Source organism: Phascolarctos cinereus, unplaced genomic scaffold (genome assembly GCF_003287225.1).
Source record: "Phascolarctos cinereus isolate Bilbo 61053 unplaced genomic scaffold, phaCin_HiC Scaffold_5;HRSCAF=322, whole genome shotgun sequence".
Classification (NCBI taxonomy): domain Eukaryota; kingdom Metazoa; phylum Chordata; class Mammalia; order Diprotodontia; family Phascolarctidae; genus Phascolarctos; species Phascolarctos cinereus.
The window spans coordinates 114,981,016-115,053,104 of record NW_027555958.1 but is presented as its reverse complement, the minus strand read 5'-3'; positions in this window follow the sequence as shown (position 1 = coordinate 115,053,104).

The following is a 72,089-nucleotide window of genomic DNA, read 5'->3' as shown; positions in this document are numbered from 1 at the left end:
AAAGGGGGAAAAACTCTAGGACAAATTGTATTCACAAGTGAAGTCTGTAAAATAGTTAAAGAAAGATAAACATCAAAATTATATAAATTTATTTTAAAATAGCAAAGAATAGTTTTTTACCAAATTCTTCTATGACACAAATATGGTCTTAATTCTTAAATCAGGGAGAGTGAAAAGAGAAAAAATTATACACACACACACACACACACACACACACACACACACACACACACATATATATACCCAAATATTTCTAATGAACATTGGTGCAAAAATTTAAAATATTAGCATAGGCAACAACATACCACAAAGATTATACAGTATTACCATATTGGATTTACACCAGGAATACAGATTTTAAATTACAAGCTTAATTAATTGTATACATTAAAAAATAATCATAATATAATTATATCAATAGACAGAAAAAAAAAACTTGGATAACAAGCACTTTCTCCTTTTCAAAACATTAAAAAAAGAATAAATTGACTTTTTTATATGATACACATGTGTTTCTTTCTCTCTCTCTCTCTCTCTCTTTCCTTCTCTTTCCCCAAAGGCTAGTCAGTTATGTATTAAGTACTGACTCTATCTAGCACCATACAAAGTGCAGCAAATACAAAGAAAGTTAAAACAAAAGCAGTTCCTACTTCTAAGAATCTCACAGTGCAATGAGAAAATAATTATATGTGATAGTGATAAGTTAGAATCTTTTCAAATAAGATTAGATGTGAAAGAAAGATTTACATTCTCATTACTTTTATTTAATGAAGTGTTAGGAATGGTAGCTATTGTTATAAGGCAAGAAAAAGAAATTGAGGGAATAGGTATAAAGAAGAAAAATCATTTTTGGAAGATATGATGGTATAGTTAGAGAACCTTAGAGAGTCAAATAATAATTAATTGAAATAATAGCTTCAGCAAAGTTGCTGTACATAAAACAAATTCACACAAATCATTAGTATTCCTGTAAAATACCAACAAGACCCAGCTTGAAGAGATATATAAATTTCATTTAACTATTTAATGTATAAAATATTTGGGAGTCTATCCCAATATACCTACAAGAATTATATCAATATAACTATAAAATGTTGTTTACAGAAATAAAAATTGACTAAATTAACAGAGAAATATACTTGTTCATGAGTAGGCTACACCAATATAATGAAAATGAAAATATTGCTTAAATTACTTACTCAGTGCTTCATTAATCAAGCAATTTAAGGATTACCCAATAGAACTAGGAGAAATAATAAAACTGATATGGAAGCCCACGATATTAAAAAACATACATCACAGAAAATAAAAAAATAAATAAATAAGTAGGAAGATGGTAGTAATGACAGATTTAAAAATATAGTAAAAAGTAGTAGTTTTCAAAGCAAGTTATTACCAGCAAAAAAAAAAAATATCATTTCAGTGGAACAGCATAGATATAAATGGTAGAGAAGGAAACTAACCTGGTAATCTTGTGTCCAATAAATTCAAAGTCCTCAATTTCAAAGATTAAGTTAAAAAATAAACTGTTGGGATTATTGGACTTCAGTCTGGTAGAAATTAGGATTAGTCCAAAACCTCACACCTTACCCAAGATTAGTTCCAAATGGATACAAGCCCTAGATATAAAAGGTCGTGCCATAAAAAAATATAGAGAATAAATTTCATTTCAGATATATGGATAAGAGAAGATTCCATTACAGAACAAGGGGTAAATGATCACAGAGAATAAAATAGTCAATTTTAATTACATAAAATAAAATAAAAAAAATTTTGAACAAAACTAAGATAACTAAAATTAAAAAGGAAATTAGATGGGGTAGGGGGAATCTTTGCAATAGGTTGCTTTGATAAAGGTCGAATTCCAAGGTGTAGAAGGAATTGATTCACATTTATAAGAATTAGAGTCACTACACAATTGATAAATGTGCTAAGGAAATGAACGAGCAGTTCTCAAGAAAGGAAACCCACACTACCTATAGTCATACGAAAAAAAACATGTCCACATTACTAATAGAGAACTGAACATTAAAGAAAATCTGAAATTCTACTTAAAATCATTCTATTGACCAAACTGACAAAAAAAAGAAACAATGACAAAGATTAGATGAGCTTAGGGGAAACAGACATATTGTTGCACTCTTGATGGAGCTTTGAATTAATCTAGCCATTTGGAAATCAATTAGGAATTTTGCATAATAAAGTTACTAAACAATGTGTGCCCTTTGAATCCTGTTAGAACACTGCTAGGTTTGCAACCTAAAGAAGTCAAAGAAATATAAAAAAGATACACATATATGTATATACATACATACATACATACATACACACACATACACATACACACATATTTTGTGGGGACAAAATTCACAAATGGGAGTAGGAGTCCACAGCAGCAGAGGTTGGAGGTAGCTTAAGGCTTGTTAAACATAAATCTGGAGATTCAGGGATGGCTGATCTGGGCCTTTCTCAATAGGTAGGTTGTGGGAAGAATTCATTATTCAGTCATGCAGTTGAAAAGCCTTTATTATGCACTTACTGTGTGCCAGACACTGTGCTGAGTCTGAGAAGACAAAGAAAAAAGATGAAGCTTGCTCTCAAGGAATTTATAGTCACCAGTGGGAGAAAGGACTTGTAAAGGAAGAGAATGAAATCAGCTGAGCTTATGTAACAGAGATGAGATATTAAACTGATTTCTATCTTTTACTTTAATTTTAGCTGTAATGACTTTATTTTGCAAAAAATATATTTTTTTAATAAAAAGAATATATGGCCTCTACTATCCTCTCTCTTCTTTTGAATTCTTTCCATATCCATTGCCATGAAAAATATAGCCTTCCATTCTCTTCTAATTTTTGAATTGAATTTTTATATTTCAATAATTTCTATATTTGGATTTTATTTTGGTATTCAATGTAAAAGACTCATCTAATATACCTCTTTTTTCCCATTAACTGTTTTCCAGTTTTTTTGCAATTCGCATCAAATAAAGTTTCTCAAGTATTTTCTGTTTTGGGATTTGCCCAACCTAAGACTAATGTGTATGTTTGCTTCTATTTCTTGTTTATCTAACCTGTTCCACTTACATACTTTTCTATTTTTGATCCAGTAGCAGGCAGTTTTGAGAATTATTCTTTTGTATTACATGTTGAGATCAGATTAAAAACAAGTCCCCTTCCTTCATTTATTTTTTCATGATTTTCCCTAGATATTCTTATCCATTTATTCTTCCACACGACTTTTTTTTTTTTACCATTTTATCTAATTCTATAGATTCGATCACCATAGCAAGACATCTGCAGATTAATTTGTTCAGTCGTTTCATTTTTATCATCTTGGGGTGGCTCAGCCATGAATATTGGGAGTTAGGGGAAGCACTGTGGTATGATGGAAACCACTCTGGTGCTGGAGTCACTTAATTTTATTAGGACTGAGTTTCTTTATTTGTAAAGTGAAGGGGTTAGGTCAGATGACTTCTGAGGTCCTTTTCCTCTCTAGTGCTGTGGCCTTAAAATCTATTCAATCAATTCAGGCTTCTGTTATTTTTGTAAAATATTATTTTATAGTTGTATAAATCCTTTGTGTGTTTTGTTACACTAATTCTTAAATACTGCTTGGGAAGTTTTCTAAAGAACATTTTGTCCCAATATTGTATCCAAAGAACACTAGAGTATGGAAACTATAAAGGGAAGGGAATTTGAAGGTTTCCGCTTTCTAGGAGGTATTCCCAGCTTCTCTGTTACTCACTGACTCCTGCTGGTTTCGGGGACTCCCTCAAGCTAAATATAAAGTTAGTTATTCCAATCCAAAGTATCTTTTGAGAAAAAAAATGTGACCTCTAATTTCTTATCTGATGATATTGCCTTTGTTATAATTCAATTTTGCTGTCTTAGTCTCTAGTCATAAAATGGAGATTGTAATATTTACATTACTCTGTGGTGAAGGATAAGTGGTATTTTTGCTCCTAATATGCAAGTACTTAAGGAATGCTTGTTGACTGTGGAACTCAGACAATATCATGATTAAGTAATATTTAGATCAGTTTATAATCTGAATTAAACACAGTATACAACTACTAAACATGATGCTAAGTACTGGGAATATAAAGATTAAAATGAAACAAGGCCTGCCCTTAGGAAGTTTACATTGTACATGGGGAGACATAATCAGTACACAAATAAGATCATACAAAGTATATACATATATATATATATATATATACACATATATATATATACACATATATATATATACACATATATATGTGTATATATATGTGTATATATATACACATATATATACACATATATATGTGTATATATATGTGTATATATATACACATATATATGTGTATATATATATGTGTATATATATATATGTGTATATATATATACATATATGTATATACATATATATATGTGTATATATATGTATATATACATATATATATATATATATATATATATATATATATATATTCAGCAATACAAAGCAAGCTGAAGAAGGTGAGTCCTAATAACCAAGAAGATCAGGAACAACCTCTAGGAATTGCTCACTGAGTTGTACTTTGAAAAAAAGTTAGGGATTCTATGAGATAGGAATGAAGAGTTCATTTCACAAATTTTACAGACAATAAAGTGAGAGAGGAAATGTATGTGAGGAAGAGCTAGTATGTGAGACTATCTGGAACAGACAATATGAAAAGAGAAGTAATAGGAGAAAAAAAGAGAGAGTGAAAAGTACATGGGACATATATTGTGGAGGATTTTAATACTGGGCTAATAATTTACTATTTTATACCCGAGACAATGAGGAGTTATTGGAAATTTTTCATAGCTGATCTTTAGTATGTCCTTTCTAGCAATTGAGTACTTCTAGCAACACTGATGAAAACTGGTCTACTGATTCATCAAATAGTGGTTGTGAATTTCATATTATTACTTAATATTTAGTGGAACAGGGTAGGTGTTAGATGTAATAAGGTCAACTTATACAGAGTCAGAGGAAGGGGAGAGTGGTAGTAGTTTGTTGATTCTGCCTTTATTCTGATAATTGTTAGCTCCCTCATTTCACTCCCTTTTCTGTTATTAGAATATGATTCAACTGTAGTTTTCCCCATTTCTGATCAGTTCAATTGGCTGAAGACTCAATTTTGTAGTAAGGGAGAAGCTCTGAGTCCGAACAGCATTTTTTCCTAGACAGATCACAGAGTTGATTGAGCCATAGTCAGCCTAAGAGCTGTTCCTGTTCTCACTCATCAGGGAGCCTAGAGAAAATGGAAACAATCCCACCTGCTCTGGGGTGACACTGTCAGCTTTGATGCTCACTAGCAAGTGATACTCATCTATTGTCATGGCAATCTTTTGAGGTGAGGAAGGGAGTTGCATAATCAGACAGAGAATCAAAGCCATCATTTTGAAAATCATGTTCTATACTAGTCACAAGAGCCCATGTTTCATACTAGGGAAGTACCTCTTTTTCCGCTAATTATTGGCTAATCTTTGTTTTAAATCCCATTCCACTCCCTCAGTCCCACAGTGTTAAATGCCACACTGAACACTGGGTTTGCAAAGGGAAATCCGGTATGCTGTTGAATGCCCTGACATTAGGGACATGGGAGCTTGACAGAAACAGCATCTCCAGGGATGGATCAAAAAGACATAAAGATATGCTGATGACAATATTACCACCTGGGCTGTTTCCCCACATTGCACATTTCTCATTTCCATATTTAAACTATATATATTTGCCTATTTAATTTCTGAAATTAACTTTTTGAATGTTACTGGCCAAGAAATTAGTTTGTTTTCTTATATATACACCATCTTCTAAGGAGCTTAGCTCACCATACAGCATCTCTTTGAGACAGTCAGATGATAGTTATTATGGTCCTCATTTTACAGATGGGAACACTAAGGCAAAAAAGAAGAAGGTAATTTGCCCAAGGCTTCCAGAAATCCATACCATGTCAATTTCAAATTACAAATAATAGTATATGTTGGGGCATATGTTGTGTTTCCTTTTGATTAATAGGGAGAGGGCTGTACCAGATGACCTCCTGAGGTTCCTTTCAGCTCTGTGATTCCAGGATTTTAATTCTGATAAATGGCCCTGATGGTAACTAGCAGCAATCTATTTCCCTATTTCCCAACTTCAAGAAAATAAGACAAAGCACACAGTGTCAAAATCATATTTCCCCCCTCCCTGCCAATTTACAGAAGGGATATCCATTGCATTTTGGCATTATTACAGACTGATTTATTGGTGAACACAATTTGGTGGAATGGACCTGTCTCATCTGCACTCTTATTTAGGGGCCATGTGGTTGTTGTGAATTGGGGGAGGGACAAGTTTGGTTCCGGTAAGAATACAGAATACTTGTACTAAACAATGTGGCCATGGCTTCTGCTTAGGTTAGTGGTTGGGCAGCAGCTTGCCTCCTTTCACAGTGGAGCTGATGATATTCAGATCTTTTTTCCCTGAGTCTAATTAAGCAGCGTGCAAATTTCCCAGTAGATCTGAGTGACTAAATCGTGAATTTTAATGTTTTTAACTAACAAAATGATTTTGTGTAGTAAGCTACAGTTTTCTTTGTTCAATTAATTTAAAAACGCAAAACAAAACAAAACATTATTTGTAAGGCCTCTGGTATTTATGTTTCCTAGAGAGCAACAGGCTTACCTCTTAATAAATGAAGTTAAAACTAAAGTTTTACTTCATTATTGCTTTTAGATCTCAAATGAAGAAAACGGGTGACAAACCTGTTTTCACATGAAGACAGAAACTCTATGAAAGGTAATTGTGGATGAATTGTTATTTTCCAACTCCTTCTCAGCAGCAAGTTTGATTTTCTTTTGGAAATATATTTATTGTATTAAAAAGCTCACCAAAGGCAAAAATAAGTGAGAAAGGACTAGTGTTGCCATAAGTTGTAGAAGATTTGGAAAGGGTTCAATTCTTCCCCTTTTATTAGAACCTCAGTTCTTTCATGCATGCCCATCTAGTTTCAGGTCTGTTTTCAAACAAATCTTAAGACCTGGAAACTTTGAAAATAATATAACAGATGAATGATTTCAATTAATAGAAGTTTCTAAAATTTGAAATTTGGACAAAGACCATCAAGAAAGTTTGTTTTTTTAAAAAAAAAAAACAGAAAATCAAGAACAGTACAGCAAATGTTGCTAAGTATTTTTCTTCAAATACTATGGGTTACATTAGCCCTTAACGTACTAACTATGGCTGGGCTAATCCGTGTATAAAGAGACAAAACTCCTTGGGAAGATCTTGTAGAAATCAGCAGTGGTATATGAATCCTTCTCCTCCCCACCCCCTTCAAATGTTCTTTCTACTGACATCCTGTACACAAAGCACTGAAGGCACGTATGTTATATCAGTTTAAGCTGATCCAGCTGTATGTTCTCTTAATGTGAACTGGAGCTGAGAGATACTATTGGCAGATATACCTAACCTTTTAATCATGATGGGTTACTTAAGGACAGACTGTTAAGCTACTGGATCCTGGTGAAGTCAAGGCCATTGTATTGCGTTATAATTCCCCAAGCCAGAATACAAAAACACTTAATGGGCAGAAAGAACTTCCCAATAAAATGTAGGATCTCCAGAGACTCCTTCCCATTTTCTAGCTCTTGACAAATGATCCTCATAAATATCTGCAAAATACATGTTCAGATAGTTACAGTGTTTTTCAGCCTTCAGAGGCATATGGTACCTTGATTTTGTAGCAATGATGCTATTTTAGGAGACATCATTTTGTCATTATTTCTATCATTTAGAAAAAAATTAGAGATTAATAGCCACCAATGCATTTAGGGGCAAGTAAAAGAAACCTGAAACTATTAGTGTTCTTTATTTTTAGAGGAAAATGGTTCCTCACCCCCCTACTGGGCTCTTGAATTAAGAGCCTAGCAAAACTGACTAAAAGATAACAGGTGATAATTTTGCTAATTCTAGCTCATCTAACATTATTTAATCCTTTGTCTGAATAAAGAAATAAATTATGCCCTTGATCCTAAAAGCCCCTGGTTCTGGGTAATAGACATGGGTCTAGAATAGTACAGTGGTGAAAATGCTAGATTTAGAGTCAGAAGAGCTGAGTTCCAAACCCTGCCCTGCCATTTTCTTCATGGTTGACTTTGGGAAGGTCATTTAACCTCTTTGGCCCTCATTTTCATTATACATTCCCTCTTAATAGAGGGGATGTTCTACATGACTTCAAACAGTCCTTGTTGTTCTCAGTCCATGGGACTATGATTCTAAATCATATAATTTTCCTGGTTTCAACCTATACCATCATCAGTTTAGAGAACTCCTGGTGCGACAAGTCTATGCACTTATATGGATTAGAAACTTGTTTGAAATTTTATTGTTTTGGAGATTTGCCTGAATTGTTGGGGTGTTATGTGACTTGCCCACTGTCACAGAGTTAATATGTCAGAAGCATGAGTTGAAGACAGCTATTTCTGACTCTGAGGCAGGTTCTATAAAAATTTAGTAAGGGTCTACTCTATGCCAGACACTTTACTAAGTGCTAGAGACACGAAGAAAAGCAAAAGACATTTCCTGATCAAGGAGATCTGTCAAATGGGGGAGACAACATGTAAACAACTATGTACAAACAAGCTCTATTTAGGATAAATTGGAAATAATCAATAGAAAGAAGGAATCAGAGAGATGTACTGACTTGTCAAGGGTTGTACAACTAGAAAATGTGGGAGCCTGGATTAAATTTTTTGTCCACTGACTCAAAAACCACTATCATTTCAATTACATTATGGTCCCACTATGGGTTACTATAGGGGGACTTTGTCCCCAAATAAAAAGTAGTCTATGTATAATTGTAAACAATGAAGAAATAATCTGTGAATATAGCAGATACAAAGTCTATCATACATGTACTTTGGGTTACATATGTACTTTACAGTTGATGCTACAAGACAGCTGATATCTACAGAATTCATGCTATATGCAGCTTTTTAAATAGAATCTCATTTTTTCTTTGAATCTTGAAATTAATGGTTTGCCAATGTATAGTAGAAGACAGCTTTTATGAGTTTTACTAATTCGGCTCTATACATGCTACAGTTTCTGAGATGCCTCCAAGGCATAAGTAAATGCATCAAAGAGGAACACAACAACCTTGATCTCTGATTCAGATGGGCAAAAACGCTTTCTAAGCCATGAAAAACGTACCACCCCCTAACACACACACACATACCACATACACACACACACACACACACACAAATGCCATCTCAAAGCATATGGGAATCCAGATTTATTCCCATGAGTGAGAAACACTGAGTCTATTGAATACAAAATTTATTTTTTAATGTGTGTAATTACAAGCATGTGCAAGCCATGGCCAAAGCTAAAACTGTTTGCAGATTCAGTTGAAGGAGTTAAATAAATGTTAAATTATTAGCCATATATTTCTAACATGGAATTTTTTTTGCAGTTTTTCTATAAGATAAATAATACTTTCTGACTGTCTTTTTCCTGAGGAGTCCAAAAATGGTGGAAATAATAGGAATGAGAAATAAACCAAATCCAACAGAGAGTATATGAATTATTCTCTGATTTTGGATGGACAATTCTGGTGAATTGATGCTGGATTCAATTTTCGTTATGCATTCTCAAGAGGAATATGCTATAAAAGAATATCTAATCAAGGTCTAATTCCTTGTGCAAAAATGTCCATTATCATTATTTTATTATTTGACATAGTGCTAGAAATGGTAACTCTAGCAATTAGCCAAGACAAATAAATTGAGGGAATAAATATAGGTATAGAGGATACAGGATGATCATTTGTTTTTGCAGATTACATTATATTCCACAGAGAGAATTCTAGAGAATCAACTATAATTAATTGAGATAATTAATAACTTCAGTAAAGTAATAGCATATAAAATTCACCCCCACCAATCACTAGCCTTTTTATATATTAACAACAAAAGCTGGAAAGATGGAATAGAAAGAGAAATGTCATTCAAAATGACTACAATATTTAAAATATAAATTAAGGAACCCACCTATTAAGACAAACAGGAACTACAAAGAATACTTTACAAAAATAAAGACAGATCTAAATAATTGAAGACATACTAATTGTTCATGGTTGGGCTGTGCTACTTAAATTAAATCAAATTAGTACAGGTTTACTTCAGAAAAGTAGAAAAAATAAAGAAATAATGTAGAGGAATAAGTATGAAGGAAGGTGTGGACATTATTAATATATTTCAAGGTATACCATACTACAAAGCAGGATCATCTAAATGATTTGGTACCAATTAAAATTAGAAAAGTTAATCAGGAGAACACATTAGGTACTCAACATACAGAAACACATTGACGTAAAATGTTGTTTATAGACCCTAATGCCTTAATTCTTAAAGTAAGGAAACTTAGAAAGAACTCTGAAAAAAATGGATTTTGACCAGGATCTTCACAATATGCCTCAAGCATGCATGACTTTATATTTAAAAGTTTACATCATGAATGAGTCATAGGGACAAGGAACAACAAAAGTCTTTGAACCAGAGATAAAGGAAGAAAGGATTTGTGACCAAGAAGGGATAGACACAATCACAGAAGATACAATGGAAAATTGTGATTCTATAAAATTGAAAAGCTTTACACAACACCAATGCAATTAGAATTTGAGGGGAAGCATAACTGGTAAAATTATGGCAACTTTCTCTGATGAAAATTTTACATGTAAGTTATAATAGGAACTGATTCAAGAATAAAAGAATGATAGCCATTCCACAATAAATGGTGAAAGTATCTAAATAGGCAGTTCTGTAAAAAAGAAAGCCAAGTGATAAACAGCAACATGAAAACATGTTTCAGTTCACTAATAATTATTAAAATGCAAGTTGAAAGAGTTCTAAATGCTACCATGCAACAACCAGATTAGGCAAGATGAAAAAAAAAGACAATTGGTAGAGGGGCTACAGGAAGACAGGAGAACTAGTACATAGTGAACTGTAAAGTGTTCTAGCTATTTTTGGAAAGCAATTTGGAACTATGGCTCAGAAGTCATTAAACCATATAAACCCTTTAAATGATGCTTACACATTAAAGACAAAAATAAAGAGGAAAGAGAGTCATATGTACACCAAAAAATATACGCGTTGTGCATCAATGATGAATGGCTGAAAAATCATGGCTTATGAGCGTAGTGAAATATTATTGTGACATGAGTAGTAAAGAAAGAAGTGTTTTCTGAGAAAACTAGAAGAATCTTTTTGAACAGATACAGATTTGGTAGGATATAAGGGTAAAGAGAGAGAGCTATAGAATTGCTAAAATAAAAAAGAAAAGAAAAAAAGAAGCAATTTTTAAGCTGCAGGGAAGAGAACAAAGAAATTCAGTCTGAAATGGACAAGCTTTGAAAATAACATGTTAAATTTACTATATGCTTTAAAAAAATAAGCTATATGTAGTAGAAAATGCATGGTTTTGCACATATTCCCTTTCTATTCTACTCTGTACAGGAACATTTGCCTTCTTGTAAAATTCAGAATAAAATAAAATTTAAAATGCTTTTTGAATTTAATTAGTTGATTCTCATTCTGTGGATGTGAAATTCTTTCTTTCTGAATGTGGAACAGAAGAGATAGTTTAAAGGGTAAACAGGACTTTCTAGCCTCTTAAATATCACCAGAGATAATTATATGCACATGCACACACATGCATACACACACACACACACATACACACACACACACACACACTGAAACACACATATAAACACACTTACTCGATGATACACTTGTCAAGGGCTGTGGCCAGTAAATATTGATACCATATTTAGCTAGAAATTCTGTATTTGAATATACATGTAGGGCTCTCATTATCTCAAGTGCTAAGGAGGACAAATTACTTCCTATTGTACCTAATTCTTTCATAACGAGGTCATAGTGAGTAGTATAAGACAAGTAACTGATTTTCCATTGTAAAGCAGGGATAGCGGCTCATGATTTGATATTCTAAGCTGGGTTACACCAGGGGAAGAGACTAGGAAATTCACACTGAGCTGGAAAAGGAGGATTCACCATTCATTTTTGGAAAAAAAAACAGGAAGCATCCAAATTTGTCCACTCTTCTATGAGGTGTCACAGGCCTGTTTTCTTGTTTGTCTTGTTCATTGTTTATGCAGGCCATGTGGAAAGAGCACTGGAGTGGCCACGAGGAGGGTATAGAGAGGGAGGAAACAGTAGGAGTTGGAGGGGGGATAGATAAAGGCCTCAAGAGCAGCACTACCCTAAGGAGACATTATTTGCAGCTCTGATTGTCCTCACTGTCTGTGCACACGTGCGCGCACACACATACACACACACACACACACACACACACACACATACATATAGTATGGATAGTGAAGCTTCTCAGCTATCCTAGTGAGTTGGTGTATGGATTAAAACAAGCTGCCTAAGGCTCAAGACAGTGAGAAAATAAAACAATGGTTAATTTATTTTGTTTTAAAAAGAAAGAACAAATAAGTAGGTTTAATAAAGACCTATTATATGCTCTAAAATATTTTCATAAAGGTTTCCAACTGTACATCAATACTATCCTAGAGATACACTTACTTTTATCATGAATCAGGATGTCTCTAGAGGTCTATTAGGTAGTTTGACTAATTCCTTAATAACTTTTTAAAATTAGCTTATTGCTTAATAAGCCCTAAAAAATGAACAACTGATATATCTATACAGGATTCATTGCACGCTGTGAACACATAAGGTGTGGGTACATACTTTATTCAGGATGCTACTCAGGTCTATTGCCATTTTTAATCATTTAAAGTTATCATTATCATTATTATTATTTCTGATGGCTGTGACAAAAATAAATATATAGCTTGTCCGTTCTTCATGACAAAGACTTAATTTCTACTCCCATTAAAGATTTAATAAATTAAAAAATGAGCAAATTGAATGGAAAAAAAAAACTGGCCCTCTCCTCAGCCTTCACACATTAAAATAACATTAGAAAGGATAAAAAGCAAAATACATTTTAAAACAAAGCTTTCTTATTTATCATTTGTTAATTCGTACTCTTTTGCCTTCTATTAATTTTCACAAGAGCCAGAGTGATCCTTCTTAACTCTTGAATTCCCTCACTTTTGTCAGTTTAAGTGATACACACGAGGGGGACATTTTTCAAAGTGGTGTGCTAGGATTTAGCTGTGGGAGGCCTATTAATACACCACATAGAATTTTACTCAGCATAATGACATTTAAAGGGAGCTATTTATTTTGACTATGTTCTTTGTATAGGCCTGAAGGTTACCATAGTAAAAACCCCTTTGGCAAATGTGCAGTTAGACATTTCTGAGCTGAGGGGGTGGGGTAGGAGATGCTGAGATGCCAAAGAAGAAAATCCCAAAATTGAATGTGAGAGAAACTCTGGTTGGGGATCGATCTCCTGGGTCTTATTCTTTCCTATTTTCTACTCAGAAAAATAAAAGAAAGTAAATTGACAAAACAATATACAAAATATCTCTTCCCCACTACCACCAAAATAAAAGCATCTCCAGAAATATCCTCCACCAAAACATTAATAGCAAACAAACCTGAAGTTTTCACAGTTTTGAGTGTTTCTATGAATTCACAATTTTAGATTGCCAACTTTTATTTAAGAAGATGAAGTTTCCCAGTTATGAATAATTAACAAAATGATCCGCAACCTTTGGAAATGTCTTGTTAAATTTATTGCCACACTAATCGCAACTACAATATAGACAAAAATATTGTGTCCTGTGTTTGACATAATAAATATTCTTTTTAATCCTTCTGAACCACAATGTACAATAAACATTGGGATTACCTTAGAAATTGAGTTAAGACAATTCAATTTGACCTTAGCTAACTTTGTTCCTCCTGAATTCTCTTAGGTCCATCCCAATAATGCAACAGTATTTCCCATTGTAACTGAACGTTCACATTATGTCCTGATGATTCATTCATTTGAAAGGAGATTGAATTAAGCAAGGAGGGAAATAAAAAATTTAAGAATAAGTTAAAAAAAGATCAATCCCTTTATAATTGGGCTGCTTGTGATCAGCCTTGAAAAATGATCTTTAAAAGGTGCTCACAGTCTGGGTACCATCATTTGTAAAACTAAGCTTCTAGCCAAAAGGCAGAGCTAAGTCTGCCTTCCTATACAGGATTTTTCATCCTAAAGGATTCCACAGCTCATGTATATCCAATTCGTTCTTCTTATTTTGCCTGCCACTTCTCCTAATGTAGTTTTCCATGTATATTAAAAGGTTTTTGGAGGTATGGACTTCTCTACTATACTTCAAATTTTTGACCATTCCCTCCCTGAAAATCTCTCTTCCTTGATTTCTATAATGACAAATTATCCTGGTTCTCCCACCTCTCTAATCTTTCTTTTTTGTTTTCTTAGATGATTTCTTTTCCTCTTCCTTAATTATAGGTGATTGACAAGGGTCATTTCTTTCTTTATAGTCTCTTCTTGGAGGTTCCAAACCTTTTTTTAATAGCATTTTATTTTTCCCACAATTACTTGTGAGACAATTTTTAGCATTCATTTCTACAAGATTTTGAGTTCCAAATTTTTCTCCCTCTCTCCCTCACCTCCCCTCTTCTAAAATGGTAGGCAGTTTAATATGGGTCATACATGTGCTATCAGGTGAAACATAACCATGTTGGTCACAGCTGTGAAAGAAGAAACAAATCAAAAGGAAAAACACTCCACAAGAATCATAAAGTAAGTCAAAATAATATGCTTAGATCTGCATTCAGAGTTCATCAGTTCTTTACCTGGATGTGGATAACATTGTTCTTCATGATTCCTCTCTACTTGTCTTGGATGATTGTGTTGCTGAGAAGAGCTGAGGCATTCATAGTTGATCTTCACAATGTTTCTGATACTGTATACAATGATTTTCTGGTTTTGCTAATTTTACTGTGCATCAGTTTGTACAAGTCTTTCCAGTTTTTTTCTGAAACCATCCTGCTCATCATAGTTGCAAAATAGTATTCCATTACATTTTTATATGCCATAGCTTATTCAGCCATTCCCCAAGTGATGGGCACCCCCTCAGCTTGCAATATTTTGCCACCATGAAAAGGGCTGCTATAACTATTTCATATGTAGGTCCTTCTCCTTCTTTATTATTACTTTGGGATGCAGATGTAGTAGTTGTATTTCTGAATCAAGGAGTATGCACAGTTTGGTTACCCTTTGGTCATAGTCCCAAATTGCTCTCCAGAAAGGTTGGATCAGTTTACAACTCCACCCACAATATATTAGAATCCCAATTTTCCCAATCCTCTCCAACATTTATCATTTTCCTGTTTTGTCACATTAGTCAATCTGAGATGGTACCTCAGAGTTGTTTTAATTTGCGTTTCTCTAATCCAAAGTGATTTAGAGCACTTCTTCATATGTCTATAGATAACTTTGATTTCTTCATCTGAAAACTGCCTTTTCATATCCTGTGACCATTTATGAATTGGGGAATGATTTGGAGTCTTATAAATTTGACATAGTTCTCCACATATTTGAGAAATGAGGCCTTTATCAGAGCCACCTGCTATTAAGACTGTTTTCCCAGCTTTCTGTTTTCCTTCTAATCTTGGTTGCATTGGCTTTGTTTGTACAGAAGCTTTTTTAATTTGATATAACCAAAATTATCTATTTTACATTTCATAATGCTCTCTATCTCTTGTTTGGTTGTAAATTCTTCCCTTCTCTGTAGATCTGACAGGCAGACTAGTCCTTGCTCTTCTAATTTGCTTAAGGTCTCACACTTTATATTTAAATCATAAAGCCATTTTGACCTTATCTTGTTATACTGTATAAGATGTTGCTCTATACTGAATTTATGTCCTATTGTTTTCCATTTTTTCCTCCAGTTTTTTTTTTCTCAGATACTAAGTTCTTATCTTAAAGCCTGGGGTCTTTGGGTTTATCAAACACTAGGTTATTATGGTCATTGACTACTGTGTCTTGGGTATCTAGCTTATTCTGATCTACCACCCTATTTCTTAGTCTGTACCAGATAGGTTTGATTATTACTACTCTAAAACATAGTTTGAGATCTGGTATTGCTAGGTATATCTGGTATTGCTTCCTTTTTTATTAATTCCCTTGATATTCTTGATTTTTTTGTTTTTCCTGATGAATTTTGTTGTTATTTTTTCCATCTCTATCAAATAATTTTTTGCTAGTTTGATTTGTATGGCACTGAATAAGTAAATTAGTATAGGCAGAATTGTCATTTTTCTGTATTAGCTCGGAATACCAATGAGCAACTGATATCTTCCCAATTATTTAGAGCTGACTTTATTTGTGTGAAGTGTCTTGTAACTGTGTTCATATAGTTCCTGCATTTGTCTTGGCAGGTAGACTCCAAAGTATTTAGTATTGTTTATAGTTATCTTAAATGGGATTTCTCTATTTCTTGCTGCTTGGATTTGTTGGTCATATAAAGAAATGCTGATGATTTATGTAGGTTTATCTTATATACTACAACTTTGCCAAAGTTGTTAACTATTTCAAAGAGTTTTTTAGTTGATTCACTTGTGTTCTCTAGGTATACTATTATATGATGTGAGAGTGAGAGTTTTCTTTCCTCATTGTCTATTCTGATTCCTTCTATATCTTTTTCTTCTCTTATTGCTGTAGCTAATATTTTCAGTACTGCATTGAGTAATAGTCATGATAACAGGAATCCTTGCTTCACCCTTGATCTTATTGGGAAGGCTTCTAGCTTATCCCCATTACAGATGATTGCTGATGGGTTCACATAGATACTGTTAATCATTTTAAGGAATGCTCCCTTAATTCCTATACTCTCTAGTGTTTTTAATAGGAATAGGTGCTGTATTTTGTCAAAAGCTTTTTCAGCATATGTTGAGATAATATTTTGATTTCTGTTGACTTTGATATTGATATGATCAATTATGTTGACAGTTTCCTGAATGTTGAACCAACCCTGTATTCCTGGTATAAATCCCACCTGGTCATAATGTATAATACTCATAATATATTGCAGTAATAGTCTTGCTAGTATTTTGTTCAAAATTTTTGCATCAATATTCACTAGGGAAATTGTTTTTATAATTTTCTTTCTCTCTTTTTAGCAATTCCTGGTTTAGGAATCAGAACCATATTTGTGTCATAAAAAGAGATTGGTATGACTCCTTCTTCACCTATTTTTCCAAAGAGTTTATGTAGTATTGGAATTAATTGTTCATTGAATGTTTGGTAGAATTCATTTCTGGACCCACCTGACTCTGGGGATTTTTTCTTAGGGAGTTCATTAATGGCTTGTTCAATTTCTTTTTCTAAAATGTGTTTATTTAGGCATTCTATTTCCTGATTTGTTAATCTAGGTAATTTATGTTTTTGTAAATATTCATCCATTCCACTCAGATCGTCAGATATATTGGATTATATTTGGGCAAAATATTTCCTAATGATTGATCTAACTTTTTTTTCATTGGTGGTGATTTCACCCTTTTCATTTTGGATACTGGATATTTGGTTTTCTTCTTTCTACCTTTTTTAAATTAAATTAACCAATTGATTAGCTATCTTTTTTTATTATTTTATAAAAGTAGCTCCAAGATTTATTTATTAGCTCAATAGTTTTTTTTTTTTACTTTCAATCTTTTGATCTCACCTTTGATTTCAGGATTTACAATTTGGGGCTTAATTTGCAATTTTTAACTTGTTCTTTTTTTAGTTTTTTTTTCAGTTCATTGATCTTTTCTTTTTCTATTTTGTTGATGTAAGAATTTAAAGAAATAAAATTTCCCCTAAGTGCTGCTTTGGCTACATTCCATAAATTTTAGTATGTTGTTTTATTGTTGTCATTCTCTTCAATGAAATTATTTATTGTTTATAGGATTTGTTCTTTCATGTACTTATTAATTAGGATTAGACTTTTTAGTTTCCAATGAATTTTTAATCTATCTTTCCATTGCCCTTTGTGAATGTAATTTTTATTGCATTATGATACAAAAAGAATATATTCAATATTTCTTCCTTTCTACATTTGGTTTTAAGGTTTTTATGCCCTAATACATGGTCAATGTTTGTGTAGATATCATGTGCTGCTGAGGGAAAAAAGGTATATCTTTTCTGTTCCCATTCAGTTTTCTCCAAAGGTCTGTCATATCTGACTCATCTAATATTACATTTACCTTCTTAGTTTCTTTCTTGTTGATTTTTTGGTTGGATTTAATGAGTTCTGAGAAGAGAGAGTTGAGGTCCCCTACTGGTATAGTTTTGCTGTCTATTTCTTCCTGTAACTCACTTAACTTCTCCTTTAAGAATATGGATGTTATGCTACTTGGTGAAAAAATGTTTATTATTGATATTGCTTTATTGTCAATGGTACCTTTTAGTGAAACATAATTTCCTTCCTTATCTCTTTTAATTGAGCCTACTTTTGGTTTTACTCTGAAATCAGAATTGCTATCTCTGCATTCATCTGAAGCATAATATATACTGCTTCAGCCCCTTACCTTCACTCTGGGTGTGTCTACCTGCTTCAAGTGTGCTTCTTGTAAACAACATATTGTAGGTTGCTGGTTTTGATCCATTCTGCTATCCACTTCTGTTTTATGGGAGAGTTCATTACATTCACATTCATGGTTATGATTACTATCTGCATATTTCCCTTTATTTATGAACTAATACAAGGTGAAATAATTAGAATCAAGAAAACAAGATACAAAATCATTTCAATAATGTGCATAGGAGGTGGGAAGAGGAAAGATAGCAGAGTAAAAGCAATGACTTGCTTGAGTTCTCCCCCAAGCCCCTCCAAATATCTGTAAAAAATGGCTCTAAAAATTCTAAAGCAGCAGAACCCACAAAAAGACAGAGTGAAACAATTTTCTAGCCCAAGACAACCTGGATTGTTGATCAGAAAGGTCTATCATGATGGGCTGGCAGAGAAACACAGGTCAGCATGGACCTGTTGGCAAAACAGGCCTCAGCTAAACCTGGAGCAGTCCTCAGAGAACTGAATCACAGGCAGCTGTGGTGGTTTCCAGACTTAACCCACAAATGCCAAAGACAACTTATAAGGTCAGTAGGAAAAGTCAGTGACTGCAGTGAGGGAAAAGTTAGGTCACAGCCCCAGCCCCGGCTGCAGCCCTGGGATGATGGCTGCTTCTGGAGCTTCTGGCCCACAGACTGAGGGGAAATCCAGTGGATGATCAGAGAGGGATTGAAGAGATCTCTTTGCTGGTGCTGAGGTAAGAATCACTTGCTTTGCCTGTGCTTGGGATCTGGGTCACAGTTCTGGGTAGTAATCCTGGGGCAAGGAGGAGTGCTGGCATGGTGGAGCTTGTAGTGGTAATGGAGAGGGAATCATCTTCACAGTTCCAAGGCAGAAAAGAGTGCTTGTGGGACCAGAGCACAGGGCAGAAAAGGAGTAAATATACCTTGACCTTGATCATACAACCTTTGAAGAAGTGAAAATTTACAGGTCCCTAGAAGTATCTCTGAAAACAGCTTCACAAAATCCCTAATGCTTGGGACAGAACATTCTCCACACTGGAAGCAGATTCCTACCTTAACAAAGAGTTTATAACTCAAGTAATTGGCTGGGATCATGGCAGCACAAAAAAAAAGTCTGACCGTAGAATCCTTCTTTGGTGACAAAGAAGATCAAAACACACAACCAGAAGAAGAAAACAAAGTCAAAGCTCCTACATGCAAAGCCTCCAAGAAAAATATGAATTGGTCCTAGGCTATAGAAGAGCTCAAAAAGGATTTTGAGAAGCAAGTAAGAGAAGTAGAGGAAAAACTTGGAAGAAAAATGAGAGTGATACAAGAAAATCATGAAAAACTATTTAACAGCTGGCTAAGGGAGACCCAAAAAAATACTGAAGAAAATAACACCTTAAAAAATAGCCTAATCCAAATGGCAAAAGAGGTCCAAAAAGCCAATGAGGAGAAGAATTCCTTAAAAAGCAGAATTGGCCAAATGGAAAAGGAAGTTCAAAAGCTCACTAAAGAAAATACTTCCTTAAAAATTAGAATGGAGCAATTGGAAGTTAGTGACTTTATGACAAATCAAGACACTGTAAAACAAAACCAAAAGAATGAAAAAAATAGAAGGCAATGTGAAGTATTTCGTTGGAAAAATGATTGACTTGGAAAACATATCCAGGAGAGAGAATTTAAAAATTATTGAGCTCTCTGAAAGCCATGATCAAAAAAAAAAAGAGCCTAGATATCATCTTTCAAGAAATTATCAAGGAAAATTGCGCTGATATTCTAGAACCAGAGGGTAAAATAGAAATCAAAAGAATCCACCACCAATCACCTCTTGAAAGAGATCCCCAAAGGAAAACTCTAAGAATAGTGTAGCCAAATTCCAGAGTTCCCAGGTCCAGGAGAAAATATTGTAAGCAGACAGAAGGAAACACAATCAGGAAAACACAAGATTTAGCAGCTTCTACATTAAGGAACCACTGGGCTTGGGATATAACATTCCAGAGGGAAAAGGAGATGGGATTACAACCAAGAATCTCCTACTCAGCAAAACTGAGTATAATCCTCCAAAGCAAAAATGAAAATTTGGTGAAATAGAGGACTTTCAAACATTCTGGATGAAACGATAAGAGCTGAATGGAAAATTTGACTTTCAAATACAATATATAGTTGAAAAGCATAAATAAATAAATTAACAAATTAAAAAATATTTAAAAAGTAATGTGTTGAGGTAAAATACTCTTAAAACATCATTAGAAGCCTAATATACTGGAAAAAGACCCAGTTTTGAATTTTACCTGTCATTTAATATCAAATTTTATTGGTCAGGGCCCTAACTCTCTGCTACTCAGTTTCTTTATCAGCAAAACAGAAACATTGATATTTATTAAATAATGCACCAGGTTTTTATAAAGCTCAGATGAGATAGAATGTCTGAAAGAATTATGTATGCTGTAGAATACAATAAAATGTATATATAATGGAAGAACTAGCCAGCAAGGACTAGAGACATACTTTCATACTGTACACACACACACATGCACACACACACATACACACACACACACACACACACACACACACTTGTAGGGACCCAGGAGAAAATAAAAGTGCCATTTTAGTGAAGCACATTTAAGAAAACACATGGGGTTGATGATTTATCATGGCATCTGTACCCATTCTTTCTTCTTTCTCAGAGTACCCAACAAACTCCCTCCTGGAGCTCACCAAACTTCCAATGTGTTGGATTGGCAGTAAGTAGAGAATACTGTGTGTACATGCTTGGTATAACCAATCAGGAAACTCATTTTGGCCCAGGCTCCAACTGGGTACTCGTTGGCCATGCCTCTGGTTATAACATGCACAATTATAATTTTTGTTGCTAGTTCTGTGGTTAGAACTAAGAGAGGGACCTCACAATATGACACTTAAGTCAGGGGCTAAAGTAGTTTACTCTGTAACACTTTGTTGCAATAGATCTCTTAATAAGAACTGACAAAAATATTTTATTTTATAAATGATGCACACATTATACCCCATAGGAGAGGGTCTCAATTCAATTAAAATATAAGTATAATGAATCAGTAGTGATTTTTTTTAAGCTTTCTTTTTTGGAGGGTTGGTGAGTGTACTCATAATTATATTCTTCCTTTCACACATCTTCAGAATATAATTTTATGTGCTTAAAACGTTGTTTGGCTGATGGCAGACACATTTAGTTAATGAAAATTTACCTTCAAGTTGTGCATGAAAAAATACAGATGTTTACAAAATGATTCTATTTTTCCTTTTAGACTTGTCTGCTGGATTCCTAGAGGCAGTAATTTTAAGGTTCCTTCCTGTATAAATAAATATCAACTTAAAGAGTGTAATGGAAAATATTGACCTAGTAACAACCGTCATTCAATAGTCAATAAACTAGTCACCATGTTATACAGAAGAACCATAGGGTGCATGGTATTATCAGGTCATTAACAGCTATAAATGAGGTATTTGGTAAATACAAATTATAAAGAGACTTGCTTTGTATATGCCCAGATATTGTAACATGGAAGCACTTTGCTTCTGGGGGAGGTTTTCCTCCTGTCCTGCATTCTACCATTTGAGTGGGAGTGGTCCACTTCAAGTGGCTGCCTAGCTAGCAGAGGTTGCATTTTTAACACTACAAGATTGGCATAATCTCTCTATTTTCCCTGAGTGGAAATATCCTGCTGCTTCCTGAAGGTGAAGGTCACACACAATTTACCCATGGGTGGGTTACAAAATGAATTGGGAAAGGAAGAGTACTTTCTGCCCCTTCTTTATTTTTACACTGTAGTTCTAAGAAACGGGCTTTTTTAAGTGCAGGTGGAAATCACCGTTGAACCTAGGAGTGCCAGTCATGTTGACCTGGGAGCCAAGATTCCAGGTGAAATAATGTAGCTAGCCAGCCCTTCAAAGAAACTCTGAGGAACCAGAGGGCCTCGAATTAGTGAAGTTAAATGACCTGTCTGTGGTTGTTATAGTAAGCAGAGCCTCAGAGACTTGAATCTAGATCTTCAAATTCCAAGTTGAGTGTTATTTCCACAGTACCACAACATTACCTCATATCCATTCAGTTTATTTCTATTTCTCAATGAATAAAATGAGCTTGTCAAGGATCTATAAGCTAAGAAGTTTTATGTAAAACCCTGCTTCTGCTTAAAATGCATTTAAACTACATTTTAATTATATTCCACACTGGTAATTACCTTTCCTCCTCTTCTGTATTAAGACAACAGTTCCATGATATAAACTTTGTCTCCCAGCTATAAAAAGAAAGCTTTCTTTGTATGTGTTACCTTCTTTGCATTAGATCAAGGAATGTATGATCCTATTAAGTCTCAGAGTTTAAGATAATACAAAGGAAGTTTATTTGACTTGGCGTGATTTGTTTTTATAACTACCTACAGTTGAATTTAGATTGGAACAGTTTTATTGGCTGTGAGAATAGGTATACACTTATCTTTAAGTATGTGATCATTAAATAAACATTTTTCAGGCTAGATATCTATCTTATTAAAGAACATTAAAATTATATCATTTTTTCTATACTGGAGCCCGAATATTTTACTGAAATCATTCATCCAGATTTAGAAGAGTATAAATTAGACAATGTGACTAGAAAGAATTCATATATTTACTGAGCATCTAATGTGGACAAGACACTACGCTAGGCACTGGTGGAGATATACAAATATATAGTATATGGTCTCTGGATTCGAGGAGGTGATAATAATCAAGTAGAGGCACAAAACAATCACACAAACAACTATTTTGCAAGGCAATATATAATCAATGACACAAGAAGTGTATAGATAAATCAATGAACTAAGAATCACATTTGAAGCATATTTGAAGCTCCTCTTTTGTACAGGTAATATTCTGGGGATACAAAAAAAATAGTCCCTGCCCTCAAAGAGCTTACATTCAAGAGGAGATAATATGCACATGTATAAAAGGATAGGGACTGAGTCTGTGATTTGAATTACATAGGAAATTTCCTCCACTACTTCAGATCAGCACTATCTCTGCAACTCTTAATTTTAGAAATTTTCCTAGAACCCTGAGAAGTTAAGCAATTAGCCCCGGGTCACACAAGCAGTATCAAAGACAGGCTGAAAACCCAGTTCTTCCTGGCTTAGAGGCTAGCCACTCTCTATCAAGTAAGCCAGATTGCATATTATATATAATTATATACAAATTTAATTCAATTCAATAAGTATTCATTAAGCACTTACTATGCTGCAGGTACTGTACTAAGCACTTGGGATATAATTAAGAAAAGGAAACAGTCCCTGCCCTCAAGGAGCTTACAATCTAATGAGGGAAATTAACAGAAATGGAAGCTAGAAAGGAAGGGAAGATATCTTGTTCCCCAACCAAGGAGAGTTATAGATGGAGAGTGAAGTGAGCTGGAAGTCCAATTTCTCTGCCCTCTACAAAGGAAGTCTGTGGGATGAGTTTAGCATTCTATTCTCTAGTCTTCAAATCAGAGGGGAAAGGAACTTGAAGGATATGGGAAGGTGTCTGAATATCCGAGGCTATCCAAAGCAGATACAAAGTAAACAGCATGAGGGCTGAGGAGGTTAGAATGAATTAGTACTGTAGGTATCAAAAATGGACTTAAGGAGAATGTTGTGAATGCAAGAATTGAGTATTGAAAGAAACTAGGGATTCTAAGAAGTGAAAGGGAGGATAGAGAACATTCCAATTCTAGCCTTGGAAGACAGTTTGTGTAAAGGCAATGGAAACAAAGTACTCTTGAGATTCATACAAGGGAGAGATACTATTTAGTTAAGGAGAATCAGGAAAGACTAAATTGGTGAAGTCACATTTGGAATGGGAGGAATCTTAAAAGATCAGTAGGATTGTGATTAATAGATAAGGGGAATAGGTTTATGGGAGAGAGAGGAGGAGTTTACCAAATGCAAAAACTTACTTAGGCTTTGCTATGGAGATAAAGAAACACAGAATGTGTCCTGGGAATGGTGAGTTACTACAGTGTGGCTGGAGTTTACGACTATTCTGAGAAATTTATGTTAAGATAGATTGAGCAAGACTTTGAGTTCCAAGCTGAGGAGTATTTCTCAAGGCAAAAGGGGAAAAGGATCATTAGATCAAAGGACATAATATGTATCAGGTACATTGCAAACTTTAAAGTACTTCGTAAATGTTAGTTGTTATAATTGTTAGGTTCTGTCATTGTGATGTTTGAACTAATACCAAGGAATGAATAATATGGGATCACGGAGACTTTTTTTAATTTCACAACATAGCACATGGTCTTTATGTACTTCTTTAAAAAAGATGGTATGTTTAACAAAATTACAAATTTGTCAAGGCAAGATATATCTTTTATACTTCATTTGTACTTACATGGCATTTGCCATCCCACTGGATGCCCAGGAGACATTTTCTGTCTTGATTGAGGAGGAGGGCAGAGAAAAAAATTAAATTTCCTCTCAACACTCCTTACTTTCCCTTCTGGTTTTATAAGACAGAATTAGGTATGTTCAAAGCTGTGGTAGGAAGAAAACAATTTATTTTTTGTGCTCCTCCTATAAAGATGGAGATTGAATTTTCTAATATCTGTGTAATTCTATGATAAGCTTGCCTTTAAAGGTACACCTGAAATTCTAATTTGGAGGTCAGAGATAAACATGTTGACTGTTATCCCAAAGCACTATTCACAATTTCAATCCTTTCACTCTCCAGTTATTTCCTCAGGTTCACTCTGACTAGCTAGCTACAAGTCCTTATATACATCCATGTTTAATAAGATGTTAATCTGAAAGGATGCAGAAATATATATTTTTTCTTTTTTTAAATTAATTTATTACAACATTCATTTCCACAAGATTTTGAGTTCCAAATTTTCTCCCCATCTCATCCCTCCTCCCACCCCAAGATGGCATGCATTCTGAATACTCCTAATCTCCCCTGCCTTCTATCTCTCCCTCCCTTCTCTTATTGCCTTCCCCTTCAATTTTCCTGTAGGGCAGGATAGATTTCTATACCCCATTTCCTGTATTTCTTATTTCCCAGTTGTATGTGGAAACAAGTTTTTCTAACTTTTTTTTTTAAAATTTTGAGTTCCAAATTGTCTCCCTTCCTGCCTCCCCACCCACCCTCATTGAGAAGGCAAGCAACTTGATACATGTAGTATATACACGTAGTCATACCAAACACTTCCATAGCAGTCATGCTGTGAAAAACTAAATATGTTTCCCTTCATCCTATCCCCCCCATTCATTCTCTTCTCCCTTTTGACCCTGTATCTCCTTAGAAGTGTTTGCTTCTGATTACCCCCTCTCCCAATCTGCCCTCTCCTCTATCATCCTCCTGCTCTCTTGTCCCCTTCCCCCCACCCATTTTCTGTAGGGTAAGATAACTTTCCATACCCAATTGAGTGTATATGGTATTCTCTCCTTAAGACAAATCTGATGAGAGTAAGATTCACTCATTTACTCTCACCTTCCCCTTCACTGTAAAAGGTTTTTCTTGTCTGTTTTATGTGAGATAATTTACCCCATTCTACCTCTCTCTTTCTCCTTCTCTGAGTATAATCCTCTCTCACCCCTTAATTTTATTCTCCAGATATCACCACTTCATCTTCAACTCACCCTGTGCCCTCTATCTATCTATCTATCTATCTATCTATCTATCTATCTATCTATCTATCTATCCATACTTATAATTTTTACCCTCCAGCTACTCTAATACTGACAAATGACTCATGAGTTACAAATATCATCTTTCATTGCAGAATATAAACAGTTCAAACTTAGTAAGTCTCTTATGATTTCTCTTTCCAGTTTACCTCTCTCTTCATGTTTCTCTTGAGTCTTGTATCTGAAAGTCAAAATTTCTATTCAGCTCTCATCTTTATTCATCAAGAATGCTTGAAAGTCTATTTCACTATTTCACTAAATGTCCATTTTTTCCTCTGAAGGATTATGTTCAGTTTTGCTGGGTAGGTGATTATTAGTTGTAATCCTATCTCCTTTGCCCTCCAGAATATTATATTCCAAGCCCTGCAATCCCTTAACATAGAACCTGCTAAATCTTGTGTTATCCTGATTGTGTTTCCACAATACTTGAATTGTTTCCTTGTGGCTGCTTGCAATATTTTCTCCTTGACCTGAGAACTCTGGAATTTGGCTACACTATTCCTGGGGGTTTTCCTTTCCTGGGGGGATCTCTTTCAGGAGGTGATTGGTGGATTCTTTCAATTTCTATTTTACCCTCTGGTTCTAGAATATCAGGGCAGTTTTCCTTGATAATTTCTTCAAAGATGAAGTCTAGGCCCTTTTTTTGATCATGGCTTTCAGATAGTCCAATAATTTTTAAATTCCCTCTCCTGGATCTGTTTTCCAGGTCAGTTGTTTTTCCAGTGAAATACTTCACATTGTCTTCTATTTTTTCATTCTTTTGGTTTTGTTTTACAATATCTTGATTTCTCATAATGTCACTAACTTCCAATTGCTCCATTCTAATTTTTAAGGAAATATTTTCTTCAGTGAGTTTTTGGACTTCTTTTTCCACTTGGCCAATTCTGCTTTGTAAGTCATTCTTCTTCTTACTGGCTTTTTGGACCTCTTTTGTCATTTGGGTTAGGCTATTTTTTAAGGTGTTATTTTCTTCAGCATTTTTTGGGTCTCCTTTAGCCAGCTGTTCACCAGTTTTTCATGATTTTCTTGTATCACTCTCATTTTTCTCCCCAGTTTTTTCTCTACTTCTCTTACTTGCTTCTCAGAATCCTTTTTGAGCTCTTCCATGGCCTGGGACCAATTCATAATTTTCTTGGAGGCTTTGGATGTAGGGGCTTTGACTTCTTCTGCCTGTATGTTTTGATCTTTTTTTGGTACCAAAGAAAGATTCTATGGTCTAATTCTTTTTGCACTGCTTGCTCATCATCCCAGAGAATTACTTGAGTTATAAACTCTTTGTTAAGGTAGGAATCTGCTTCCAGCGTGGAAAAGGTACTGTACCAAGCTTCAGGGGTTTTGTGCAGCTCTTTTCAGAGATACTTCTAGGGACCTGAAAATTTTCACTTCTTCCAAGTTTGTATGACCAGGGGCGAGGTGTTACTCCTTTCCTGGCCTGTGCTGTGGTCTAGGAGTGACCACAAACACTTTTTTCTGTCTTGGAACTGTGAGGAGGATTATCTGTTCACAGCTACTACAAGCTCCACCATGCCAGGGCGTCTCCTTGCCCCAGGACCACCAACCACCCAGAACTGTGACCCAGATCCAAGCATGGGTAAAGCAAGAGAATCCTGCACCAGCAGAGAGATCCCTGCAATCTCCCTCTGATCATCCACTGTATTCCTCTCCCACTCTAAGGGGGGGTGAAGCTCAGGAGGCAGCCACCAGCCTGGGGCAAACTTGGGGAATGGGTCTGGGACCAATGCTTCTCTCTCTCACCACAAACACAGACTTTTTCTACTGACCTTGTAAGTTGTCCTTGGCATTCATGGCTTGAGAAGTCTGGAAACCACCACAGTTGCCTGCGATTCAGTCTTTTGAGGCCTGCTTCAGGTTTGCTGAAGCCTGTGCGCCCATGCTGAACAGCATTCCTTTCCTAGCCTGGCATGATGTACCTTACCATTCAACCATCCAGGTTGTCTTGGGCTGGAAATTTGTTTCACTCTGTCTTTTTGTGGGTTCTGCTACTTTAGAATTTGTTTAGAACCATTTTTTATAGGTATTTGGCGGGGTTTGGGAGAGAGGTCAGGCAACTCACTGCTTTTACTCCACCATCTTGTCTACACACTTCTTTCAAAAGCCCCAGATATATATTTTCAATGGGCACTTTAAACAGTTTAAGAACCACTAAATACCCAGAAAACTGTTTTGTGACCATGGGAAATGACTCTGTGTAGTTGCACCCTTGGCCTACTTACAAAATAAGCAGGAGGATAGCACTTGAAAGTAATGACTGTCATTTTACTGCTTAGAGACCATCACATTTTACATGGCATCTTGTTTGCTGTCAGTTAGAGAGAATATACATTTGGGTAGGCCTTGGACTCCTGAGGCTTTATGTTAATATACCTTTCACTGTTCTTTAGGGATAGTGTTGCTAGACTTGGTAATTCTAAAGCTAACCTTAGCTTTATAATGTGAAATGCTTTATAATGTGAAACTGTCTGAGCATGAAGCAAAAAGAAAAACAAAATAACAAAAGATCAGGATGCCATGCCTACCTCTGCTCTTGAGTTCTCTGGGGCAGGTAGGAATGCCTGAGAATAGTCAGGTGGCCTTTTCAGTTGGTAAAGAACTTGAGGAGAACAATCATAGGGCTGGCCACCACAGGTGGCCACTTGAACTAGAAGAGGTAGTACTGGAGCTTGGCTATAAGTGGTGAGATAGAGGAGGTAAGAGTTCTGAGAGAAGGAAAACAAGGTGAACCAAAGAGGAAATGAATATAGCAAGTTGGTGAATAATAAGGATTTAAGAGGTATCCTGGGATTAAAGTCAGATAGTTTCATAAAGTCAGAGATAGTGAAACATAATTAACAATACTGTCATTAAAAGAACAAATTTTTGATGGAGAAAGACAATAGTTAGGCTCTGATTTACTTATTTTACTTTTTGAAGCTGTAAAATATTAAATCAGAAAAAAATATATGTATACACATATGCACACACACACACATATATATGTGTATATATATATATATATATATATATATGTATATATAGATAAATAGATAGATAGATATAATTAAATACTCCTTCATTCATCTTTGGGTTCCACTCTTTCTTTTCCAGACTTCTTTCTACAGTAGACTTCTAACCCTGGAAGATCATTTAGCCTCCATGGCCAATTCCTCTGATTGGATAGTTCTTCCCAAAAGATGTCTTTCATTCCTCAATGTTTTGTTATTCTTTGTGAGTATCTACCTTGAGGACAGGGTCTCTCTCTCTCTCTCTCTCTCTCTCTCTCTCTCATTCTCTTGGTTTTTGTTTGTATACCCAGCACTTAGCACAGTCCTTGACATAATGACTTCAGTACTAAACATGTGCCAGGGCCTGAGAATACAAAGATAAAAATATAACAGTCTTTCACCTTAAAGAGCTTATACTATCTCAGTGGAGATACCATGTATATTAACAAGCATATACAAAATATATAGAAATGAAATATTTTTTGGGAAGAATCATATTTGAGAGGGTAGTTGGAAAATTTTGGGGTAGGTGGTGTAACCTAAGCAGCATTTGGAAAGAAACAAGGAATTCCAGAAGTCAGAAGTAAACTTGGAATGTATTCCAGGCCTGCGGAACTACCTGTGCAAATATGAGATGTAGAGTGTGGGACAGGGAGGAATACAGTATAAGACTGGAAAGTTAGGTTAGGGCCAGGTTATGAAGGATTTAAAAAAAAAAAACTAAAAAGAGGAGGTTAAATTTAATTCCAATGGAAAATAAGAAGCCATTGGAATTGATTGTATAGAAGATGGACATGATTGTTCCTCACTATAGGAAAATTATCTTGGCAGATGTATGGAGGATGGATTGGAGAAGGGAGAACTTAGAGATAGGGAGACTATTTAGAAGGCTATTGCAGCAGGCCAGGTGAGAAGTGATAAAGATCTGAATTAGGGTACTAACTACTTGAGTAGAAAGCAGGGAATTATGATAAATATTACGGAGGTAGAATCAGGAAGATTTCCCAACTGATTAGATATATGAGGTGAAGGAGAGTGAAAAGCCAAGGATAACACTAAGGTCATGAACTTGTGAGGTTGTGGTTGGAAGACTAATGTTTTCTTTGAAAGAAATAGTGAAGTTCAGAAAGGGAGTGAGTTTAGGAGGAAAAGATGACTTCAATTATGGACATAGTGAATTTGAGATGTTTAGAGGATTTCCAGATTGAAATATCCAATAGGCAGATGCTAATGCACTAGAAGCCAAGAGAAACTAGGGCTAGATAGATGATTCAATCATGCAAGATCACAAGATGAGAGAGTCTAGGGCAGTGCTTCTTAAACTGTGGGTCATGAACCCATATAGAGTCTCAACCCACAGTCTCTAAGAGCACTGAAGGGGTTTCAAGTAGAAAGAAGTTTAAGAAGCCTGGTCTAGGGGATGGAGGGAATAGAAGGCCCTAGCACATCCTTGGGCTATATCCACAGTTAGGAGTCATTATATGGATGATGAATCAGCAAGATTCAGCAAGGAAGTAGAATAGTCAGACAAATAGAAGAAGAAGTAAGATGTAGCTAACTTGTTAAAGCCCATGGAAGAAAGAGTTGTTGTTTGCCTTCATTTTCAAAGAGGACCAATAACATCATGGATGACGTCTTAACTCATGGGTGAATTAGATTTAAGTGAGACAGAGTTGCACAAAGTTGCCAGCCTCAGTCTCAGAAGACAGAGTATGCAGTAGTCAGGAGGCAAGGGATGTGCATGGTAAAAATCAGACTGACGTGAACATTTAAGTTTTGCTCAGGCAGTTTAACATTAGTTAGGTTCATTGAGAGACCATCTTCTCAATGGATGGAGGAAAAATTTCTTTTTATTATTTCATATGATGACCTTCAAAAAAATAAATTCAATAAACATTTCATAAATGATACAATGAGCAAGGCACTGTGAAAACATGTTGCTTTCTAAACTACCTGGGGTTTGAATCACCTTCTTGAGCCTTCTCTTTATACTAGATGCCTTAGATTTTACCTAGTTTTCCTTCAGATGGTCTCTGTCTCTTGAATGTCTGATGTATTTGGCATTCAGTCTTCAGAAATCGATATTGAGACAGGAAATTTGTGGTTAGTAGCCAAAAAGTTAGTGTTTTTCTCTACTAGGGCCAACCACAACCCTTGGGTGGCCAACATAAATCACACAATTTCATGAAGAAGACCAAAAACATCTATTTACTCCTATGTTCTCTTAGGTTTCAAGAGCTTGAAGGAAACTTGGAAATGATAAAGATGAAGAAGCAGAGGTATAATAAGGGGAAGTTACTTGCCCAAGGTTATAACATTAAGTAACCTCTCCATTTTTCATTAAAGTGGATATCAATATCATAAGAAATTATTAAGGCTGAAATAGAAAGCAAAATATTCCTTCTCCATACCTAACTTTTAACTGCTGAATAGTTGTTGCCTCAAAAAATCTGAGACCTGGGAAAGACCTTAGCTTAAAAAGGCCAAGGTCTTTGATGGCATCCTGGGCCATCACTAGTCATCCTACCACTGGACTCTGATGACTCTGGAGGAGAGAATGGGGCTGATAACTTTGCACAGCTCTCCCTCACCTAAATCCAATTCACTTATAAGTCAAGATATCACCCTCCTGATGTCATTGGTCCAACAATAATGATAGGCTGGAAGTAGGCCAGAGAAATGCAGCACTACTGGAAAAAGTCCTTTTAGGTCAACTAGCCAATACCTATGCTCAGGAAGCATGGCCTGCAAATTGTGCAAGACTAATAAGATTGGGCTTTGCCTTTCAAAACCTCCACAGTAAGAGAGTCCTTGTGACCTCTTAAACCTTTTGTCAGTTCAATTGTCTATGCTTTCTAGGTTTTGTAAATAAAGATATGGTTGCTGATTTCCAGGAGTTTACAATCTTATTAGAAACATACTCTTAGCATGAGAATAACCTTTTATCATCAAATATATTTGAATGCTCATTACATATGGTACATTATGATTTTTAGATTTGTGACTTGTGTCTCCAGATATAAGATTCTTGAGAACAAGGAGATTCTCCCATGCCTGTTTATATTCCTATTGCTTAGCTCAGCACCCAACAGAATGGTTATATTTGGTGAGATTTGAACTAAGCTTCAAGGAAGGGTAGGACTTAAATCAAGTAAAAATAAAGCAAACACTTCATTAAGAAACAATGGCATAGTCAATGGTGTGGAGGTAGGAATGTACATAGAACATTGAAGGAAAATGAGTAAATTAATTTGTCTGGAATCGTGTAGGAAAGAAGTGAGAAATAAGGCTGGAGAAGCAGGCAAGGGGTCAGATCACAGAAGATTTTGAAAACTGAACTGATGATTTTAGAATTTATCCTATTAAATGCAGTAGGTTAGCATATGCAAAAAGTTGTTTTCAGAGGTTTTTCTGGTTGGAGTAGATTAGAGGTAGATATATGGGAGGCAGAGAGATCAGTTAGAAAATTATTACAATCATTCAAGTAGATGAGAAAGGTCTGTACTATAGCAATAGTAGTAGGACAAGGATTGATACAACTTAACCATAAACATATGAAATGGTTAAATATTTTTAAAAATAATTTAATTAAGCACCCAAGTAACTATTAAAAGTAATAACTGTTAGAGACATTCAGGGGAAAGAAAAAGCAGTGTTAGAAAGAGTGGTGGGGGGAGTCACATGTAGAAAGATGATAAGATTTGAAAAAAAGAGTCTTAATTTGGAATTATGCAAATGAAGTGACAAAAATGCCCACTACTTTTTGACCCAGAGATTTTCCTACCATACCTATATATCAAGAAGATCATTGATAAGAAGAAAGTGTACATATATGCTAAAATATTCACTGCATCATTGTGGTAGTAAAGGATTAGGAAAATAATTTCTTTTATTTTTCCCATTGATTGGGGAATGAGTAAACAAATTATGGTACATGAAAGTAATGGAATATGACCTGGCTATAAGAAATTATAAATATGATGAATATAAAAAGACAAGGAAAGATTTACATGAACTGATAGATAGTGAAGTAAGTAGAGACAAGAAAAGTATCATACACAGTGACTACAATAATGCAAGTGGAAAGAAAAATCACCACAAAACAATCAAAACTGAATGTTGCAAAATTACAAAGAACAAGCATGACCCCAAAAAAGAGATATGAGAAAACATCTTCTCCCACCCCACTCTTTTGCGGATGTGGGAGATCCAGAAGTATGGAATATTGCATGTATCTTCAGACATTTTTGATGTATTGATTGGCTGATTTTTTTCTTCTTCCTTTTTAATTTATTATTTTAAAAATTTAAAATATATTCCTTGTTATGTATAATAGCTCTCTGGGAGGTGGAAAGGGAGAGATATTGGGAGAAATTTTGACAATGTCAAAATAAAACATGTCAATACAAATTTATTTTTAAAAAATAAAGGAAGGGTAAGATTTGACTGGGTGGGAAGGAGTGGGTGATATCATCTCTTCTGGGGAGGAGGAAGAGTACTGAAACCGTTGCTATCAGGATATTTTCCATATGTTTACCAACAATGGCTTATAACCTAAGTCTGCTTCCTTTGTTCTAACATAACCAGACATTGAGTCTAAGTGGACATTTTTTCTCCAAAGACCCTACATGTATTTGAAGACTATTACTAATCACCTCTCAAACTTCTCTCTTTCAGACAAACAATTTATTCTTTAGCCTGTCCTCCAAAGTTTTACTCTATAATCCTTTAATCAATCTGTGGCTTCCCTCTAAACTAGCTCTGAATTCCCTCTGACAATGTGAAACCCAGAATTGTACACAATACTCCAATGAGCTTTGATTATTGCTAAGTACAATGAACCACCATTGCTCTTGTCCCTATCTGAATTAATATAAGAAACCTAAATAGTCTCGAGAACATGTTATCCTGCTAGAAATCTGTAAACCATCCATCTCCTTAGGAGACTTACATTTTGAATTCTCTGCTTTTGTTGTCTACTAAACCTAAATCTCTTGTTATTTGGATATTTTAAAAACTAATCAACGACATTCATGCTTTTATGAGAGTGTTTTCTATGAATTATTTTGCAAATTATAAACGTATAAAATACTTGGGAGCAAATTATTTAGAAGTCAGTACTTTCACATAGAAAAAGACTGATACAGTGAAACATAATATCTACAGAGAGGGGGAAAAAAAAAGCTTTAGAAAGCCGGATTATCAAACGTAGCAGTTCAGTAGTTCAATTCATACCTGACAGGCTTCAAAGACTTTATATGCAAATTGATCTCCCAGCTGCAAGGGTAATTAACATGGGTCTCTTGCAAGGATCTCTTCTTCCATCCATTCTTTTTTATGATTATTTTCATGGCTTAACAATTGTCTGTAACTACTTAATCCACTTGATTTCAAAATGGTATAAAATTACTCCTGTGTGCAAAATAGGACTTTAAACACCCCATCTCCCTGAAAACACACTTTATCAACTTGAAAAGCTATGTTTGGTACATTAGGTAAATATGCTGAAAAAGTGAATATGTTGAAAGCAATTTTTTAAAATTCAGATTCCTTTTGTTTTCAGCATCTCTTGTGACCATTGTGTACTTATCAGAGCATTTGCTTCCTATCTTTATTTTTAGATCATTAATAAGGGTTAATGCATTACCTGAGATTCTTCTGATTTTCTATGGGAATATCTTGAACGATGATACTGTCTTTACTCTTGAGGCTTCCTTTTTCTGGATTATAATAACTAGGTCACCAAAAATAATTCTAAATAGTGCTTATGTTTGCATTCCATAGGTGTATTTCATATACATGGAGGATCCAGTTCTAAGGGTGAATTCACACAATATTCTCAGTTCAACAATTGAACATGGTATACTTGTGGCTGCAGGAAGGATTTTTAAGTGAAGATGTTCCTTCCAAAAGGCAAAAAGAAACCAGCACAACTCTGTTCTTTTATGTCTGACCTTAGCTTTCTCACAAATTCTCTCTCAAGTTACTTATCTCAGCCTTAGAAGCATGCCTTTGATACGACGATGATGTTAGAATTGCCTGACGAATGTTGGCACAGATATGTGCACAAATACACACACCTGTATACCCATAATACATGTCATATAAACAGATTTGTATTTAATATGAATATGTGTGCACATATGATGCGTATTCATAATATCTTGTATAATATAGTGATAATGTGAGGTTGTAGATAGGTGCTGGCCTAAGTGTTGGGTAGAATGGGATTTTGCTATCTCCTCCGAAATATCCTGGTTGAGTGCCATTGGGCAAGTTGCTTTGCATTTCCCGGACAAGTATCTAAGAATCTAAATTACCTTTGAAGACCTATATTGATAACGAGAATTTAGTCTTACATTTTCCTATACTTATAAAATTACAGATTTAGTAACACACACTCCAACCCCACCCCAAATAGACTACAGAATCAAGAGACTACAGTAGAATAGAGATGCAATATGGCATGGCAAATAAAGGCTGGCCTTTATGGAGTCAGGAAGACCTGGGTTCTGACACATAAAAGACATAATGTAATGATGAATAAATAATTTAATCAAAGCATAAATCTTTTAATGACTATTTGGTCATCAACCTCAAAAGACTATAGATTGAAGAAGAGCTGCCAACTTGCATCAGTGAAGGAAGTTTCCTTACCAGGAATTCCTTATATGGATGACATCACACATTTAAAAAATCCTTCTGTAAAGTCACCCTTTGATGCCTCATCTTGGCATGGAACTAACCTTACATTCTCAAAGGCTTTGTCAGTTGGGTGCTAATTCTGGTAGCTTTTACCAGAATAATTTCAATATGGGCCCAGTTCTGAACTCTTGTTGAGGGCTAGTTTGGTTAAGTTAAGGGAAGCAAGAGGGTGATTTCTCTTGTAGTTATAGTAACTTCCCAAGTCTGTGTACTAATGAATTATAGAAGCATTGGTATCTATGTTGGTAGAGGGACCACTCACATTGGCAAAGTGATAGATCCTTAAGGTATTTAAGCATAGAGAGAGGTACATGATATACTTATACACTGTTATTTCTAGGATCTGAGATTTCATCAGTATGCTTACTGTCTCTACTTCACTGATATAGGTGTAATGGGGGGCTGGCCAATGAAGAATATTTCTGTAGACATCTGGTGGCATGAAGAGTGGGACTATGCTTTCTACTTAAGAGCATGTACAGGTGTTTTATGGCTATTTTCAACCCACTAACTGTAGTAAAGGATTTTTGATAGGTTACTGATCTGTAACTGAGAGTGCAGTGAAAAGCCACTAACTTAGTTTTTGGCACAGTACCTAGACCAGAATAGGTCCCTAATAAATGCTAGTTGACTAACTGATAAAATAAGCCCTGTTCTCTTTTTCTTCTGCCTAGCCACATCTGAGATAGGATGTAAGTCTGAGATGCTGTAATCTTCTGAGTATTAAAAGAAGCTGGTGTGAGTGGCCTATCCTTCTCATGAGGGCTGACAAAAAACCCTGAACACATGACTCTGCTGTTGCTTCTCTTCCTGTTATGAATATTTTTCCCCTGCATTTGGCACAGTACTAGAGACAGAATAAAACTAGTTTGCTAGTGTGAGGAGAGTATACAAAAATGGAGGAAAGGGGGAACATGCATCAGATGAAGCTACTCTAAATGAAATTAATAAAGGAGTACTGGACACACACACAAACACTCAGAGAATCAGTTTGATGTAGAAATATATTGAACTCAAGAGGAAAAGAATGGAGCTGGTGAGTGGGGTTTAAGAAGGAAGTAGGGCTTACAAGCACAACAAACTTTCACTTTCTGCAGATAGGATTAAAAAAATAAAGAGAAGAAACTAAAAGAGCATATATTGAAGAATGGATCACAATTTAAAAATACAAGTATAATTACTGACACGTAAGAAAGGGCCACGGAGACTTTTTTTGGAGACTTTTAGTTAATATGAACTAAAAATGAGGTGAGATAAGTAAAGTGGTAAACTAGCATTTTTAAGTGCTTACTATGTGCCAAGTATTGCTAGATATTCAGAATACAAATGTAAGTTGACAGTTCTTGCCTACTGAGAGAAGATAACACACTGAAGAAAGTTTTAAAAGGTGGTTCCAGTGGAAACAAAAGTATGTATTAGGGGCATGGCAAAGAATGTCTCATTTCAGCCTACAGAGGAATGAGACATGGCTGACCTGAGCATCCTCCTTAAATAAAGGTGGTTTTTTCGGGCAGGTGGGGTGGAGGGAAGTCATCCAATCAGACAGAGAGGACAGGATATGGTACTTCCAAAATGTGAATTTCAGGGCTGGGGTTGAGGCTTCAGGATGAAAAGCTGGGGTATGCTAGAGGAAGTTCTTAATATAGCTTGCAGAAAGAAAAAAAAATACAGAACAATTTATATAGGGAAATACCATTTTAAAGAATAATAACTTTGAATTCTAATCAACACAATAACCAACCCTATACCCAGAGGCTTTAAGATGAAACATGCTACCTGCCTCTTGACAGAGGAATTTAAATTGTAGGAAGATAGGTTTTTGTTGTTGTTGTTGTTGTTATGGCTACTGTATGGATTCATTTTGTCTGACAACATTTATTTGCGTAAGTTTTCTTTTTCTTTTCTTTTTGGGAAGAGTGGGAAGGAGAGATGTTTTAGGAATAGTCACGCCAAAAAAGGCCAATAAAATATTTTTTACTTCACAGACTAGAAGACAAGAAAGTTCACAAGATAAGCAGGACAGTTTTGAGAGTAATATGAGGAACTGTTTAAGAAAAAAAGGGAGGAATCATGAATCCTTTTTTACATTATGCACTGTCTGAGGAAGAGTCCATCCTTTTTTCCTTTTTAATGTTTGTGTTAAGAATAAAAAAATGTAAAGCTGATTTCTTGGTAAATAAATTTCCAAGGATGTTTTATTGTTGTTTGGAAGCAGAGATATGCTAGTGAATGTTTAACGACTATCTCTGAAGAAAAAATAATATACCTATGATATACTTTTAAATTTAGTTTGCATCATTAACATTTTTCTTCATCATTTCCTTAAGTCAAAATAACCAATAAAATTATGTTTGTTAGTATCTGAGGTATAAATGCTTACACTGAACCATATAGCAATCAGCTAAGCTGGCTCCAACTTGCCCTCACTTGTAAATGATCCTAGGTTCTTAAAGGCTTTATAACCTGAATGCAAATTCTAGCCTGTTCCCCCAAGCTGGTAATATATCCAGGGGCTATTATAGTAGAATCCAGACATTCATGAATAGATTTGAGGGGACCTGTGAATTCAGATGGAACAAAAAGTACATATTTATTCACTGAATTATATGAAATGATTATTATGAGAATTGGTTCATAGGTTTCTCTAGACTGCTGAAGGGGTCCATGATATAGAAAAATTTAACAAACCTATGTTTGCTCAGGGATACATTATTTGTTGATGGTCAGAGGCCCATCCTAGCTAAGTTTGCAGATATGTTATACAACCACATACACATACAAACATGTATGTGTACTATACATGTATATCTATACATCTTTATAGCTAACTATATATAGGGTTTTTTTTGTTTTTTATTAGGTTTGTGATATTATTAACATAGTTAGCTCCCTCTAAGGAACTTCACGTACTAAGTAATGTCATAAACTTTTCTCTAATTTGCAGATTTGCTTAGGGTACTGAGGTGTTAAGTGACTTACACATTCAGTGTGTGTCAGATGCAGGCCTTGAACTCGTCTCTTCCTTACTCTGATTTCTTTTCATTTTTGCCACACACCTTTTCTTGTTATTGTTGGAACTCACTCTTCATGACAGTTGTGCCTGACTCTTCATGAACCCATTTGGAATTTTCTTAGGAAAGATATTGGAGTGGTTTGCCATTCCCTTCTCCAGCTCATTTTACAAATGAGGAAACTGGCAAACAGGATTAAGAATGATTTTTTCCAGGGTCACACAGCTAGAAAGTATCTGAAGCTAGATTTGAATCTTCCTGACTCTAGGACTGGCACTATCCACTGTGCCACATAGCTATCCTTTTTCTAGAGGTATCCCTACCAAACATGTTTCCAAGTCCTATCTCTTATATCAATGTAAGGATTAAGGCAAATTATTAGAAAAGTCCAGAAATCTCATCACCTATTGACAGTTGTGATTAGTTAGTCAGTTATTAAACATGCACGAAGCATTTATTCCACTACATAGCTAGATGGCACAATGGATAGCGTTGAGCCTGATGTCAGAAAAACTCATTTTTTTGAGTTCATATCTGGTTTCAGACACTCACTAGCTCCGTGACCCTCAGCAAGTCACTTAACCCTAATTGCCTCAGTTTCTCATCATAAAAAGCCATAGAGAAGGAAATAGCAAAACACTACACTATCTTTGCTGAGAAAACTCCAAATGGGGTAAGGGAAAATCAGATACAACTGCAATGACTGTATAAAAACAGCAAAAATATTCCAGGTAGTCTGCTAAGTGTTGGGGATAAAAATATGAAAATGAAAGATGCCTTCTGCCCTCATGGAGTTAACAAATTAATGCAGGAAAACAATGTACAAAAGGAAACTGAAAATGTTGGAGGAGAGGTCCCAGGTACAGGGCATGATGGAGAAGTATGAAGGGGCATAACTAGGTGGGAAATGAAGAGACGACTAGCCTGGGTACCATCTTTAATGAAGGTTTTGAGAGACATTTGGTTTACTTTAAAAGTCTCAAGTGCAAGGGGTTTAAAAATATAAATGTATCATTATCCCTAAAACACTCTAAAATGCCAATGTTCATCTTTTCTATCCTAGAAGATTGTAAGTAGATTGTATAAAATATAGATTATAAGGCACTAGCCAACCATTGCATAAGTTTGGAAGAATATATCATTATCAGACCAATCCATTTTCTTCTAGGACAGAGTGAGTGAGAGACCCATAGAGGAAAGAGAATAATAGAATGTACTAATTTTATTTCACCATAGGTTTTGATGCCTTTTGACATGATTTAATATAGAAAACACAATTTAGATTGTTATATTAATATCTGTTTATTGGGTTGTATACAGAGTATTTATCAATTGTTCTGTGTTGACCTCAGGGATATTTTTATATGGACTTATCTCTAGTCTGATTTTACTTTTATTTATAACATTGATTTGGATGATGGAAGAAGGAATGCTTATTAAATCTGTAGAAGAAATCAAGTTGGGAGTAATAGTTTTTGCCTAGGAGGACAAGATTACAACTTAAAATGGACTTGGAACAATGGTCAGTAAAAAATGGAATGAGCCTTAATAGGAATAAATGCAGAATAGCCTATTTAAAGAGGAATGAAAGCTCTATATACATGCAAGCTAAAGAATAACTGATTATCTATACATAAGTACAGCACCAAGGGCCATATTGAACCAGAAGCTGAATTAATCAGTAATGAAGCTCTGCTATAAAAAATTAATATAATGCTTGAGAAATATGATCAAGATTGTATTATGAAGGAGCTATGAACTAAAAGCTTGCATTGTAACCACTGGCCTTATTTAGTCTAGGGAAGAAACTGAGGAGAGACATAATGAAATGTGTTCTGTCTGTTTACAGCTATTTCACAGAATCGCAGCATCTCAGAGCTGCAAAGTTCCTCAGAGGACTCCTAAGCCAACTTTACTTTATGTTAACAAGGGTCCCTTTTGCAACATTCTTGACAAGGTCACACAGCCTTTGCATAAATATCTCTATGAGGGGGATCCTTCTACCTCCCTAGGCATCTCATTCCATTTTGAAATAGTTCTAATTTATAGGAAAGTTTTTTCCTCTCTGACATCAATCTCAAATCTTTTTTTTTTCAATTTGTACACCAAATTCCTACTTCTGTCTTCTAGGGGAAAAACAAAACAAAACAGTACATTTTATCCACCTTCTAACAACTTCCCAATTACTAGAACACAGTTATTATGTCACTCCTACATTTTCTCTTCCATTGGTTAAACATCCCCAGTTCCTTCAGCCATTACTTTGATGAGCACACACACACACACACACACACACACACACACACACACACACACACACACTTTCATTATTTTGGATATTCTCTATCTTCCTGATTCTTTCTTAAAATGTGGGGCCCAGTACTACTCTCAAGCTGTTATACGACCAGGGTAAAGCACAATTGGGCTGATTCTGAATGCTGTACTTGTCTTAATACACCATCAGATCAGATTTTTTCCTGATGTATTATTGCCTTATGTTGAGTTTATCATCACCAAAATCTCAAAATAGCTTTTTTTAAATGAACTCCTACATACCCATGATTCTATCATCTTAAGGGATTTTTCTCATATGTCCATTTCCTATGAGAATGAAATTATAGATCTGGACCCTATCCTATAAATTAATCAATAAAAAAATCATAGAATAGAGATAATCAATCAATAAGCATTTATTAAGAATCTATTGTGTGCTAGATACTTCCCCTAGTGCTGAGGAAACAAAAGCAAAAATGAAAAAAAAATTAGCCTCAAAGAGCTTATATTTTATAGACAGACAATATGTATATGGTATTGGAGGAAAGGGATGTTTCCTAAACAATCTCCCAGCATAGGATGTAATCATAGAAAATAAGTATCAGATAAACAGGTATTACATTAAGTGTAAAGACATTAATGCATGTGCCCTGTATCTCATTAAAACAAATGTGAATATTTCTTGATTTTATGAGAATGGGAGCCTAACCTTTCCCTGGACAAAAGATTAGCCAATTTCCAAATGCCCTTTAAAAGGCAGTCTGAGGCCACAGATGACATGAATAAGACAGAACAGACAGTCTGAAGACACAGAAAGGAATACAATCAGAGATAGTGACACAGAAAGGAAGTGGAGCCAAACAACTCAAAGTAGTAACCAATTTCAAAGAACAAATTTCTAGCAGGAAAAAGTGTTGACTATGTTTTCAAGTGAGAGCTAGCTCAGGTAATTGAAAGTGGAGTGGTGAAGTGAAGTGGACCTGAAGAGCCACCACCCAATAAAAGTTCTGTACCTAGCAGGGAATAGTGTGAAGACTCCATGAGTAAAAAAAGGTGTAAAGGTCCTGTACACACTAAGACATGAGTGGCTTGGGCCAAATGTCTTCCTCATAGCTGTGCTCTCCCCAACCCATTGTACTCAAGTTTAGCCACTCCCACCTATGATGTATTTTTGGGATAACATGCTCTAGATTGATGAGAAGATCTGAACTTGGATCAATGAGAGGTTAAATGACTTGTCCTGTTGACAATGAAAATACAAAAGTCCACCATATCAAATTAAGAAGTAGTGAGTTAAAAGTACAATAATAATTAGAAGATAGAAAACATTTTCCTTCAATGCAGTTTTCTGAAATAATGGCAGTTGGCAGAATGAAAACTGTGCCTTTCAATTTCCTCATTAAATGGTCCCACATCCCATGCGACTGACTACAGGGGCTCCATTTTGTGCATTGACTCTGTTCTCTGTTAGCCCTGTAATGAGAGAGGTTGAGAAACTGTGCGGGGGAGGGAAATCTAGCAATGTAGACCTGATCTTGTTAGCCAACATAAAGGTAGGGATATAAACTCCAACTGCAAGGTCAATGTCACAGAGTTTTCACAGGGAAGAAAGGCATCTGGACATGTCTACCTCTTAATGCTTGGAGTATTCTAAAAATCACCTTGTCCTGATGGCCTGAATGCAACAAAAACCTGAGGAAGCATCTTGCTCATAAGAGGAGGGACAGGTGGCAAGAAAGCTAACAGAGAAACACTTTGACTAAATATATACTCAAATAATAAAACAAGTAGCTAGATGTAGAAAAAGAAAGGAAAAATGGGTAAGGAAGCCAGAAAAGGTAAAAAAAAAAAGTGAAGAAATATCATACTATGATAAAAAAAAAATATGATTCAACACACCCTATCACCAGCACCAAAAACAACAGCTGTGACAATAACAACAAAACATGATGCTTAACAAGACCTTCAGGAATTAAAAAAAAATCAAAAATCCATAATAGTACAAAATAATAAGAAAATTAAAAGAGGAAATATAGTTGAAAATTAGTACTAAAATTAGGACAGAAGTGAGAGCTCTTGAAGAAGAAATAAATGAGAGTTTAGGTAATTTATAACACATGGTGAGGAATCTTTCTGAGACAGTAAAAGCTCTGAACATGCAAATGATAGATGTGGAAGTCAAAGATACACATGTAAGGGGAATGACAGGAACCTCACAGTGCTTTCATTTGGATGAAACACATATCTCAGGATTCCCACTTTTCTAGCTGAATTCCAAGCTTCCCATATGATTTCAGGACAAGGGATATATAGATGCCCTGCAAAGTGATAGCCATGGACCTCAAGGTGAACAGGGAGATACACATTCATAGATGGAATATATGGGCGTTATGAAGGGCAAGTGGTGAATATTAGGATAAGAAGTTTAACTAGGCTTTGTGACTTCCACTATACTACCCTATCTCCTCTATCGATTAAAACCTCAGGAAATGTGGCTTACTGGAACAAAGTCCCTCAAAAAGTAAACTAATCAAGCAAAGCTGAGGGAGAAAACAGTGGTCATTATTTGCAAGCATGCTAATAAATAAATGGAAGAAACAAAGATTTCTTTTTTTATTTTTTATTAATTCATTTATTTTTAGTTTTCAGCATTAACTTCCATAAGATTTTGAGTTTTAAATTTTCTCCTTCTCTCTTCCTTCCCACTTCCCCAAGATGGCATGAAATCTGATATAGCCTCTACATACACATTCATATTAAAAATATTTTCACATTAGCCATGTTGCAAAGGAGAATTAGAACCAACGGGAGGTACCATGAGAAAAAAAGAAACAAAAAAGAGAGAGAGAGGAAATAGTATGCTTCAATCTACATTCAGACTCCATGGTCGTTTTTTCTGGATGTGCATAGCATTTTCCATAATGAGTCTTTTGGAATTTTCTGAGATCTTTGCATTCCTAAGAAGAGCTAAATCTATCAAAGTTAGTCCTTCCACAATGTTGCTGTTACTGTGTACAATGTTCTTCTGCTTCTGCTCACTTCACTCAGCATTAGTTCATGTAAGTCTTTCCAGGTATTTCTGAAGTCCGCCTGCTCATGTTTCTTAACAAAAAATAGTATTCCATTATATTCTTATACCACAACTTGTTCAGCCATTCTCCAATTGATGGGCATCTTCTCAATTTCCAATTCTTGGCCGCTACAAAAAAAGAACTGCTATAAATCTTTTTGCATATGTGGGTCCTTTTCACATTTTCACGACATCTTTGGGATACAGACTTACAAGTGGTATTGCTGAGTGAAAGGTTATGTACAGTTTTATAGCCTTTTGGAAATAGTTCCAAATTGCTTTCCAGAATGGTTAGATTAGTTCACAACTTCACCAACAACATTAATCTTCCAATTTTCCCAAATCTCCAACATTTATCATTTTACTGTTTTGTTATGGTAGCCAATCTGACAGTTGTGATGTGGTATCTCAGAGTTGTTTTGATCTGCATTGATTTAGAGCATTTTTTTTCATATGACTATAGATACCTTTAATTTCTTCATCTGAAAACTGTTCATATCCTCAGACTGTTTATCAATTGGGGAATGACTTGTATTCTTATAAATTTAACTTAGTTCTCTATATATTTTAGAAATGAGGCCTTTATCAGAAACACTGGCTATAAAAGTTTTTTTTTTCTCCAGTTTTCTGCTTCCCTCCTAATCTTTGTTGCATTGGCTTTGTGCAAAACCTTTTCAATTTAATGTAATCAAAATGATCCATTTTCTTAGAGGGGAAGGGGATAAGAGAAGGGGGGAGAGATAGAAGAGAGGGCAGACTAGGGGAAGGAGTATTCAGAATGTATGCCATCTTGGGGTGGGATGAGGGATGAGATGGGGAGAAAATTTGGAACTCAAAATCTTGTGGAAGTAAATGTTGAAAACTAAAAATAAATAAATTAATATTTTAAAAATGGAAAAAAATGATCCATTTTCCATTTCATAATGTTCTCTATCCCTGTTTGGTCATAAATTCTTCTGTTCTCCATAAATCTGACAGGTAAGCTACTCCTTGTTCTCCTAGTTTGCTTATAATATCAGCCTTTATATCCAAATTGTGTACCCATTTTGTCTTTATCTTGGTAGATGGTTTAAGAGGTTGGCCTATGCCCAGTTTTCCCGATCGCTTTTGTTAAATAGTGAGTTCTTATGCTAGAAGCTGGATTCACAAAGATTTCTTTTGCAAGACATTCTTCATTTCATGAAGCATGTAGAGAGAATTAAAAAAAAAGAAATAACGAATAAGACATAAATAATCATTTCTTCCAAACAGGTACCACAAATGAATGTTATTCATGTCAAGAGGTTGGCTACCTGTATTGGCAAGAAATGGATGTAGGGATGATACTGAGCTCTTATCTTGGCTGTGAGAGGACGAATTTAAAAAGAACACAAATTTTTAAAAACAAGAAAAAAATAGAAGCCTAATAGTTTTGTCCTTATGAACAGATTAAACTACCTAATAAATTGAAAAATAATTTAAAGTGAATAAAGAACAAAATCCTAATTTTTTTTGCAAAGAAGAAATATATCAAAAAAAAACAAAGACAAAATTCAGAATGAAAGTAAAGAGCTAGAACAAAATTTACTATACATCCAGTTATTCTAAAAGAAAAGGCATTGAAATAACTTTAAACAATGTGTCAATAAAAAATTAACAGTCAATAGGGAGAAATAAGGAAGCTTAATTACACTTCAAGGTGCCATTAAAAGTTAAACACTATATATGTACATATACACATATTTATATGCATGTGTGTTTGCACACACATATATGGAATTTGACATAGACATCCATGTATATGTATATCTATGCCAAATTTCATGCTAACAATGGATTTTAACTAAATTGCAAAAGTCATATATAGTAATTATATCTATCTATCTATCTATCTATATATGTACATACATATAGATATACTGTAGTAGTAGTGATATGTTTATATATATACACTGTAGTAGTAACAATATCCATACACATAAACTACAGGAGCAACTATATCCATATATATGCATTTATATTTCATTATTATATTAATATTAAATAATACATTATGTATAACACATTATAATATATTAAATATTTAATATATGCATGCATAGTTAACATTACATACCAAATATGTATTTTTATTTTTGAAAAGAGTGTCCTATGAGCAATTTTTACCAGTGCTATGGTAGAAAGAGAAATTATGTTCAGAAAATCTACAAAAAGGGAATTAAACCCCTCCCAGACATACTCAGAATTTATTTACCAAAACTTCGAAACATTCTTTGCAGAAATGTTTACATAATTGGAAATAAATTATTTAATCATGATTAGGTCATGGCAATAAAATACAATGACATGATTATCTAAATCAATTTCACTTTAGTAGTGGCAATAAAAGGGAGGAAGCCTGATATGTAGCATCTAGAGACCCATCCCTGGAGTCAAGAATTACTGGGTTCAAATCATATATCTGATAGAGTATTATCTCTGTGACAGTGGACAAATGCTTTAGGTAACTTTCTAAGACTATGCATTTCAGAGATGTCAATCTCCATTTCTTCTTCAAGAAATTTCCTGTTAACAGTCTCTGTGTCTTTCAGTGGCATACTATCTAAACTGCTAAGGAATTACTTTAATAAGACAGAAAACATATAAAATCCATTTTCATGAAAAAATGGTCTAGCAATACAGCGGAAACAAAAAAATGGTAAGAAAAGCAGACATAACATTACTAAATCTCACATTATGTTATAAATCAATAATCATCAAACTTTGTTACTCATTTAAAAAATAAACATTCTAGATCAATGGAACAGAACAGAAAAGCAAAATCCAGACCTCAAATTCAGGAAGTCATAAAAACAAATAAAACATTAGATATCACCAGAAGGTACTACCCCTCACAGCTATGTCTAGAAAGGTGCATTGCTAGACTAATAAGCCCTATAAAGGCCTTACATGATAATACCTAGATAAAAAAGTAAAAATAATAAAACTGACATTTTTGACTAAAAATAATTAAATAGTGGTTACACACACACACACAAATGATGAAATTAGACTAAGGAGAGAAGTGGTCAATTCTAAAAAAATTGAAACCCCACTAAACATTTATATACATATTCACTAAAGGGTATATAGCTCATAGAAGTCAATAACAGAAAGAAAGGAACCATATATACTCATATACTCATAGTAGAACTTTCTGTGGTAGGAAACAAAACTCCTAAAAACAATGTGAGTATGCATCATTTAGATTTCAGACAAACTATGGTATGAGAATGCAATGATGCAATATTGTAGTGTAAGAAATGAAGAATATGAGAAATGAAGAGAAACGTGAGGTTTGTATGATCTGAGAAAGAGGAAATCAACCAGTCAAGAAGTGTTTATGAAGTACCAGATTATTATGCCAAAGTATACATAGGGCAGCTAGATGGTGAAATGGATAGAGTGCCAAGCCTAAGTCGGGACAATTTGAATTTAAATTTGGCCTCAGACATTAGTTATGTGGCCTTGGGCAAGTCACTTAATCTCTGTTTGCTTCAGTTTCCTCAACTGCAAAAAAGGAATAATAATATTTTCGTTTTTTGAGGGCCACTCAAGTGCTATCAACCCTATCTATTTTCCAAGGTTTTTGAGAAGATCAAATAGGTGATTATCATAAAGTGCTTAAAATGTTAGCTATTATTATAATATTATTACTACTACTACTACTGTTAGCAAAGTATGCAAAACTAGGAGAACAACATACACAATGACTGTAGTAATTTGAACGAATAGCATAAAAGGAAGTAAAATTCTGGCTGTTAGTCAATGAATGAACATTTATTAAGTGCCTACTATGTGCCAGGCACTGTGCTAAGCACTGGGGAGAGAAAGAAAGGTAAAAGTTTCTGCTTTCAAGGAGTTCATAGTCTGATGGGGGAGACAACATGTAAATAGCTAAGTACTAACAAGCTATATACAGGATAAATTTGAAATAATTAAGAGGGAGGCACTAGAATTAAAGGAGGATGAAGAAAGTTTAAGTATAGAAGGTGGAGTTCTAGCTGGGGGCTTGAACATAGCCAGGGAAGCCAAGAGGCAGAGATTAGTTCTAGAGAACTAAAAATGACACATCCTTCCTAGCTAAAGAAATAAATGTGCAATATGTCATAATCACTATGTCTACTGGCTTTGTATAATTTTGTTTTGTTATAAGAGAGAATTAAACAAGGGCAAAGAGGAAATATCAATTGTATCAAGACAAAAGTCATTAATAAAATGGCAACAAGCTGTACACCAAGACAGAGGTATCAAACACATTCTACCTACCCCTCTCCTCACCTAACACTTGTAAATGTGGCCCAAAGCAAATTAAAATGAAATTGAGAAATGTTTAAAAAAATAAGTAACAATACATTAAAACATAGATAATGTTAATAGGTGGTTTTCAAGTCAATATGCAGCCCAAAGGGCTCCTTATGTATGATATTCCCTATGAATGGTTAAGTAATCCCTTTTCCATTTTAATTTGACACCACTGCGCTAAAGTATAAAAAGGGCCTTTGAAGGTGTCATTGGAAGACTTATCAACCAAATTATATAACCTTCAATTATTGAATCAATCAACTAACATTCATTAAATAACCAACTACTCCATACAAGATACTATGCTATGTGTTAAGGGTAAATAATGCACAAATATTGCCCTTTCTGCCAACAGTTTGAAAGGAGTATCTTTTGTCTATTTGGCCTTTGAATCTACGTCAATATCAGTTTGGAAATTGTGATAGAAGCCAGACCATTCTAGAGTGTAGCAATCATTGATGTGCCAGCAATAATTGGGCCATCAGGAAAGATTTATAAGATGGTGACCAAAAAGGAAGTTATCTATATTGAGACAAGACTTCAAAGAAGCTTCCATCATCCTTGGCATCCTCAGCACAAAATCCTGCAAACATAAAGCTACCCCACTTGAGGTATCTTCTATATCTAAGTATTACAGAATAACATTTTATAGTATCCTAAGGGGAGGGAAATAAAATCATACACCTTTTGGATGGATGGTAAAGATAGAAGAAATCCCTCTTTCAGAAAAATCTTTTTGTTCATCAAAGATTTTATTTCAACATCTCAAGATATATTCTGATTACTAATGGTTTAATATTTCTGTGTGCGGACAACAATGCAAAGTATTTATGTTTTTACTTTGGTCATTGTCCATATGAGAAAAAAAATGGAGGTAAGGGTCCTATTGGTTAGGCTTTTTTATAGTTATTGCCCTGAATAAAGACTAAATGCCAAAATGGAGAGGCGGAACTGTAACTGAATTTCCCCAAAGCTAAAAGTCTTCCCTGTCATTGTTATCTTCCTAAAAATGAGTAAAAATAATCCTACCAGTTTATATATCACTAACTTACCTCAACTGGAATGTCTTCAGGGCCAGCCTGACCAGATTTTCTTTTTCAAGATTATCTTTTTCTTGGAACTTGAATAGAGCCAATTCATTAATCCTCCCTGGGTGGTAAAATGTATCCATTTTTCTATTCAGCAAATTTGATTATCCAAAGTTAACTAATCTTCTCACAGGAAAAGCTCATTCCTTTTAATACTTAGGCCTTCCCTATACTTAAAAAAGTGTTACCTGGGGGCAACCTCAACATTTTACTAAGTATGAAGTTAGAAAAGCACTAACGTTTGAGGTTTTTGTCTTCCAAAGATTTGTTGTTTGAAAGTGCTCCAGCAGTAGATTTCTCCTGTACTGAAGATTAAATACAGGGCATGATTCCCAAGGATGATGTATGAAATGCAGTTTCTGTCAGGGTCTGGGGTTCAGTAAGAGTGCAAGTGTTTGTGATATCGTAGTGGAAGCTGATAACTGAACTAAACCAACCAGCTTGAGGATTTATTTGTTTCGTGTTGCAATAAATATTTCTTAGAAACGATACAGGCTAAAGGTATTCAGTCTAGCTGGTGGATATCTGTTTTTCTAGGAATGTTCCAGGTTAAGGGTTGTCATAAAGCCCTATTGGCCTCAATACCTCCTTCATTGACCTCCCACAGTTCCAAAATTCCCACCATCATTCATGCCTTTGGCTTAAGGCATTGAAGGCCTCTGTTAAAATGCAAATGTTATCTGCAAAAAGGGACACATTAAGCCATTATAAGTTATTAAAATGTTATCATGAATTAATTTATCATATTAGCTACAATAGATCAGGACCCTGAAGGAATGGGATACAGGGTAGGTGGATTTTAATTGAGGAATAGGAAAAGACCTGAGGCACAGGGCCTAGACTCAGAAGGGAAAACCGAAATAGTTAGTGTATAGGTGGCCATAATACAACATAAAACCAATGCTACTTGCTGAAGCGGCTAGAGAGAGATGTAAATGGGGTAGTCAGGGCCACATAAATTTTGAGACACATATAGAAGCATTAAGAGCTATAAATGGGATTGTGATAAACATATCCTAAACCAAGTAGGAATTAGTTCATAGGATCAAACTATAAATTAAGAGCTGGAAAGGGCCTTCAAGGTTTACTAGTCCAATCTCCTTATTTTTTTCAAATGAGGAAACTAAGAGCTAAAACAGTTAAGTAGCATTTAAATTCATATTAAGTGGGGGTGGAGCCAGGGTTTAGATACACCTTCTTTGACTCCCTCCAAATCCAGGATTCTTTCCACTACATTATAGTGACATGCTGCTGTTTATCTCCTTTTTCTTTTATCTTAGCCAATATCTCAAAGCTCAAACCTAGTGCAAATAATTTCCAGTGGATTGCAGTGTTTTGTTTAATGTTCTTATCACAAGTGCAAATAAATTAGCTTCTACACTAGTAATGGACATCTTGGAATATGTGTTAAAATTCCATAGGCTCTTGAGTGACCCCTTAGTGTTTTCTGATAGCTCATTCTTAGAAGAACTGGCTTATCAGCAAATTGACCAGGTTTTGCATATAGGGTATAAATGCACAAATAGTAATATAAAATGTACACATATAATTTTTTTTGAAATCTGAGTTTAATCTTATATCAATTATTTTCATGTGAATGAGAAACAAGATTGTTGTTGTTTCTTCATAATACCAAAACTCATATTTATTATTATTATTATTCAAACCTTCCTCAAATGTATCCCCTTAACATACACACACAATGATTACTCAAAACTGATTTGTTTGACACTGTGTCAACAAAACAACTAACTGACTACATGGTTCCCTTTATAAATGGTCGCAGCACTGTCATAGAGATATATCCTTTGGAATAAACTTCAATAAATTTGAAACTTCTTAGTTTTGTTTTGAAATGTTAGACTTTAAACTTTTAACTTTCAATAAGTGAAATTAAGAAAAAAAAGTTTCACCAAGAAAAAAATGACCTTTTGTAGAATATCATTTGTTGAGTGTGTGAAATGCTGGATTTGAAGAGCTATATACATTGCATGATCTCAACATTCTTTATTATTTTATCAAAGAATGATTCTATGAATAATGATAATTGCCATCTATATGGATAACTGAAAAGACTAATTTGAGACCAATATTCTTGCCACTCTCCATGATGTCTTTCCTTTTGTTGGTAGATTCATGTAGTATCAACTGAATTTGACACTATTTTTAGTTCTATGCCTTTCGGTCATGTTTTTCCTATTCCTTTTCATATATCATTTGGTCTTTGAAAAGCTGTTTCCTCTTATTTCACTGCTATACAATACCATTTAAAGCTACACTTCATTTTTTGTTTTTCCTGAAATGGTACTTTGACCCTCATTCTTTGCCTTGGTTCCTCTCTTGCTGCCTACAAACATGGCTTAGTCTATTCAAACTTAAAAACAGATAAAAACAAACAAAAAAAGATAATTACTAGACCCAACCACTCTGTCTTTCTATATCTCTCTTCACTTCACAGACAAATCCCTAAGAGGAAAAAAAAAAGCTGTCTCTAACTCATATCTACAAAGTCACTGGTGATCTCTTAATCATTATATCTTACAGCCTTTTCTCAGTCCTTATCCTTCAACTCTCTGCAGCATAGTGAGCTGTTGACTACTCTTTGTTCTTGGATTCTCTTTTTTCTATGGATTTTCATGATACTACTTTTAGTCCTCCTTCTAGCTATCTAACCTCTCTTCAGATTTTGATGATTCATTTCCAAATCATTTCCAAACCCCCTTATCTGTGGGGGTAGCCCAAGGTTTTCCCTTGGGTCATGTCTATTCTAGTTTTATGTTCTTTCACTTCATGATTTCTTCAGCTACTATGAATATAGTTATTGTCTCTATATCTATCTTTAGTCTTTCTCTTGAGCCACAGCCATGCATCTCCAACTGCCTACTGTGTATTTCAAATTATATCTCCTAATCATGTTCAAAACTGTACTCATTATCTTTTCCCCAAAGTCCACCTCCCTTGAAAACTTCCCCAGTAATCTTGAGGGCACCATCATGCTTCCTTTCACCCAGGTTTGTAAACTTAGTTTAATCATTTACTCCTCAGTCTATCTCTCCCCACGTGTATATACTTGTTTTGTTAAACCTACAATTTCTCTTACATCTATTTTCTTTTTTTCTATTAACATGATCACCACCCTTGTTGAAGCTCTCATTTCCTCTAATGTGGACTCTTACAGTAGCCTTCTATCTGCTTTCCTTGTGTCCAGTCTTATCTCTCTCTAATTTTTCTGTCCACAATTGCCAATGTGATTTTCCTAAAGAAAGTTGTGAACAGGCCATTCACCTACTCAATAATCTCTGATGTCTCCCTCTTGCCTGGAGGATCACATTTAAGCTCCTATGTCTAGCTTTTAAAGACCCTCATAACCTGAATACAACCTATGTTTCCAATTTTATATATTACTCCCCTTTCTACACTCTACTAGGCAAACTAGCCTTCTTGCTGTGCACACATTACCTTACCTCTCCTGTCTTCTTACCTTTTGCACTGGCTATTCCCCAGGACAGGAATAGATGTCTACCTTTTGTCTGCTTCTTAGAATTTCTTGTTTCCTTCAAAACTCAATTTAAGCAACACCTTCTATGGGAAGGCTTTCCTGATCAGCTCAGCTGCACCCCCTTCACCCCAAAACAAACAACCTTATATTTATTTTGCATATATTTTGTATATTATTTACTCATGTGCATGTTGTACCTTGCAATAGAAAATAAGCTCTTTGAGGATAGGGATTTTCATTTTTAAACACTACACTGTCTAGTACATAGTAGGGATTCAATAAGTGCTTGTTGATGCATTGATTGATTTATCTATTTTGGCTGATTCTATAACAGTGGCTGGAGAATTCTATTGTGATTTCTCCTCTGCATGCTGTTTTTGTTGCAGAGGACTTGTAGTGAGCACTATTTCCTTTCTGATTGACCAACTGCTGTTGCAGTATGTTACTGTTGATTCTTCCTTGCCAATTGAGTACAGTTCATGGGAAACACTGAAACTGGTCAAAGAAGTACTATAGCAGACCCAATCAATCAGTCAGGCAGCAAGCATTTATTAAATGCCTATCATGTGTAAGATTGACTGTCAAGATATAAAGACAAAAAAGACATTCTCTGTCTCTCAGGAGCTTGCATTTTATCAGGGGAGACAACATGTATGGATATTAGCATATATACTATATTATAATTATATATACTAATTATAAAATAGAATTATATGTAACAAAAATAAATACAAGGAATTTCATAAATATATGCTATAATTCATAGAACATAGCAATGTTAAGCCCAACATTGTCCAGTACTGAAAATTGACTTATCACCTTTATCCAAAATATCTGACATTTAGGTAGTTTGTTATTTCATATGATATTTCCAACAACTCTGTGAGGCAGGCAATGAAGCTATTATCACCATTCTACCTTTAAAGAGACTGAAGGTCAGTGAAGTGATCACAAAAGTAGAATATGTCAGAGGCTGATTTTAAATTCAGATCTTCCTTCCCCATATAAAACTGTCCTCTACCAAGCATTTCTTAATGTAGAGTTCATGAATTTGACTAGTAAAATAATTTAGTAATGGGATTTCAAGTGTTTTTCTTTGTAATTCTGTGTAGTTTATTTTATGCAGTTAAAAACAGTATTCTGAGATGGAATCCATAAGCTTCACCAATCTGCAAAATGTATCCATCTCTCTGTCTGTCTGTCTGTCTTTGTCTGTTTCTGTCTCTCTGTCTGTCTGTCTCTCTGTCTCTGTCTTTCTCTCTGTCTCTCTGTCTCTCTCTCTTTTTCTCTTTCTCTCTCTCTCTCTCTCACATACACACACACACACACACACACACACACACAAACTACAAAAAACAAAAAACAACAACAACAAAAACCTCTTGAGGTAATCCTAGGATGCTTTACTACACCTAGTTGAGTTCCTACAGTGACTCAGATTGCTGAATTCTGAGTCTAGGATACTAACCTTTAAAACCAAGAATATCGTACAAAAGTATCTATTTGGGCAAATTGCTTCAAATTCAGGGGCCTCAGTTTCCTCATCTATTAAATGAGGAAATTGGATAAGCTGATCTCTGGAGTCCCTTCTAGCTTTTGCAATGCTCTTCTATTATTATTTTTCTCCTAAATCCATGTTATGGCCCAGGAATATAATCTCTTGAAAGGCAGGAACAATGCTATGGCTTTAGCAACCCAGTTTAACTTCTGATTGTGAAATTGTCTTCTACCCTGGTGTCTGAAGTCATATTCAAGCAGTCACCACCAAATTGATCTTTGAATTTTCACATACTGACTTGCTGTTTCTGAAGTACTATCCTTACTGTACCTACTACTGTGATATGACCTGAAATACCAGCTCATCATAACAATAACTCTCATTTGAACAAAGCTTTTAAGCTACTGGATGTTTTACATACATTATGGTATTTATAGGATTAAGGGCTAGAAGGTACCTTCAGATATAATCATAGTCCAACCTCCTCATTTTAGGGATAAGGAAGCTGTGGTTCTGAGAGTTTAAATGACTTCTAGGATAATAGGATCATAGATTTAGAGCTTTGAGGTCACTTATCCCAACTCTCTGGTGTTATAGATGGGGAACTAAGGCTCTGAACAGTTAAATGACTTATCCACCATCACAGAATGCTTAAGTATCAGAACTGCAATTCAAACCTAGCCACTAGGACTTTAATTTTTAAACTCTATTATGCCAAGCTTCATCATTTTATAACTACCCTGTAAATATGAAGAAATTGAGGTTTAGAAGGAGAAAAGTGACTTGTTCAAGGTCATGTGTCTATTTAGTAAGTGGTGGAGCTGGGCCTCAAACCCAGGTTTTTAGACTTGGAGTCTGCTGATCTGTCCATAATAACATATTTCATTTGGGAAGACTTGAGGGCAAAGTCAGAACAGCAAGGACACTGAAACCTATATGGGATTTTCTCAGCACCTGGTTCTTTCTCATGTTGTTTCATTCTTGCACACATCAGGGTTCAGGAAGCACTCTAATCGGTACCTCAAAACTCAAGCTTTTAACTCTCACTTTCTAATATGGGTTTAATAGTAGAGCACTTTGTTTCGAGCTCATGTTAGCAAGACTTTATTTTATCTTATATACTACAGTATTATGCATTTGAGTGAGCTTTGGGTTGTTACGAATGAAGAAAACAGCATATATTTACAGAAATAGGCAAACTACATCTCATGATGCTGACCCTGATAATTTCACTTGCTAATCTGTAATAGCTCTTCCATTCATTAGCGTGCATTAGTGAGATTCTTTTCTAATTAGCTATAAAGTTACAACCAAATAGTAGTCATTTCAAATGCTGTTTGTTATTAGAAGAAATACCTGGAAATTACACCATTAGTACACAAATCAATCCCATTTTAAATCCAATGTTTAAAATTAAATTTACCCCCCCCAACACACATACACTTAAAAAAAAAAGAATGCTATCAGCATGTTTACTTAATATTTAAGTGTTCCCAGGGAGCCAGTACTCAACCTCTAGCAGCTTACATAAGGATAAAAAGAAAGCCACGTTTAAAAACATGCTCTTGGTTTATTTATTTTTCTTTTCTTTTTTCTTTTTCATGTATAAAGACAGAGGAAATACTTGACAGCAGTATCTGGGGAAATGATTGTCCTCCTTGCAACACACCTGCTTAGATCAACTACTTAAAATGAAACCAGAGAGGTGTGTATTTACTTTTTGAAAATCCAAAGTTGGCCATTGGTTTTATCCTATTACAGATGAAACTGGTTGAGAACAAATGAATATATACTCAACTTTATCTTTAGAGGCAGGAGACTGGAAAAGAATGCTCCTTAAATTCTCTTTTAGTTAAATATCTGTAACCCTCCTCCCTGACAAATAATAAAAAAGAAAGTAACAATATTTGGGATTCTTTGATCTGAAACATTTCTCCTCAGTTTTCACTAAGATTTATCTGACCTTGATTGTAGAATTCAGGTTTGTAAGAACGATTATATTCAACAAAAATACATGCTCTCCCCAATTCAGTAGTGTGTGGCTTACTTGGGACAAAATAAAGTAAAATAATTAAATGTGTTTTTTATTTTAAAAGAATTATAAACATTGTACCTTTTTAGAAAACTTCTATTATACAGTATGTTCCATCAAATACATCTGTATGGCATGGAATTCAACACTCAACTGATAGAAAGTTAACTAAAAGTGAGGATATCTGCCCAGTCACTGAATGGATGCTTGCCTTAGTCAAACTGAGACCTGTTAAAGACCTTAGCTTAAAAAGGCCAAGGTCTGCCACTGTACCCAGGCTATCTCCAGTCACTCTAATATATATCTTGCCACTGGACCCAGATGGCTCTGGAGGAGAGAGTGAGGCTGGTGACTTTGCACAGCCCTTCCTCACTTAAATTGCAATTCACTTGCAAGTTAAGGCATCACCTTCTTGTTCTGTTTGAGAACAAAGGACAAACAAGTTTCTATCTAATTAAGATGAGATTTTTTTTTGATCCATTTAGTGTCAGTAGATGCATACTCAAGGGCCATTGCTGTCACAAAATGAAACCATTTTCAAAATTATTGATTGTCCTATATGATTCACATATTGCTACGTGTTGTGTACATATGTAGGAGAAACCCACAAATATAAAGTTTTATGATTGTTAGGGCCTTTGGTTGTCTGTGACAATGCTTAATGTGTAGTCCTTAACTTTTTGAGGAACTTAAATGCTAATGTATATACAGAAATAACTTTAAAAAAATAGAATCTCTTAGGTATACAACGTACAAAGTGTTGTGAGAAATCTGAGGCCTATTATTTCTGTTTATACAGTGCTACTTGGCTTTTGTATACAATGTTCCTTGAAATCAGGAATTTCTTCCTTCCTTCCTTCCTTCCTTCCTTCCTTCCTTCCTTCCTTCCTTCCTTCCTTCCTTCCTTCCTTCCTTCCTTCTCTTCTCTTTTTTTTTTAGGGGGTTATACTCAGTGTTTAGCACAGTGGCTGGCACATAGTAAATGCCTAATCAATGCTTGTTGGTTGATTGATTAAGAAGCTTGTCATAAAAGGTGTGGCATTCTTTAAAAAAAAAGGCTCAGGAAACACAGAAGATAGAATTTTAAGTTCTGTCAAGTTGTGTAAACTACAACTCCTACCAAAGACCAAAAAATAGAATGTGGCTATCTCCTAGCTATCACAGTTAACTCAGATCCATGCAGAGTAAGATGAAAGGAATTCTCTTTGATTCCACTGTGTATACAACCATGGATTGGAAAGGCAATTCTTGCTATTCAGTCCATTTTCAGTCTTTCTGGAGCCAAGCCCCTTGCTTCTCCTTTGTTTTCACATTGCCTCTCCTATTTAAAGAATTTCTTTGCTTCATTACAGGCTAGGCAGTGACGGTAGGCTATGTCTCTTAAACACAATGATTTGAATATTGGTTAGCTCTAGTGGTAATCACTTTGATGGATAAGACCTTTAAAGTGAATATGATGAGTTTTAGGAATTTTGATAGATGTATTTCAGTCTAATTCATCTTATTGTTTCTCATGCAAGAATCTCCATTTCCTGTTGTTGTCTCTTTGCATTTCAGTCCTTTAAGCCTAGAACAACTTCCTCTCTCAATGCCAGCCTCTTAGATTCCCTGGTTTCCTCCAAATATCAGGCCAAATGCCACTTCTTGCACAAAACCTTTTCTTATCATCCAAGTTGCTAGTGCCCTCTTAAACAATTGCATTATTTAAATTATGTATGTATGTTGTTTTTCAGTCATGTCTCACTCTTCAAGAACTCGTTTGGATTTTCTTGGCAAAGACAGGGGAGTAGTTTGCCATTTCCTTCTTCAGTTCATTTTACTGATGAGGAAACTGAGGAAAACAGGGTTAAGTGACTTGTCCAGAATCACACAGTAAGGAATATCAGAGGCTAGATTTGAACTCGGATCTTCCCGATTCCAGCCTTGGCACTCTAACCATTGTGCCACATTGCTCCCTTTTCATATGTATCTACTTATGTAAATCTTATCCCTAATAGAATGCCACAAGATGCACAATTTTATTTGTAAGTACAGTACCTAAGACAATGCCTGATATGCTTAATGTTTTGGTTACCGCTGTTGACTGAGTATGAATTATACTGATCAAATGGGAAATGTTTTGCATATCAACCCAACAACTCTGTGTGTGTGTGTGTGTGTGTGTGTGTGTGTGTGTGTGTGTGTGTGTGTGCATGTGTGCATGTCATATTGTTTGAGGGAATAGCGGAGACAAATTCAGAGGGGCCACTATTTCTGATGGCCTTTGGCTAAAAAAGGGGTTGTTTACAATTTGCATTAGTAGTTAAATCACCCATACACACATACATCATATCACAGATCTTCTGAAGTAATAAGAAGAGTAATAGTGACTAGACATTGTATAGCTTTCTAAGATTTGCAAAACACTTTACCATTTTATCTTCTCTGATCTTTCTAACGCTCAAGTGAGGGAAGTGCTATTCTTACCTCCATTTTATACTTGAGGAAACTGAATCTAATTGCAGTTAAGATCACAAGGCTACTAAGTGAAGGCAGATTTTGAAATCAGGCCTTCAGACTCCAAGTCAGGAAGCAGTTCTAGCAATTTTGCCACCTACTTGCCTTAATGCATATCCTTAATGTTTTGCAGTGACATACATTTAATAATTGTATATCTTGTATGCACAAACAAGATGTAATGGTACATAAGTATACATATCTCGTACACTCATATGGTACTGTGTTCCCTCCTAGTATAATGTGAAATCCTTTTCTTGCCTTTCGTCAGTATCAAGTGCTTAGTTCAGTGCCTAATACATAGGTAGCATTTAATAAATGCTTATTGGCTGACTGACTCATAAATATGAAAATAACTCATGCTTTTAAAAATTTTGTTTACAAAAATTTTTAAAAATTGTTTCAAATTTGTTTGAAAATTTATTTTACAGGGCAATTAAATAATATCACTTTTATATTATCCCATGTAAGGCACTCTGTGATATTAGTAGTGTTAGATTTATTGACCCCATTTTGGAGATAACTTGACAGGGAAAGGCAAAATCAAGTCTTACTGGCAAGGTTGGTCTTAAACTGGATCTTCTGAATCTAAGTTCATCATCTTTCCAGCTTTAGTGCCTTCCCTTAACTTTTTAAAAATGAGATTTCCACCTTAAAATCTCATCATTTATTACACATTTGTGCCCACATTGATGTTTACTCTGTTTTATAAAAAGCTTACAAATTGAAGAAAATATTACCAAATGGTCACTTTTGTTCTGTAGTATGTGATCTCCAGACAGTTCCCCCTCTTACTTTGTTGTGTGTAAATTCTCCATTGCTCACTTGAAAAGAAAAAAGGAAGGAAATTAAAAAAACAAAAAGCCTCTCATTATTAAAGACTTTGAGATTTGAATCTTTCTACAATTGAAAAGAATTCTCTGCAAAGCCTCTGGAAGTAATTTGCTGCAGCCTTCACTGGAATACCTGTTGTTCAACTTTACATATTCTGTTTTAATATGATATTATTATTTTTGTTATTATTATTTTTAGAGTATTCATTTTACAAGGTATCCAGTGTTTAAATCAGTCCAAGACAATAGAAAAAAAAGGCAGGGAAATAGAAATGTATTCTTAAAAAATTTCTTGGAAATGATCATTAACTCCTAAGCTTTTTAAAATTCTAATGTCATTTGAGCTCACCCTTTGTCTGCCTTATAACCAAATATTTACAATAAGATAAGATTTTTTTTTCTAAAATTAATATTCAGTAAAGATTTCCTACTGCTATTGTCAGCTTTATCTTGCCTTCACATAACTTATGGCATGTTTTAAGCTGCTATCCAAATAAGTAGGAAAAGCATATTTTTCTTGCAAAGTAACTAACATTAAGATGATGATTATTAAAATGGATTGCTCTCCTACCAGCCCCCACATCTCTAGTCACTGAACATGGATGTCGGCAGGACCACTCTTAATTAGAGCAGATGAACCCATGATATTAGCCTGGCAGACTTTCACCTGTCGTCACCTTCACCATTACTTATCATCTCCCTCATTCCTCCTCCCAAACTCTCTGACGTTCTGGTCTGTTTTTAAATTTTGGATAAGTCGGTATTGAGGCCTATCTAGTAAAGATCTCACAAGTGGTCTTTGTACACTTTTTCTGACTTACAAATTCTCTCCACCCAGTTGATATTCCTTAAGTCCCAAATCGATACCTATATAAATACTGTATAATTTATTTCGAGGTGTCACTGTCAATTCCTTGTGGTTTTGGTCCATCTGAGGAGAAAGACTACACCTACATAAACACTACTTCAGCACACAGTTTGTGCTCTTACCAACTGAAGACTTCCGGGAGGTGAAATTACTTAACAACAGCCACACCAAAAATAATCACTAGCACTTATGTAGACCATTAAGGAAAACCATTTTACAAATATCTCATGTTATCCTCACAAGAACCCTGGGAGGTGGGTGTTATTATTATCTCCATTTTTCAGTTGAGGAAACTGAGATAGACAGAGGTCAAGTGACTTGTTCATCGTTGCATAGCTAGTAAATGTCTGGGGCTAGATTTGAACTCAGGTCTCACTGACTCCAAGGCCTGTGCTAGACAAAATGCTGATTGTCTGATTTTATTTGCCAATATCTCTTATTAGTGAAATATATGTTTGAGAAATATCAGACACTGTATTCGAAGGAAACATTTGGGCAGTGTTATTGATTAACTAGATGTGTCACACAACACCACCATAAACCTAACTAGAAGACATTAGTATTGTAGGGGTCAGGGAGTTCCATAACAGTAAGATGGATGTATGATCCTGGACTACAAAAATTGAGACTATCAAAGGTTACTTGGTCCTTAAAAAGAAGAGAAACTATAATAGGAAATATACTTGGGTAGGCTTGATAGGATTGCTGGGATTTAATAACTAATCTGAGGCCTGGTGACTTGAAATTTTAAGACATCAGTAATCCCTAAAGTCTGAAACAGTTAGATACTCAGTCAAGAGTAATGGATTTCCTTTGAATAGTGGATCATGGGAGAACAAAGTGGAGAGAACAATATATTAGTGTGAATATGGGTAATTGGCTATCAAAAGGTGACTAGATTTAAGAGAAGTGGAAGAGAATGAACCATCAGGAAGACATTAGCATTTCTAGACTGACTGGAGGAGCAGTGACATGGTGGCAGGGGGATGGGAGTCCAGGGTAAACTTTTATTTGCAGTAAACTTCTGCCTGTAGTTTAAGATGAAATAATCACAGAATCTCTGGGTTGGAAGGGACTTCAGAGACCATCAAATCCATTCTATATCTGAACAAGAACTGCCTGTTGGACATACCAGATAAGGTATGTTGTTATTATGGGTTGCTATAACCCCTAACAAGGGGCTGCTCAGTCATTAATTGAGGACTGCTAGTGAGGAGGAAGTCAGCCAGATCCAAGACAATGATAATGGCTTACTCCCCAAGTCTTATCTTCTCCAGGAATTGTTACATTGTATGCATTTTTGTTCATTCAACATCCTAGTCTCTCTTTTCAATAATCTCTAGTTAACCTTCTTAAATGCTATGCCTCAAACTAGACATAATACTCCAGATCTAGTCTGATCTTATTTGCTATTACAGGATAAGCTGGCAATAGCTGATCTAGAGATTTAATTACGAATGAGCATACTCAGATGAATGTGGACAAACTCTCTAAATAAATATATATATGTATGTGTATACACATATGTATATATGTATATGTGTGTATATTTACATATATAATACATATCCATTTGTGTATACATATGTGTACATGTATGCACATAGGTGGCAAGATAATAAAGCATTGGGCCTAGACTCAGAAAGACCTGAATTCAAATTCAGACACTTCCTAATTGTGACAGCAGTTCATTAAACCCCTGCTTTCCTAAGTTTCCTCATTTCTAAAATGGGGATAATAACAGCACCTACCTCCCAGAGTTGTTTTGAGTATTAAATGCAATAATAATTGCAAAGTGTTTAGCCAAGTACCTGGCACATAACAAACACTATATGAAGATTGTTATTATTATCATCATCATCATCATCATCATCATCATCATCATCATCATCATCATACCTATGGACATACATTTATTCAGTGTATAAAATATGCATGCATATTTTTTATCACTGGGAAAGTTTTGTAAACTCTATGCAATATGTGGAAAGAGGTCAATAACAAGGACTGGAGCCTAAGGGGTCATAGTTCTGGAGCTAAATTCCACTTACCCCATTTTCTAAAGAGATTGGAAGAACTGGGCAACTATTAGTGTATTGACTTAGAGAAGTTGGGCTAACAGTTTTTTTTTTAAATTGAATGATTTTTAGACTCCAGAAGCAACTAATTTCCCTGATGATTTGATAATGGCTATGAATCACGGCACAGCACGCTCTCCAAAGAATGCAAATTGCCAGGGACCCAAAGGGCAATGTAAAGTTGCACAGTAGGTGTCAGAAGGCTCTGGTATGTTATTAATGATGACACAACACAAGAAGGGGCTAAAAGACACCCTCTAGGACATGCATGACTCAAAAATGAGGGGGCCAGTGATGTAGGCAGAGTGAGGAATAATAAATGGGCAGCCTGAGCATTCTACTTACATCGATGAAATATTAAAAATTCCAGAAGGCTTCCAATGCTAATGGTAAATCTACTACGAAGCATTAATGGAATGATATGGGCAAGCATCACACAGGATGAGATATGGATGGGTTGTGTTTAGCACCATTGGTGGAAATGTCCACCAAAGAAATCAAAGAATCAGGAAATTGTCAAAATGTGACTATCAAGACACCATCACTTATTAAAAATAATAATAATATTTTATAGAACTTTACTTTTTTGAAAATTGCTTTGCAAATATTATCTTTTTGTTCTTATAATGACCAAAGGACCAAGGTATTATTATTATTATTATTCTCATTTTACAGATAAGGAAACTAAATCAGACATAGGTAGTAAACCCATGCTTCCAGATTTTCCAACTTCAGGTCCACTACTCTAATATTAACCTAACGAATATCATCATGATGGCTGATATTTATATAATATTTTAGGGTTTGTAAAGCACTCTACACATATTATAACCTTTGATCGTCACAACAAGCCTGTGATGTAAATGCTAAGTCATCTCAATTTCACATATGGGAAACTGAAGCCCGGAGAATTAAGTGATTTGCCCGGAGTCACACAGCTTGTCAATGTTTGAAGTAGGACCCAGACTCAAACCTTCCAGATTCCACGTCTATCCTTCTATTCACTGAAATACCTAGCTGCCTCTGCAGGTGCTACAAGGACATCCAGTTGCCATGGAATTTTATGTTTAAGTAGGAAACTATCTTCTGCCTTTAGTTCTGGCCTTTTTGGAAGCTTCATGATGAAGTGGAAAGAGTCTAAACATGGAATCTGAAGAGACCTGAGTGCAAATCCCACCTCTGACACTAGATGTATGCACACAGGCAAGTCACTTAGCCCCTAGGAACCTAGGAATGTACGTGTACGTATGGATCTTTATATCATCTCTATTTATCTCTGAATATGTGTAGCTAGCTGTCATCTAATGTCTCTCTGTTGGATTGGAAGCTCATTGAGGACAGGAACTGCTTCGTTTTCGCCTTTGTATTTCCAGCATGGACGTGGAGTAGGTGCTTCATAAAAAAACTTGGTGAGTGAATGGACATACACGTGGATGAATGCCATATTTCTTAAACCTTACAGAACTATATAAAACTCAGATCTTTTACTAACAAAAATATTTTGTTTATTAATTTGTGATTTCTCTTTATTGGAGTTCACGTTCCATTTGGAAACATTCTGGCAAAGGGACAAACATCTAATAAATAATGAAGACAATGAGGAGAGTCAACATTTAGTGACCAAGAGATTTTAGATTATTTGACCAAAGCTAATACTACAGTTTACAATATCAAGGCAGAATCAGAATCTGAATGTAAGCTCCTTGAAGATAGTTACACTTTTATTTTTAAATCCTTGTTCCTGTGCACATGCATTATAAAACATCCATAGTTAATTAATGTCTTTCGAATTGAATTAAATTGGTGCCTGGGGCCTTTGGGTTTACTTTATTTGTAGGATCCCAGGGAATAGGAGAAAATCTCTGTTATTGCTCTCAACAGAGTTTGGGGTATAGTTTGTTTCAGCCATGTAACTAATGCAAAAGGGCTGAGAGAGAGTGAAAAAGGAAGACAGAGGCAGAGGCACAGACAGACATGCACAGATATATATATATATATATATATATATATATATATATATATAGAGAGAGAGAGAGAGAAGAGAGAGAGAGAGAGAGAGAGAGAGAGAGAGAGTGCTTTCACCAGCGTCCACTTTCTACTCACAGGACAAATAGGACAAAGCAACATTAAATGAATTTAAATGGTAACAGGCAGGATTAAATTTAAATATAAAGAAGATTTCCTTTCTGAGTTTTGCTAAAGCTTAGGCTATAATGCTAAGCATGTGATTTTTTTTTTAACTAGAGTCTATTAATAATGAGATATACTTGTATATGTTTAGTACTACCTAAAGATGAGGGGATGAAAATAATGACTCAAGATTTCTTCTAGATCAGAGAAATGATGTGCTACATGTGTGGTATTCCACAGAATCCCTTAAATTTCTTTTACAACAGTGATTGTGATTTAGGGATAGGCTGTGTTTTTAAAACCATTAGGCTAGGACAGTCTCTCTGGTAGCATCCAGGAAGATAAGGTTTTTTTTTCCCACCCAAAGATTAGTCACCATGAACTGACCTGGATACAAGGGAAAGGTTACATTTCCCCCCCCCCCCTTTTTCCCCCATTGCCATTAGGCTTTTGTTAAATCTTTATTTAGATTCATTTGAAAAACCTAATCTAGTCAATGAAGGGTAATCAGTAATATAATGGGCAAAATGGAAAGATCTGAGTTCTGTTTCTGACTCTCTCTATTTAATTTGACTTTTCTACCTCAACTTATTTGTCCTCAGAACTATTTATTAATTTCTTGAGAGGAAAAAAATAAAGAGAATTAACAAATGGATGTTTGTTCAGAACTTTGAGCATTTTGGATAAAAGCTGTATGAATTCTAATAATAAGATATATTTTTTTCTGTCTTGTTCATACTGTAGCCAAATGCCATAGGCCATGACTTTCTGATGTTGAAGCTACTTAAATATCTCAAAATAGGAATTTATTTTTGTTGATTTGATTTCAAAGTCATTTGAGGTTTTTTTCTACATGTGGCTTGTCCTGATCCCCCTGACTCTATGCACTCCCTCCCAAAATTACCTTACATTTATGTTGTATATAATCTTTTTACAATCTTATTTAATATGCTATTTTTCCAATTATTTATAAAAAAACTTTAATATTTTTCAAGTTTTGATTTTCAAATTCTCTCCCTCTATTCCCACCCCACCCTTCATTAAGAAGGCAAGCAATTTGACATAGGTTATACATGTGTAGTCATGCAAAACACATTTCCATGTAAGTCATTCTGTGAAAGAAAACAGACAAAAAAAAACAAACCAAGAAAAATAAAGATCATAAAATAAAGTTTACCCCCCCCCTCCTTTTACCCAGTCCATTCTCCAAATTATTTTGCTTCTGACTTTTACCTCCCCTAAAGTGCCCTCCCTTCTATCAGCTACTCCTCCCTTCTATTATACCATTCCTTTCCCGCTTTCTTGTATGGTGAGATAGATTTCTCCACCCAACTGAGCGTGTATATTATTGCTTCTTTGATACAATTCTGAAGAGAATAAATTCATGTGCTCCCCTCCCTGCTTCCTCCATTTTCATAAGGGATTAGATAAAGTTAAACTGTTTATATTCCTACATGAGGAAAATGAGGATTTATGATGAAACATACTACCCACCTCAAGAAGCAGAATAAGACATACGATTTGGGGCCTGTATAATGTGGGTTTTTTTTTTCTGGCTTGTTTAATTATAACCAATCGTGACATGGGGATTGTTTTTTCTCTTTTTCTTCTTTTAGTTGGGTGTGGGATTGGGAAGGAGATAAAATAGATATTTGCTAAATAATTACTTAACAGAGAAAAACTGATCTATATTAGGTACCTCAACTTACTCTCCTCTCACTAACTTTTAAACCATCTTGAATTTGGCTTCTGGGCTAATTGTTTAACTGAAACTTTCCTCTTCAAAGTTACTCACAATTTTTTTTTATGAAATAACTTTATCGGTGCTTTTTCCAACATTACTAAAATTCACCAAATCAGAAAAAAATCAATACATTGAAAAAAGATCAAAGCATCTCCTATCTTCCATATCTGCCATCCTGCCACCTCTGAAAAGGTTAGTGTAGGATTATATTCTCACCTCTCTTCTTTATAAACATCTTTTATTTTAGAAAAATTCCCTTTTGAATGTTTTGTGGCTGCCTTTTCTGTTTATATTGTTGTAATCATTGTGTACATTGTTTATTTGACTCTGCTTTAGTTCACATAAATCTTTCCATGCTTCTCCGTATTTAGCATAGTCTCATTAATTACGAAACCCTAAAATGTTCCAATATATTTATGTACCACAATTTGTTTAACCATTCCTCAAATATTAGTCATCCACTTTGCTTCCAATTCTTTCCTATTACAAAAAAAAAGTGTTGCAAATATTTTGGACTTTCTTGTTATCAGTGGCCTCCTTGGGGGATATGCTTCTGGGTCAAAGGATCTGAACACTTTAGTTATTTTATTTGCATAATTCTAAATTGGTTTTACTTATTAGTATGCTGGCAAATGTTTCACAAGTAGATATCTATGTGGATTGGGGGCAGAATGTATGCATGATGTACTGATAACATTAATATGCATTGTTAATGTATTTTCCATGACTTTCTTGTCTATAAATCAACAAAATAATAAATCAACTTCTTATTTGCAGTATTTGCATTTTCTGAGGTGTAAATTCTCACACTGAAAATTTAGCAATGAGCTCTTGGGAGCCAGTTTGAACTAACTTCAGTGCACCACTAGTTGTACTGATTTATATCTTTGACAACAATGAATAAGTACACCTATAATTCCACAACCTCTCCAATTCTGACTATCCTCATCTATTGCAACCTTTGCCAATTTACAGGCTGGTGAGGTGAAACCTCAGGGTTGTTTTGATTTGCATTTCTCCTGTTGATCCTTTTGGAAGAGGACCAGTGATATCTCAAAGGTGATACCTTGACTTGCCTGTGAAGTAGATGGATTTAAGTGAGGCAGAAAACTATAAAATCATCTGCCTCATGCTTTCCTCTAGAATCACAATGTATGATATATTACTGCAATCTTTTTGCTAGTATTTTATTTAAAAATTTTGCATTTATATCTATTAGGGAAATTGGTCTAAAGTTTACTTCTCTGTTTTTTTGCTTTTTCTGATTTAGGTATAAGAACCACATTTGCATCATAAAAGGAATTTGGTAGGACTGCTTTGTCTACTTTCCCAAGTAGTTTGTGTACAGTATTAGAATTAATTGTTCTTTACCTGTTTGGTGGAATTTAATTGTCAATCCACCTGGTACAGGGGACTTTTTCTTTGGGAACTTACTGATGGCTTATCCAATTTCTTTTTCTAAGATGGGGCTATTTAAGTACCTTATTTCCTCGTCTGTAAATCTGGGCAATTATTAGTTTTTTTTTTTTAAATAAATATTCATCCCATTTCACTTAGATTTATTGGCACATAATTGGGCAAAATAATTCATAATAATTACTTTAATTTTCTCTTCTTGGTAGTGAATTCACTGTTTTCCTTTTTGTCACTGCTAATTTGGTTTTCTTCTTTCATTTTTTTAAATCAAATTAACCAATGGCTTATCTGTTTTACTGTTTTTTTTCCTTACAAAGCAACTACTATTTTTATTTGTTAGTTCATCGGTTTTCTTTTAACTTTATTAATCACTCCTTTGATTTTCAGGATTTCTAATTTGGTGTTTAATTGGAGATTTAAAACAGTTTGTTCTTTTTCTAGTTTTCATGGCCATTTCTTTATCTGTTCTTTATTTTATTGATGTAAGCATGTAGTGACAAGAATTTTCCCTAAGTACTATTTTGGCTGCATCCCAAAAATTTTGGTATGTTGCCTCATTGTTGTCATTCTCTTTAATAAAATTATTGATTGTTCCTATTATTTGTGCTTTGATCTACTCATTTCTTTAGGATTATTTAGTTTCAATTAATTTTTAATCTCTTTCCATTGCCCTTTGTTGAATATAATTTTTATTGCATTATGATCTGAAAAGGACACATTTTACATTTTTACTTTCCTGAACTTCGTTGTAAGGTTTTTATGCCTGAATATATTGTCAATTTTTGTGTAGATGCCCTGTAATGTTGAGAAAACAACAACAACAACAACAACAACAACAACATATTCTTTTCTATTCCTATTCAATTTTCTCCAGAGGTCTAACATATATAACTTATCTAAAACTCTATTCATCTCCTTAATTTCTGTCTTGTTTGCCTTTAGTTTTGATTTATCTAGGTCTTAGAGGAGAAAATTGAGATCTCCCTGTAGCCTAGTTTTATGGTCTATTTCCTCCTGTTACTCATTCAACTTTTCCTTTAAGAATTTCAATGCTATACCGTTTGGTTCATATATGTCTAGTATTGATAATAATATAGTTTCCTTCCCTATCTCTTTCAATTAGGTTATATTTTTACTTTTGCTTTGTCTGAGATCATGATTGCAGGTCCTGATTTATTTTTTTTACACCAGCTGAAGCGTACTTTCTCTGTGTGTCTCTCTGTTTCAGGTGTGTTTCCTGTAAACTACATATTGTAGGATTCTAGTTTTTAATCCACTTTTCTATCCTTCCATGTTATGGACGAATTCATCCCACTCACATTCACAGTTATGATTACTTACTGTGTATTTTCTTCCATCCTATTTTCTCATTTCTCTCTCTCTCTCTCTCTCTCTCTCTCTCTCTCTCTCTCTCTCTCTCTCTCTCTCTCTCTCTCTCTCTCTCTCTCTCTCTCCTTTCATCCTGCCCTTCCTTCACTTTTGGCTACTGCCTCCCTCAATCCTCCCTTCCTTCTATCAGCAGCCCATTTCTCTTATGCTCCTCCTCACCTACTTCTTTGTAGAATAGGATAGATTTCTATACCTGAGTGTGCATGTTATTCTCTCTTTCAGCCAATTCCAATGAGAGTAAGATTCCAGCACTGCCTGCCATCCCCCCCATCTTCCCCTCCACTGTAAAAACTCTTTTGTGCCACTTTTATGTGAGATAATTAACTTCATTCTACCTCTTCCTTCTCCCCCTCTCTCAGTACATACTTATTTCTCACACCTCAATTCTGTTTGTACTTTTGGTGGGTGGAGATAGAATCTTATCGTATTCAACTTGTGCCCATGCCGTCTGTCTACATGAATTCCTTCTAACTATACTAATAATTATAAAAAGTTCTCATGGTTATAAGTATCATTTTCCTAGGGGCAGAGCAAGATGGCAGAATTGGCAATAACTTGCAATTCTCTTAAGTGTCTTCTTATTTTTCAACATTGTATGTTTTGGAAATTGGCTTTTTGTCTTATACATGATAATTGTTTCTATTACTTTGATGCCAAATCTTTTTAAGATAAATTTGATACAAAGGTTTTTTTTACCCTTTTCATTCTAGATGAATTAATTTTGTTTATGCAGAAGCTTTTGAACATCTTATAACCAAAGTTATACATTTTATTTTTTATAATTACCTCTGTTAGTTAAGAATATATCTGTTACTAATAGGTATGCATATAATCTGTGTATATATTCTGCATATATGTATATATATATATGTGAATATATGTATGTATGCAAGTAAGTATGCACATATATGTATATACATATATGTATATACTGTTACTATTCAGCTTTCACTTTTCTTATTTCTCTCTTGAATCTTTATGGAAGCTCTCTGTTGTGTTTCTATGCTGTCTTGAAAATTCACAGAGTCCTCTGCCTACTTAGATGTTGATACATTTGCTTTTGTATTGAAATATTTTTTCATAGCTATCTCTCTGTCCTGATTCTTTGACATTAACAATAAGAAGGCACCATCTATAGAATTAATATATTATTTCATGGATAGAGAAGCAGAGACAGGAGTGACTTAGGTCAGTAAAGAAGAGGTGAGGCTTCTGAGGGACTTTCCTGTCAGTTAAGACCTAGGCCCTCGGCAGAAAGACTAGAGAAAATAAGTGAGGTCAAATTTTGATATAAGAGAATTTTAGATGTAGAATTATCTGGACAATAATTTCTTACACACACACACACACACACACACACAATCTGTGTGTGTGTTTGTGCATATAAAAGATTTTCAAACAAAGTAGTGGAAAATGATTGTAAAGTTTTGAGCTTGTGGCACTTGCAGGTTGGTAATAATATTTACAGTAATCTTTTCAGTACGTAAAACTATCTAGAAAAGTTTGAGTGAATGTGTACATGATTTAGATATAAAGGGTGATATCATAAGCAATTTAGGGGAGAATAGAATATTTTATCTGTCAGATTTATGGATAAGAAAAGGATTTATATCCAAACAGTAAAAGGAAAGCATTACAGAATGTAAAATGGATAGTTTTTATTACACCAAATTAAAATTCTTGCACAAACAAAACCAATGCAGCCAAGATTAGAAGGAAAGCGAAAAATGGAAAAAAAATACAGCAAATTTATTTGATAAAGACTTTATTTCTCAAATATATAGAGAACTGATCCAAATTTATAAGAATACTAGTCATTCCCCAATTGATAAAGGGTCAAAGGATATGAACAGGCAGTATTTAGACAAAAAAATCAAAGCTATTTATGATCATATGAAAAAAAAGTTCCAAATCACTATTGCTTAGAGAAATGAAAAATAAAAGAGCTCTGAAGTACCACTTTGTACCTATCAAACTGGATAATATAACATAAAAGGAAAATGAGAAATGTTGGAGGTGATACAAAAAAAATATAGGGATACTAATGCACTGTTTGTGAAAATATGAACTGATCCAACCACTCTGGAGAGCAATTTGGAACTATTCCCAAAGGACTATAAAACTGTGTAAACCTTTTGACCCAGCAATACCACTATTTCATCTGTATCCAAAAGAGATTTTTTAAAGGGAAAAAAAATCAAAAAACTATATTTACAAATACATTCAGATCAGCTCTTATTGTGGTGGCAAAGAATTCAAAATTGAGGGAGTGCCTATCAATTGGGGAATGTCTAAACAAGTAATAACATATGATTATGATGGAATATTATTGTGCTATAAGAAATGACAAGCAAGATAATTTCAGAAAAACCTGGAAAAACACACATGAACTGATGCATGGTGTGAAGTGAGCAGAGCCAGGAGAA